This window comes from Scyliorhinus torazame, unplaced genomic scaffold (genome assembly GCF_047496885.1).
Source record: "Scyliorhinus torazame isolate Kashiwa2021f unplaced genomic scaffold, sScyTor2.1 scaffold_272, whole genome shotgun sequence".
Taxonomy (NCBI): domain Eukaryota; kingdom Metazoa; phylum Chordata; class Chondrichthyes; order Carcharhiniformes; family Scyliorhinidae; genus Scyliorhinus; species Scyliorhinus torazame.
In genome coordinates, this window is record NW_027307999.1 from 159,492 (window position 1) to 231,580 (window position 72,089).

The 72,089-nt window shown below is 46.8% G+C and overlaps 1 protein-coding gene across 1 annotated transcript; it reads right to left on the bottom strand.

Annotated features, from left to right (window-relative positions):
* Positions 1 to 3,081: 3,081 nt before the first annotated feature.
* LOC140406126 (Fc receptor-like protein 2) lies at positions 3,082 to 48,799 on the bottom strand. The gene is made up of 16 exons (XM_072494275.1): positions 48,295 to 48,799; positions 47,671 to 47,787; positions 44,219 to 44,330; positions 37,655 to 37,684; positions 34,923 to 35,174; positions 31,607 to 31,873; positions 26,122 to 26,400; positions 23,638 to 23,925; positions 21,808 to 22,110; positions 20,166 to 20,267; positions 14,413 to 14,437; positions 11,574 to 11,665; positions 10,012 to 10,068; positions 8,915 to 8,980; positions 6,120 to 6,151; positions 3,082 to 4,448 (listed from the first exon to the last, which is right to left on the bottom strand). The coding sequence occupies exons 3-16, from the start codon at positions 44,247 to 44,249 to the stop codon at positions 4,302 to 4,304; spliced, it is 1,971 nt and encodes a 656-aa protein (XP_072350376.1). The 5' UTR covers positions 44,250 to 44,330; positions 47,671 to 47,787; positions 48,295 to 48,799; the 3' UTR covers positions 3,082 to 4,301.
* Positions 48,800 to 72,089: the final 23,290 nt, after the last annotated feature.

Consider the following 72,089-nt stretch of genomic DNA (forward strand, 5'->3'; position numbering starts at 1 on the left):
TAATATAACGATAGGCAGACATGAGTGGAGTGGATACCACAGTCGCCATTCTTTCGCATTGACCACTTTTCACTATATAGATTTTCTTAACTGTTCTCTTTATTTTCACACAGCTCTACTCTCTGCCTTCCAGTATGCATTTTGTTTCTGCCTTCAAAGAACAAAGAACAAAGAACAAAGAAATGTACAGCACAGGAACAGGCCCTTCGGCCCTCCAAGCCCGTGCCGACCATACTGCCCGACTAAACTACAATCTTCTACACTTCCTGGGTCCGTATCCTTCTATTCCCATCCTATTCATATATTTGTCAAGATGCCCCTTAAATGTCCCTATCGTCCCTGCTTCCACTACCTCCTCCGGTAGCGAGTTCCAGGCACCCACTACCCTCTGCGTAAAAAACTTGCCTCGTACATCTACTCTAAACCTTGCCCCTCTCACCTTAAACCTATGCCCCCTAGTAATTGACCCCTCTACCCTGGGGAAAAGCCTCTGACTATCCACTCTGTCTATGCCCCTCATAATTTTGTATACCTCTATCAGGTCGCCCCTCAACCTCCTTCGTTCCAGTGAGAACAAACCGAGTTTATTCAATCGCACCTCATAGCTTATGCCCTCCATACCAGGCAACATTCTGGTAAATCTCTTCTGCACCCTCTCTAAAGCCTCCACATCCTTCTGATAGTGTGGCGACCAGAATTGAACACTATACTCCAAGTGTGGCCTAACTAAGGTTCTATACAGCTGCAACATGACTTGCCAATTCTTATACTCAATGCCCCGGCCAATGAAGGCAAGCATGCCGTATGCCTTCTTGACTACCTTCTCCACCTGTGTTGCCCCTTTCAATGACCTGTGGACCTGTACTCCTAGATCTCTTTGACTTTCAATACTCTTGAGCGTTCTACCATTCACTGTATATTCCCTACCTGCATTAGCCCTCCCAAAATGCATTACCTCACATTTGTCCGGATTAAACTCCATCTGCCATCTCTCCGCCCAAGTCTCCAGACAATCTAAATCCTGCTGTATCCTCAGACAGTCCTCATCGCTATCCGCAATTCCACCAACCTTTGTGTCGTCTGCAAACTTACTAATCAGACCAGTTACATTTTACTCCAAATCATTTATATATACTACAAACAGCAAAGGTCCCAACACTGATCCCCGTGGAACACCACTGGTCACAGCCCTCCAATTAGAAAAGCATCCCTCCATTGCTACCCTCTGTCTTCTATGGCCTAGCCAGTTCTGTATCCACCTTGCCAGTTCACCCCTGATCCCGTGTGACTTCACCTTTTGTACTAGTCTACCATGAGGGACCTTGTCAAAGGCCTTACTGAAGTCCATATAGACAACATCTACTGCCCTACCTGCATCAATCATCTTAGTGACCTCCTCGAAAAACTCTATCAAGTTAGTGAGACAAGACCTCCCCTTCACAAAACCGTGCTGCCTCTCACTAATACGTCCATTTGCTTCCAAATGGGAGTAGATCCTGTCTCGAAGAATTCTCTCCAGTAATTTCCCTACCACTGAAGTAAGGCTCACCAGCCTGTAGTTCCCGGGATTATCCTTGCTACCCTTCTTAAACAGAGGAACAACATTGGCTATTCTCCAGTCCTCCGGGACATCCCCTGAAGACAGCGAGGATCCAAAGATTTCTGTCAAGGCCTCAGCAATTTCCTCTCCAGCCTCCTTCAGTATTCTGGGGTAGATCCCATCAGGCCCTGGGGACTTATCTACCTTAATATTTTTTAAGACACCCAACACCTCGTCTTTTTGGATCACAATGTGACCCAGGCTATCTACACCCCCTTCTCCAGACTCAACATCTACCGATTCCTTCTCTTTGGTGAATACTGATGCAAAGTATTCATTTAGTACCTCGCCCATTTCCTCTGGCTCCGCACTTAGATTCCCTTGCCTATCCTTCAGTGGGCCAACCCTTTCCCTGGCTACCCTCTTGCTTTTTATGTACGTGTAAAAAGCCTTGGGATTTTCCTTAACCCTATTTGCCAATGACTTTTCATGACCCCCTTCTAGCCCTCCTGACTCCTTTCTTAAGTTCCTTCCTACTTTCCTTATATGCCACACAGGCTTCGTCTGTTCCCAGCCTTTTAGCCCTGACAAATGCCTCCTTTTTCTTTTTGACGAGGCCTACAATATCACTCGTCATCCAAGGTTCCCGAAAATTGCCGTATTTATCTTTCTTCCTCACAGGAACATGCCTGTCCTGTATTCCTTTCAACTGACACTTGAAAGCCTCCCACATGTCAGATGTTGATTTGCCCTCAAACATCCGCCCCCAATCTATGTTCTTCAGTTCTCGCCTAATATTGTTATAATTAGCCTTCCCCCAATTTAGCACATTCATCCTCGGACCACTCTTATCCTTGTCCACCAGTACTTTAAAACTTACTGAATTGTGGTCACTGTTACCAAAATGCTCCCCTACTGAAACATCTACCACCTGGCCGGGCTCATTCCCCAATACCAGGTCCAGTACCGCCCCTTCCCTAGTTGGACTGTTTACATATTGTTTTAAGAAGCCCTCCTGGATGTTCCTTACAAACTCCGCCCCGTCTAAGCCCCTGGCACTAAGTGAGTCCCAGTCAATATTGGGGAAGTTGAAGTCTCCCATCACCACAACCCTGTTGTTTTTACTCTTTTCCAAAATCTGTCTACCTATCTGCTCCTCTATCTCCCGCTGGCTGTTGGGAGGCCTGTAGTATACCCCCAACATTGTGACTGCACCCTTCTTATTCCTGATCTCTACCCATATAGCCTCACTGCCCTCTGAGGTGTCCTCTCGCAGTATAGCTGTGATATTCTCCCGAACAAGTAGCGCAACTCCGCCTCCCCTTTTACATCCCCCTCTATCCCGCCTGAAACATCTAAATCCTGGAACGTTTAGCTGCCAATCCTGCCCTTCCCTCAACCAGGTCTCTGTAATGGCAACAACATCATAGTTCCAAGTAGTAATCCAAGCTCTAAGTTCATCTGCCTTACCCGTAATGCTCCTTGCATTAAAACATATGCACTTCAGGCCACCAGACCCGCTGTGTTCAGCAACTTCTCCCCGTCTGCTCTGCCTCAGAGCCACACTGTCCCTATTCCCTAGTTCTCCCTCAATGCTCTCACCTTCTGACCTATTGCTCCCGTGCCCACCCCCTTCGTCTTTTCGATTTTATTTTGGTGTAAAACTAGGTGGATCCATCCATCCATCCGTTCATCAGGTGGCCCGTCTTCCCGTTGTTTCATCCATCCTTCCCTTTATTCATCCATTCATCGATCTTCCTGCCTATCTCTCTTTATTCTTGCCTTTCTTCATCTCGCTTTCTCCTTCCATCTCCCTCTCTCCATATTCATATATTTCCATCCTTTCTCTCCATTTCCCCCTCTCTCGTTCTCCCCATCTCCCTTTTCACACTCTTTGTATTGATCTCTCCACCACGCAATCTCTCGACACATCTTAGCATTACTCTGCCTCGCTTGCCTTCTCTTTCCCTCAGCGAGACGGTGGATATGTTGAACCCAGTTATCCTGTGGGAGAATATAACCTGGCTGTGGCTCTTAGGGCCGCATCCCTCTGTTCTTCAACAATTGAAGAGTGTGTCATCTAAGCACTAACGAGGAAGATCTGGGAAAACAAGTCTCTCAATTAAATTAATAGATTCTGACGTGTGCACCAAAATTGTGGTGATATCAATCTTAACAAGGGTGAGAGGAATCAGATCAAACTCTTCATGATGCTATTTCCCGATGACATGCAATCTTTGATTAGTCAAGCGAATGACAACTGATGCTCTTTGCAAAGAAAAATCCAATAAACCAACTCCAGCCTATTTTTTGTTTCAAACATTCGGCCATCCAAAAACTGAACCATTGTTAATGTCCTCCCCCACCCCCGTTCTGCTCCGCAGTCAAATAATTGAAACTCCGTTTCTGTAAAACATAATGGCTCATTCATTGAAATCTCTTGTCCGCAAAAGAATTGATACCATACGTCAATCACTCCGAGGATGTTAAATACACCGCTCATTTGGAAGTGAATTTCGCTGGCCATTGCATTGCCACGGGATCAATAAAGACATTGTCGACCCCAGCGAGCTTCCTGCTGTCAGCCTTAAGCGGTGTACAATCCAAATGTTCAGATAGCAGCGCAGTAGTCATCCACAATGTATGTGACTACTAAATATTCACTTGTTCCCCAAATGGTGCAGTCAGAGCCGAATCGGGCAGTTTCTTTGCATACTATAGAGGCTGGAAAATTATGCAGAGCTGCACGACTGCATTAATTTTATTCCCCGTTGCCGTCTGCGCGACGTGGAAAGTTTTCGTAGACACCCCATTCTTTTACTTGATCTCCTTCCAAACTATCTTCAGTCGTCTTGAGATTTAGTGTGGCGTATGTGACACAATAATCCCCCATGTCCTTCCTGCTTTCCTGAAATTAAAGAATATGGGGATTAAATGCCTCTCAGGTGGTAACACGGAATTCATCAGGGTCCATAAATGTAGAAATCACTTGACAAGTATTTCAGTTTAATCCTAGTGTCAATTTCATCAGATCCATTCGAATTGACAATCAGTGTTGTAAATCACCGACACACGAGTGGCCAGACTAAGCACATATTTACCAGGGGCAAGTCAAGAGTGTCAATAAATAAATGACAGTGGCATCTCCCAACCATTCGATAAACTGGACGCCATTCAGGGCAAAGCAGCCGCAGGTTGGATGGTACCACATCCACCATCTCATCGATTCACTCACAGCACCCACTGATTCACAGCGTTTGCAGGATTTTTAAAAAACCATTCGTAGGATGCACTTTTAGAGACTCAAGAAATGCTCTTCCGGCAGCACCTTCCGAACAGGCGATCGCTGCAACTTAGGAAGGGGAGGGGGGATGTCAGCAGACGCATGGGGACACCACTCTCTAGAAAATTGTGGCCATGTTTCACACTGTCGTTACGGAACTGTATCGCAGTTCATTCACTGTGGATCGGGACATCTTGCAACTCCCTGCCAAACAGCAGAGTGGGTGTCTTAGTACCCTGGCAACGACAGTGGAAAAACTTAATGCGGATCCGCAGCACCTTCTAGACTGCCATTGAAACAGGGTAATAGACGCTGACCAAGCTACGATCGCGGACCCACGGGAAAGAGGAATTGGTGCACAATTGACAGCCGAATGTTCCAAAATTCCACTCCCGATTTATCCCCATATTGCTCTGATCTCTTTGTTCAGCTTATTCCATATGAACATTCTAGAATCGAGCTGAAATACACGATCAGAGAATGTATTTTCTATACGTTTGAGTACTGGAATGCAGTTCGGGATTCCTCGACAACACTGACCACACCCGATACGACTGCAACAACATGGACACCAGGACAAGGGCAGCAGAATACTGCTGGGCATGGTGTGCACGGATTGGGGCAGTTCGGCTACCTTCACATTCACCTGGTCAAGTAGGTGTTGGCCATATATACTGGCCATGTTGGCAGAACCACGTTCCATGAAAGAATAATAAAAAATAATGTTAAAATATAATGGGCACCCAATATTTCAACAAAGACACTTCAAAAAACATCCTGGGGAGCCAAAAAGCGTCTGTCGGTCTGGAATTTATGTAAAAAAAAACACAAATTTGTTCATGGATTAACACAATGAAAGAAATAATTTTAACTGCTGTTGTATTTGGATGTCGAATGGATATTTCCATACCAGTACACTTTGGCAAAATATTAAGTGATGATTCAAAAATATGATATGCGGGTTGAAGTGTGCCGTTGTTGGAATCAACCAAACGGGGTTTGGGCGGTTTCGTTTATGTGTGGAAGATCCGCCTTCGCTCCCCAAAATAACCCTCATATGTACCGCGCGCAAACATTGAATCCTATTAGCGAAAGCTGCAGACTTCTGTCCCAGGTAGCAGATTATTTGCGCTGACAGTGATGTTCCGTCTCGTCTTGCAAATAACATGAATTTATTTCCCTCTGGGTGAGTGGGGGCTGTATAACAGACAAACTATTCACACAAACCACGGCGCATGTGGCCAAAAGATTAAAGTCCAGCAAAGTTGGTATGATATTGATCAGAAGGCAACTTACCTGCTTCATTCCAGAGGTGTCATTGCTGCTTCCTGTGATTCAAACAGAAATATTGAAAGATAACAGTGTGGGCATTTTGACCAATGGAAACACAATCATCTGCGCAGGTATGTTTTTACTCAATTCTGCCCGAGAAATAAGTGTATTACGCAGGTGAATATTACTCCCCATTGAAGTTAAATGCAAATAAATGCAGGCAAGGTTGAAAACGGGCATTGTACCACACCAACACAATATCATGTCACCCCGACTTCCAGCAAATCTGACCACTCATTCGTTATCACCATGTGGTCCTTTGCAGCTGGTTTGCCTAATGCACAATATGGTTTGAACGACAAATAGTAGCCGCCTACTGTTTAAACTGGCTTATAAACATTGATATAATTTCAAATAGGTTTTCAATACACTGAAATATCCTGTGTTCCACCCAGGTGCAGTGTTTCGTCTTGTGTATAACCATAATTATTGGGGATTTCCCATTTTTTTTTACATGATCAGTAATTAGTATGAAAGCAAATAGACACATGGATAACCGTGGAACCCCCGAGCAGATATCACGATGATGTGCCATGACATGTATATTCCACGCTCAACATGTGAATTGTATTTTTTTTCCTACAGTGTGTATAATTCTCTTTCAGATCAGGTTAATTTCCATTACTATCCCAGGGTTAGTCACCGGACAAAAAACAGTCGGACGCCTGGTTTAGACTCTGCGATGTTTTAAATAGACTGGACTTCAATAAACCAACATTATTTTAGCCACAATTTATAGATTCGACGGGATCTTTGTTCATTGGCAAATAGGGTTAAAGAAAATCCCAAGGCTTTTTACACGTACATAAAAAGTAAGAGGGTAGCCAGGGAAAGGGTTGGCCCACTGAAGGATAGGCAAGGTAATCTATGTGTGGAGCCAGAGGAAATGGGCGTGCTACGAAATGAATACTTTGCATCAGTATTCACCAAAGAGAAGGAATTGGTGGATGTTGAATCTGGAGAAGGGTGAGTAGATAGCCTGGGTCACATTGAGATCCAAAAAGACGAGGTGCTGGGCGTCTTGAAAAATATTAAGTTAGCTAAGTCCCCAGGGCCTGATGGGATCTACCCCAGAATACTGAAGGAGGCTGGAGAGGAAATTGCGGAGGCCTTTACAGAAATCTTTGGATCCTCACTGACTTCAGGGGATGTCCCGGAGGACTGGAGAATAGCCAATGTTGTTCCTTTGTTTAAGAAGGGTAGCAAGGATAATCCCGGGAACTACAGGCCGGTGAGCCTTACTTCAGTGACAGGGAAGTTACTGGAGGGAATTCTTCGAGACAGGGTCTACTCCCATTTGGAAGCAAATGGGCGTATTAGTGAGAGGCAGCACGGTTTTGTGAAGGGGAGGACGTGTCTCACTAACTTGATAGAGCTTTTTGAAGAGGTCACAAAGATGATTGATGCAGGTAGGGCAGTGGACGTTGTCTATCTGGACTTCAGTAAGGCCTTTGAGAAGGTCCCTCATGGTAGACTAGTGCAAAAGGTGAAGTCACACGGGATCAGGGGTGAGCTGGCAAGGTGGATACAGAACTGACTAGATTATAGAAGGCAGAGAGTAGCAATGAAAGGGTGCTTTTCTAATTCGAGGGCTGTGACTAGTGGTGTTCGGCAGGGATCAGTGCTGTGACCTTTGCTGTTTGCAGTATATATAAATGATTTGAAAATGTAAGTGGTCTGATTAGTAAGTTTGCAGACGACACAAAGGTTGGTGGAATTGCGGACAGCGATGAGGACTGTCAGAGGATACAGCAGGATTTAGATTGTTTGGAGACATGGGCGGAGAGATGGCAGATGGAGTTTAATCTGGACAAATGTGAGGTAATGCATTTTGGAAGGTCTAATGCAGGTAGGGAATATACAGTGAATGGTAGAACCCTCAAGAGTATTGACAGTCAGAGAGATCTAGGAGTACAGGTCCACAGGTCACTGAAAGGGGCAACACAGGTGGAGAAGGTTCTCAAGAAGACATATGGCATGCTTGCCTTCATTGGCCGGGGCATTGAGTATAAGAATTGGCAAGTCATGTTGCAGCTGTCTAGAACCTCAGTTAGGCCACACTTGGAGTATAGTGTTTAATTCTGGTCCCCATACTGCCAGAAGGATGGCTTTAGAGAGGGTGCAGAAGAGATTTACCAGAATGTTGCCTGGTATGGAGGGCATTAGCTATGAGGAGCGGTTGAATAAACTCGGTTTGTTCTCACTGGAACGACGGCAGTTGAGGGACGACCTGATAGAGGTCTACAAAATTATGAGGGGCATAGACAGAGTGGATAGTCAGAGGCTTTTCCCCAGGGTAGAGGGGTCAATTAACAGGGGGCATAGGTTTAAGGTGGGAAGGCCAAGGTTTAGAGTAGATGTACGGGGCAAGTGTTTACACAGAGGGTAGAGGGTGCTTGGAACTCGCTGCCGGAGGACGTGGTGGAAGCAGGGACGATAGGGACATTTAAGGGGCATCTTGACAAATACATGAATAGGATGGGAATAGAGGGATACGGACCCAGAAAGTTTAGAAGATTGTCGTTTAATCGGGCAGCATGATCGGCACGGCTTGGAGGGCCGAAGAGCCTCTTCCTGCGCTACACTTTTCTTTGTTCTTTGTTGTGAACGGAGGCGGTATCGTTCTATTTTTAAGCATGTTCTCGTTTTAAAAAACAGAATGAATGCAAGCAAATTTCGAAATTAGTATTTGAATTTAAAGGGTGGAATGGTAATTATCGGTAAACGTAAAACCAGCAACAAAAACGGAAATACATTACCAGCGTTTCTTGACCTTGTCATCATGGCAACTGAATAAACCAACGCAGCGTCAGTTATGATACCATCTAAATAAATGAATCAACAGACAATGTTCAGAATAAGGGCGTCGTTTTCATATGTTTTCACCTGAAGGATAAATGCTTGAAATACTGAAAAGAACGGAGATGGATGGAGGACGTCGGGAATTAGATTTCTATACCTATAACGGTAGATAGATAGATATTTGACTACATAAGGAAATTAGGCGCACACATAATTGAACAGAATGTGCAATAATAATCATTACAGAGCAATAAAAAACGTTGGCAACAGCAAGGGTATTAATGTTTCAAACACATCCATACCACAGCATTCACATCAATGTGCAGAGATGAATGTTTTGTGTTGTATCACCAGCATTCCCGTACCAGCCTCCCCGAACAGGCGCCGGAATGTGGCGACTAGGGGCTTTTCACAGTAACTTCATTTGAAGCCTACTTGTGACAATAAGCAATTTTTCATTTCATTTTTTTCAGTTCCTTGAGGCTGAAGGCAACAATTGTAGAAGAAAATAATTTGTGTATGGAAACTTTTCCAAGGTATGGTGGCTGATTGCTCCATATAATCGGAAATCTTGACGGCTATAGAGTGAAATTGAACCAAATCGAACAAAGTCGATGCAAATAGGCTCTGTTGTATACTCAAATCTGTAATATAGTCACACCTGCCTATTTGATTAACAAGGTTAAGAATGGGTCATGTTTGCTAAGTACAAAAGTTATTTTGTTCTTGAAACTCCATCTGGCAGCTTATAACTTACGTTTGTTATCTTTGCTAAACATTATTAATCAGTGATTGGTGCATACTGTAGATGTGTAAAACCCAGACGAGGGAATTTTCTGTGCTCTCTTTAGCGATATGATTCCAATCCGCATTTATTTGCTAACGAGTCCTATAATAACGGCCCTGTCACGTGTGCTTTAAGGCGTGGGCTGATTCACATTTTCCCAAAGAAACTCAGAGTCACATAGCGGAGATAACGGCTAGACTACCAGCAGGAAGGAATTGAAATGAGGTACAGCAAGCTGTGTAGCTCAGGAACGCAATGGATATTCACCTGCTGCAGCACTGTTGTCCTTTGCTGTAAAATATGTCGACTGATCATGGCTTGAATCTAAAAAACGTGAAATATGGAAACGTATCCTCAATGGCACAGTTACACAAAGAAACATTTAGGCAGCAGACAATGAATAGTTCACCATTTATGGCTATGTATTCCTGCATTTAACACGTTTACACACACATTGAGTTACGGGTTCAATTCCCGTACCGGCCTCCCCGAACAGGCGCCGGAATGTGGCGACTAGGGGCTTTTCCCATTAACTTCATTGAAGCCTACTTGTGACAATAAGCGATTATTAGTAGTATTATGTTGTGTGCATCTTATGTAAGAAAGGATATTAAAGACCAGGAGAGAGTGCAGAGAAGATTTACTCGAATTATACCAAGGATGAAGAATTTTAGATACAAGGAGATTGGAGAAATGGGATTTGTTCTCCTTGGAACAGAGAAGATTAAGAAGTGACCTTAGTGAGGTTTCCACAATTCTGAACAGTTTCGACAGGGGAGGATGTTCTGTTTCCACTAGTTGGTATGTTAGTGAGTACAGGTCACAATTTAATCACCGTCAGGAAGGGAAAGAGTTGCAAGACGAGGAGACATGTCTTTAATCAGAGATTTTTAATACGCTGCCTGAGCGATTAGTGGCGGTGGGTTGCAAAGGAGGCTTCAAAACAAGAGCTGAATTGATTAGTTAGAGGGAGACGGATATAGGGCTGTGGAATGGGACTAAATGGATAGCTCTATTCTGTGCTGTAAAATTAATGAAAGTTATATAACCAGTCCACCTGATGGATAACTGTTTTCCATGATTCTAAATGCACAGGAAAAAATAGTGTTGTCTTGAGCTATGAAATCGTGGAATATCTGGTATTAGATAATTAAAAGCAAATGGATTGACATAGAGTAAAAAATACTTGACATCACTTTCATACATTGGGCAATCAGATTTCGGTTTGCTGTTCATATTCAACGCCGGTTGCTTAGTTGTTGGCGGTATTGAGATAAATCAAGAAATCAACTGAGTGCTGTTACCAAGTTCCGACCTTCCAGACGAAGCCTAGATCTCCATCTTCAGGAAAGGCAGTGTGTGAGTAAGTGCAAGGGAATCAATAATTTCAAAATGGGAAGGGATGCATAGTATCAATTTCCCTTCAACTTAAGTTACAAATAATGCAGTAAGGAAAACCAGCACACACTCCTTCTGCGGAACCCAACATAATTCATGTTGCATTGTAGGAATTGATACTGACAACCTCCAGAACACCTTCTTCAATGCTCCGGAAGTTATGCTTGCAATGAGGCCACTCAAACAGAAATGTATTCTATGATATCTTGAATTCAAGCCGATGAAGCTAAACACATTTCTGTGGGACATTAAAACATTAAAAAGGTCAGCTACCGTAGCTCGGATGCAATGCCCATGAGAGTCATTCAGAACTGAGACTTTGATTTTTTTTTTTAATTCAGAAGCTATGCTGAAATGATGGTGAAAAGTGAGTAGAAAGTCGAACCAAGACCAGAGTCAGTAATTTGTTAGAACATCAGACCCGGGATTACCAAAGGTGCGACATCTTCCGACGACTGCATACTCAAATTTACTTTCAGGTGCCTCTTCATTCGTGTTCTGCGACCTGTTTCCAGATGTGCCTCTTTACACAAAAAAGATTCAGGTATTAACGGATAATTGTTAAACACGTCGAATTTCAGTTCAACAGAAGACGACGTCAGAGAAAGAAAAGTGACAAAAGTAGGGTTCCCGCAAGTAAACGTAATGGTCGAACAATGGCCATTTGGAGCATATTCTAAAATTACGGCCCCTGGTTGCAAATTTATCCGCATTAATTGGCCGGCAAACTGCCTTTTAACATGACCTTTATAAGCAACTTGCTCCGAAAAGTAAACGCTCCAGCTCACAACGACCTTCGGAGTGGTCCGCAACATCACTCGTGAACACATTTCCCAATGTTGTTAAACTAATTATTTCTAACCTGGACACAAATGTCTGAGAACACGCACAAACTGATTTAAAGACAGCTTCTTCCCCGCTGTTACGAAGACTCACAAACGACCCTCTTATGGACTGACCTGATTAATACTACACTCCTGTACGCTTCACCCGATCCCGCTGTCTATGCATTTACATTGTGTATCTTCTGTTGCTCTGTTATGTCTTTTCTTTTCTTCTCATGTACTAAATGGTCTGTCTGAGCTGCTCGCAGAAAATATACTTTTCACGGTACCTGGGTACACGTGACAATAAACAATAAACCAATCCAATCCAGTCAACATATTCCCGTCTCTTGTCTGTCCTGGAACCACTTGACATTCACTTTCGAGGATATCGGCACCATTTCGAAAGTATTCTCCAAAATGTATTCCCATATTATCCTGCTGCACATTCGCTAAACCTCCACAGGACTTTGCAGCGTTCGTGACACCACCAACAAAATGCAGTTCAGACCGTTGTTGTCACGTACTGATTTCGCTTTGACCTCTTTAATGATATATATGATGCCTCCATTTACCAAGCTACATTAACGGTAACGTTAACATTTTCACAATAACACCTCCAGAAGGATCAAAGTACCTGAACACAAATACCCCTCTCGTAAAGGAAACTTCATTCAGATTGTCTCATGTATTGCACGTTACCTTTCCGTATTATTTCTGCAATGTTCATCATAACACGCAGATCCACACTGAAATCATCCTTCCTGCTTCAACTCATCTATATATTCCCGCTATGGCATCCTGCAGTGGGCAACTCACTGTTCAATCTCCAATGCCTTCGCAAATCGCTCATCTGCTGGCGAGTTCACTACTGTAGCAGGTAGGGCATTCCACGGCCTCACTACTCTTTGCGTAAAGAACCTACCTCTGACCTCTGTCCTATATCTATTACCCCTCAGTTTAAAGTTATGTCCCCTCGTGCCAGCCATTTCCATCCGCGGGAGAAGGCTCTCACTGTCCACCCTATCTAACCCCCTGATCATTTTGTATGCCTCTATTAAGTCTCCTCTTAACCTTCTTCTCTCCAACGAAAACAACCTCAAGTCCAACAGCCTTTCCTCATAAGATTTTCCCTCCGTACCAGGCAACATCCTGGTGAATCTCCTCTGCACCCGCTCCAAAGCCTCCACGTCCTTCCTATGATGCGGTGACCAGAACTGTATGCAATACTCCAAATGCGGCCGTACCAGAGTTTTGTACAGCTGCAACATGACCTCCTGACTCCGGAACTCAATCCCTCTACCAATAAAGGCCAACACTCCATAGGCCTTCTTCACAACCCTATCAACCTGGGTGGCAACTTTCAGGGATCTATGTACATGGACACCTAGATCCCTCTGCTCATCCACACTTCCAAGAACTTTACCATTAGCCAAATATTCCGCATTCCTGTTATTCCTTCCAAAGAGAATCACCTCACACTTCTCTACATTAAACTCCATTTGCCACCTCTCAGCCCAGCTCTGCAGCTTATCTATGTCCCTCTGTAACCTGCTACATCCTTCCTCACTGTCAACAACACCACCGACTTGTATCGTCTGCAAATTTACTCACCCACCCTTCTGCGCCTTCCTCTAGGTCATTGATAAAAATGACAAACAGCAACGGCCCCAGAACAGATCCTTGTGGTACGCCACTTGTAACTGAACTCCATTCTGAACATTTCCCATCAACCACCACCCTCTGTCTTCTTTCTGCTAGCCAATTTCTGATCTACATCTCTAAATCACTCTCAATCCCCAGCCTCTGTATTTTCTGCAATAGCCTACCGTGGGGAACCTTATCAAACGCTTTGCTGAAATCCACCCTTCGCACGATGTTGAATGAGCTTTTATATTCCCACATCACAACAAATAAACAATAGTCTTGAACCTCCACGTTTAATGAATAAACATCGACAGGTGTCAAGGGAAATGTGTTTGATTTGTTCATTAAGGTGTGGGATGACAAAAGCATTATTATCAAGGCAACATGTGCTACAAATCTCACGTCGCGAATGTATTCAATAAAAGACAAGTTAGTTAATTGCCCTTTTTGTTCTCGGTTTTCAGCAACTTCCTAACTAATGGCGTTGAACTGACAATTCTACGGACACATTAAATAAGGAGATATCAAATGAAGGACGGTGGAATTTCTCCAAATTTGTAACCGTGTCGAACTCAGCTATTTTAATCAGCATTAGCAGTGAAATGTAATAAGATCAAGGTGATACCTGAGGATGGGAGAAAACCCTGCATGTTTATCTTACACCCTTTCAGTTACTTTCATGGAGAATTGCGGGAGGCCCATATGAAGCCAACTGACAGGCAGCACGGATCTAGATGAATTTAGCTTCTTGAGCTCTGTTGTTGAGTACGATTTCAACATAAATGTCTCGGCAACTTACCCGTCCTGTTGCGTAATGCTTGTCTCTGGAATAAGCACAAAGATATATATGTCAGAAAGCTGTGTTGCAAAACATTGCCCCTTCGCTGCTTACAGGTCGTATTGTTTTCATTATCTAATCACAAAACAGGAAGAATTTTAATATATTTAATTGCATAATGCGTGCAGTTCTGCATTAAGGTATGCCTCTGCTTTCGGGATAACCATAGAAGGAAACAACATTTGTAAATACTTAAACATGCGCTAAGAAAAGGGTTTACTGGAAATTCACGGCATACGCTGTCGGAAAAGATGTCCCCCTCTGAATGCACAGGGCACGCTGCAGTGCTGCCCTGAAACTGATCCCTTGAAATTACTGAAAGGCTGTGAAGCAGGAACTTGACTTGCAATATAACACTGACCAAGAAAAAGACGCATAGGACAGATTGAATTAAGAGAAGGAACACAATTAGACGAGGGAAACAAAGGGAATCCCGGCAGTGCGGAGGGAGAAAATTCGGCCCGCCTCGTCAGCATCTGCAAATCATCAACCCACCAACAACCCCACCACCCCTCCGCATACCCCATCTCCTCGTCGGACAATAGCCACTTGGTCTGACGGAACATGAACGTTCATGAAATGCATCGTTTTGCTTTAACCTTTTGCCCTGCACGCACCAGGATAAACACAAGACTACCAAATTGCAAGGGATCATATTTCAGGGCCACATGATCAAAGTGCGCCATTGCGTGACACTTTAATTATGATTGGCTGAGGCATTGCTTACTAGAAGCGAAATGCATTCATATACAATAACTAGATATCTAAAAACAAAAGTTCTGTTCAAACCTTAAATTTAATTCGAATTATCGGGAACGTTGAAAGTCCGTGAATGCCAATTGTTTCCTCGATGGCATCGTCACGGTCAGTCAAACGCTAATTCCCAAGCAATGTGTCGCCTGTTCTATCGATAAACTCGGCCTGTTCTCACAGAAACAAAGGCGGTTGAGAGGGAACGTAATAGAGGGCTACAAGATTATCAGTGGCATGGACAGAGTAGATAGTCAGCTGTTTTTTCCTAGGTTCAAGTACGAGGGGACATAGGTTTAAAGTGCGTGGGGGAAAGTTTAGAACAGATGTGAGAGGCAAGGTTTGGAAGGCGATGCCTGGGCAGGTGGTGGGAGCAGGTACGGTAGCGGCATTTCAGGTGCATCTAGTCAAATATATGAATAGGGTGGGAATGGAAGGATACGGACTCTGTAAGTGTCAGTTTTAATGACTTGCCACACTCACAGCACCATTGATTAATTACTTCCCACTGCCACTTTCCGCTGCGGTTAGCACAAGTGTCCTGTCACCTGCTGTCTCTCTCTCTGTCTCTTTCGTTCTCACTCTCCTTCTCTTTCTGCCTCTCTCTCTCTGTCTCTCTGTCTCTCACTCTTTCTCTCTGTCTACCTCCCCCTCCCTCGCTGCTCAATCTGTCTCTATCTGGCTGTATCTCTCGCTCTTCATCTCTCTTCCTGTTTCTCTCTCTCTCTGTTTCTCTGTCTCTCTATGTATCTCCTCCCCCCCCCCCCCCGCGCTCTCTCTCTCCCTCCCCCTCCCCCAACCTGTGAAATGGAAGAGTTGACCTCCACTGGCATTGCTCCCGGATGGAGATGGTCGGTCGGATCCTGTGACCCAGCCCCGTTTTACCGTCACGGATGAGGGGGTGGGGTTTACAGGACGATCAATCCCTCCCTCGGCCATCGTCAGACACAGAACCCCTGATTTTTTTTAATCAAATTCAGATTTGACCGGGTCCTGTGGCGGGATTCGAACCCCGGGATACTGGTCCAGTGACTCAATACCTTTCACCGCCCCCTCCCTCTCCACCCCTGACAGGGGACGGCAACTGGGGAGGTGGGGTGGGGCGTTGAGGGAGGTTTGGGCCAGGGGGTCATAGGATCCCGACAGCCCTGAACGAGGCCATTCGGCCCATTAAGTCTGCAGTGACCCTCTGAGAGAGCCTCTCTATCTAGGCTCACTCCCCCGCCCTATCGCTGAAACCCCACCTAATCTGCAAATCTTTAGACACTAAGGGGCAGTTTAACATGGAAAATCCACCTAACCTGTACATCTTTGGCTACTAAAGGACAATTTAACACGGCCAATCCACCTCCCCTATACATCTTTAGACACTAAGGGACAATTTAACACGGCCAATCCATCTAACCTGTACATCTTTAGACACTAAGGGACAATTTAGCACGGCCAGTCCACCTCACCTGTACATCTTTGGACACTAAGGGCAATTTATCACGGCCAATCCACCTAACCTGTACATCTTTGGACTGTGGGAGGAAACCGGAGCACCCGGAGGAAACCCACGCAGACACGGGGAGAACGTGCAGACTCTGCACAGACAGTGACCCAGCGGGGAATCGAATCAGGGACCCTGGAGCTGTGAAGCAAGTGCTAATCATTATGCTACCGTGCTGCCCATGTCAGGGACTGTGCAAGCTGGGCTCTCGCGTTTAATGAGGGGGCAAAAGCCTCCTACTGTTCCTGCGTAACAGACGCGAGGGGCTGAATGGGCCTCCTCCTGTCCCCGTGTAACAGGGTCGAGCAGGGGGCTGAATGGGTCTCCTCCTGTTCCTGTGTAACATACTCGAGGAGGGGGCTGAATGGGCCTCCTACTGTTCCTGCGTAACAGACGCGAGGGGCTGAATGGGCCTCCTCCTGTTCCTGTGTAACATACTCGAGGAGGGGGCTGAATGGGCCTCCTCCTGTTCCTGTGTAACAGACTCGAAGGGCTGAATGGGCCTCCTCCTGTTCCTGTGTAACAGGCTCGTGGGGCTGAATGGACATCCTCCTGTTCCTGTATAACAGGCTAGAGGGGCTGAATGGAACTACTGCTGTTTCTGTGTATGGCCACCGGGGGGAGAGACGGCCTGCATTATGGAGCTCAAATCCGAGAGCATATACATGTACCTCCCACGGTGCAGCGCTCTCTAGTGTGAGTGTCAGTGTCAGTGTCAGTGTGAGGCCCCCTCGCTAGAGACCCCGGCCCCTCGCTAGAGACCCGGCCGGTCTCCAGAGGTCCCATCTCCTCTGTTGAGGACCCAGAGGGCCTGTTCCTGTGCTGTACTGTTCTTCTTGGGGTGTTCTGAAGTTTGGCATTCTAGAGTTTGTCCTGGTGAGCAAAGGTTAAAATACTTTGGTGACATACTCCCTGGGCAGTAACATTAAACTCCCTGGGCCGTAACATTAAACTCCCTGGGCCGTAACATTAAACTCCCTGGGCAGTAACATTAAACTCCCTGGGCAGTAACATTAAACTCCCTGGGCCGTAACATTAAACTCCCTGGGCCGTAACATTAAACTCCCTGGGCCGTAACATTAAACTCCCTGGGCCGTAACATTAAACTCCCTGGGCAGTAACATTAAACTCCCTGGGCCGTAACATTAAACTCCCTGGGCAGTAACATTAAACTCCCTGGGCCGTAACATTAAACTCCCTGGGCCGTAACATTAAACTCCCTGGGCAGTAACATTAAACTCCCTGGGCCGTAACATTAAACTCCCTGGGCAGTAACATTAAACTCCCTGGGCCGTAACATTAAACTCCCTGGGCAGTAACATTAAACTCCCTGGGCCGTAACATTAAACTCCCTGGGCCGTAACATTAAACTCCCTGGGCCGTAACATTAAACTCCCTGGGCCGTAACATTAAACTCCCTGGGCAGTAACATTAAACTCCCTGGGCCGTAACATTAAACTCCCTGGGCAGTAACATTAAACTCCCTGGGCCGTAACATTAAACTCCCTGGGCAGTAACATTAAACTCCCTGGGCAGTAACATTAAACTCCCTGGGCCGTAACATTAAACTCCCTGGGCCGTAACATTAAACTCCCTGGGCCGTAACATTAAACTCCCTGGGCAGTAACATTAAACTCCCTGGGCCGTAACATTAAACTCCCTGGGCAGTAACATTAAACTCCCTGGGCAGTAACATTAAACTCCCTGGGCCGTAACATTAAACTCCCTGGGCAGTAACATTAAACTCCCTGGGCCGTAACATTAAACTCCCTGGGCAGTAACATTAAACTCCCTGGGCCGTAACATTAAACTCCCTGGGCAGTAACATTAAACTCCCTGGGCCGTAACATTAAACTCCCTGGGCCGTAACATTAAACTCCCTGGGCAGTAACATTAAACTCCCTGGGCCGTAACATTAAACTCCCTGGGCCGTAACATTAAACTCCCTGGGCAGTAACATTAAACTCCCTGGGCAGTAACATTAAACTCCCTGGGCAGTAACATTAAACTCCCTGGGCAGTAACATTAAACTCCCTGGGCAGTAACATTAAACTCCCTGGGCAGTAACATTAAACTCCCTGGGCAGTAACATTAAACTCCCTGGGCAGTAACATTAAACTCCCTGGGCAGTAACATTAAACTCCCTGGGCAGTAACATTAAACTCCCTGGGCAGTAACATTAAACTCCCTGGGCAGTAACATTAAACTCCCTGGGCAGTAACATTAAACTCCCTGGGCAGTAACATTAAACTCCCTGGGCAGTAACATTAAACTCCCTGGGCAGTAACATTAAACTCCCTGGGCAGTAACATTAAACTCCCTGGGCAGTAACATTAAACTCCCTGGGCAGTAACATTAAACTCCCTGGGCAGTAACATTAAACTCCCTGGGCAGTAACATTAAACTCCCTGGGCAGTAACATTAAACTCCCTGGGCCGTAACATTAAACTCCCTGGGCAGTAACATTAAACTCCCTGGGCAGTAACATTAAACTCCCTGGGCAGTAACATTAAACTCCCTGGGCCGTAACATTAAACTCCCTGGGCAGTAACATTAAACTCCCTGGGCAGTAACATTAAACTCCCTGGGCAGTAACATTAAACTCCCTGGGCCGTAACATTAAACTCCCTGGGCCGTAACATTAAACTCCCTGGGCAGTAACATTAAACTCCCTGGGCAGTAACATTAAACTCCCTGGGCAGTAACATTAAACTCCCTGGGCAGTAACATTAAACTCCCTGGGCAGTAACATTAAACTCCCTGGGCAGTAACATTAAACTCCCTGGGCAGTAACATTAAACTCCCTGGGCCGTAACATTAAACTCCCTGGGCAGTAACATTAAACTCCCTGGGCAGTAACATTAAACTCCCTGGGCAGTAACATTAAACTCCCTGGGCAGTAACATTAAACTCCCTGGGCAGTAACATTAAACTCCCTGGGCAGTACCATTAAACTCCCTGGGCAGTAACATTAAACTCCCTGGGCAGTAACATTAAACTCCCTGGGCAGTAACATTAAACTCCCTGGGCAGTAACATTAAACTCCCTGGTCAGTAACATTAAACTCCCTGGGCCGTAACATTAAACTCCCTGGGCAGTAACATTAAACTCCCTGGGCAGTAACATTAAACTCCCTGGGCCGTAACATTAAACTCCCTGGGCAGTAACATTAAACTCCCTGGGCCGTAACATTAAACTCCCTGGGCCGTAACATTAAACTCCCTGGGCCGTAACATTAAACTCCCTGGGCAGTAACATTAAACTCCCTGGGCAGTAACATTAAACTCCCTGGGCAGTAACATTAAACTCCCTGGGCAGTAACATTAAACTGCTGATTTAAAAAATGATATTTCCATTCAATCTCACATCCAGATGGTACGTTTTACAATAAGATGCCTCATGCTATAAATGAGCACTCAGAAGATTGAATCTCCTCAAGTGAATATAACAAGAGACCCAACATATTGCTCACCTTGCTCCTTGTTAATCGATTTGAAGCACAGACATGCAAGTAGTGCAGTGACAAGAAGGAGTGGGGGAATCGATGCGACGATGGCAGTCGTGTTCCCCTGCACTGGATGACAATCGGTTTATTATACAAATACAATTTTACTCCCCCAAGCATCATACATTGATACATTGCACATTGCATTGTCATATCGGCACGGTAATAATTAGCTCACGTTCGAACGCGATTCTTCGACATTTAAATACTCATCTCAGAATCAGGGAGCTCCAAGGTCCAGGTTTGAAATATCATAGTTTCTGAAAACCAGCAACCATGGCCGCATGTTGGACCACTGGGTTCGACTCACACAGAGCTGGGACGAGGGGCCAATTTCCACCTTCGGTGAAGGTCTGTGCAGAGTTTGCAGTTTCTCCCCGCGTACAGGTGGGCTTCCTCCGAATGGACCGATTTCCTCCCATAGTGGAAAGATGTGCAGATTAGGTGGGTTTTTCCCTCAGTTTCAAAAGGGTAGTTGTGTTTACAGGGATATGGTGGTGGAGTATTTCTGGCTATTGTGCTCTTTCAATGGGGCGAGGTGCAGATTCGATAGGATGAATGAACTCGTTCCGCACTGCAGTGCTCCTCTATAATCCACAAACGCCAAAATGGCTGAAATTTGTATCCATGCCCTTTGGACTTTAGCGGAATGAAAGGGGATCATATAAACATAAAAATCGTCAGTTTATCACAGTGCAAATATTGGGAGTTTCCACCTGTGCAAGAGAGTAATACTGTTTGAGACTGAGATTATGTTACGACTTTTATCTCTCTGTCTGTGGTGACTATGTGCAATGGACTTCCACTGTAAACAATGGAGTTCCGAATATTTACGTTACTCTAAACTTCATAGAATTTACAGTGCAGAAGGAGGCCATTCGGCCCATCGAGCCTGCACCGGCTCTTGGAAAGAGCACCTTACCCAAGGTCAACATCTCCACCCCATCCCCAGAACCCAGTAACCCCACCCAACAGTAAGGGCAATTTTGGACACTAAGGGCAATTTATCATGGCCAATCCACCTAACCTGCACATCTTCGGACTGTGGGAGGAAACCGGAGCGCCCGGAGGAAACCCACGCACACACGGGGAGGATGTGCAGACTCCGCACAGACAGTGACCCAATCCGGAATCGAACCTGGGACCCTGGAGCTGTGAAGCAATTGTGCTATCCACAATGCTACCGTGCTGCCCACTGATTTTGCATGGGCAAGTGAATGATCCCTATGGGGGAGCCGGGTCGGGGGCGGGGGGGGGGGGGGGGGGCGTTGACGGGAATGGCAAGTGAGACAACAACTATGTCACCCATGACGTTATTGAATGGAGGATCAGGCTCGAAGGACTATCTCTGCTCCAAGTGGTATGTTGCTCTCTTTCGCTCTCTATCGAGATCATGCTCATCCTATCCATGCTGAGTTTGCTAATTCACCTTTTGGATGTTCCTCGGTTAATTCAGAAGACGGGTTGCCCTGTCAATATACTATCCACGTGCAGAAATATAACGCATAATATTCACATATCGTGTTTATTCTGCTGCATTTCCAAACCAACAATGCTTTCCTAAAGGGATGATGCAACAAAATCAAATCTCGTCACAACTTTCTTTTACCTGGTGTTGTGATATCGATATAATTGCTTGTTGTGTTAAATGTCACGTCACCAGGTCCTCTGTTGATTGCTGTACACTGATAACGCCCTTTGTGATGGATTTGAAATGAATGAATGTTCAGCTGACTTCCATCTGTGCTGAAGTTATAATATTCGCTGATATTTGCCACCTGCTGGTGGTTCAGGTACCAACGAAAATGGGGAGAAGTGCCAACCTTCAACTGACACTGCAGAACTAGATGTTCTCCCACTGAAACCTCGGATTTATTGACGTTAGAAGCGAGAAAAGCACCTGCAACCGGAACTGGAAATTAACAAATAAGGTGGATATGTTAGCTAACGAATTCACCGACACAAGAGAAACGGGAAACATGGATATGTTAGCTAACGAATTCACCGACACAAGAGAAACGGGAAACACTTTTTGGTTGATAACTTCGATTCAATCGTGAAAACTCATCAAATGAATGCAGAAATCTGCAATTGACATCCAGAGATCCAGGTGAATGATCTGTGGATGTGTTTTCAATTTCTCAGATCGCGGTTGGTAGAATTTTAATTCAATTAACAAATCTGGAATTAATAGTAAGTTTTGGCAAAAGTGACTATGAATCCATTGTAGATTCTTCTTAAAAATAGTATTCACTAATATTGTTTAAATATTTAAAACGGAAATCCTTTTAGTTTCTAACCCCTGTGAAACTCAAGATCTTTCGAGATGTGAAGAGATGCAGACACAGGAAACAGAAACAGGGTAACTTGGGGCCTTCTCCGCCATTCATTATGGACATGGCTGATTATCACGTTCAACACTCTGATCCCGCCTTCTCCATATGCTTTTATCCCTTTCGCCCCAAGAGCTATATCTAATTCCTTCGTAAATCACACAACGTTTTGGCCTTACCTACTTTCTGTGGGAGTGAATTCCACAGATTCGCCACTCACTGTGTGAAGAAATTTCTCCTCACCTCAGTCCTATAAGGTTTACCCCTTATCCTCAAACTATGAACCCCTAGTTCTGGACTTCCCCCTCCCCGCCGCCGCCTCGGGCAGATTGTTTCTGAATCTACTCTGTCTAATCCTGATAACATTTGCTGAGTTTCTACGAGATCACCTCCTAACCTTCTAAACGTGTTTTGCAGCTGACATACTTTAACTTTAGTTGTCAACTAATTGTCTTCTAGCATGGCCGGAAAGGCCACTTACATGGAGATTAATTGTAGATGGGGAGTTCATGCTGATTTTGCCAGCGAGGCCTTCATGAGTTGGTCAGAGCAGTGCCAGGCTATTGGGTGGCACATTGGTTAGCACTGCTAACTCCCAACTCCAGAGATTCGTGTTAAATTATGGCTTCTTATTACTGTGTGATTTGAACACCCTCCCCGTGCCTCCCTGGGCTGCCTCCGGGTGCTCCGGTTTCATCCCACAGTCCAAGGATGTGCAGGGTAGGTGGATTGGGCATGTTGAATTGCCCCTGAATGTCCAAAAGTTTGGGTAGAGTTACTGAGTTACGGGGATAGACTGCAGGCACGGTTTTATGTAGGGTTCTCTTTTCAAGGGCAGGCGCAGATTGGATGCACTTAAATAATTCTGATTCTATGATTACACGGCCGTCCAGGTGATTTAGTGACATGCTACATTCAGCTACCTGTGGAGTGGTATGACGATGTACATGGCACCTCTTTTGGACAGAGAACTCACAAAGGTAAGCCAACGTCTATGCAACTGGATACCATGGGTGATGTTGCAATTTTGCAGAAGACGGACAGGCCTAGCTTGCCTGGCTTTTTAGACCGAGATCCAGTTAATTAATAATATCGAGCAAACTCACCTGTCACGGCAATTTCAACGGATTCGCTGTATAGAGCAGGTTGCGATGCCTGGTTTGATACGCTGCAACTATAATGTCCTGCTGCATATTTTCTGACATTTGCAATTTCGTAAATCATTTTGGTATGGTTGGATGTCTTCCTGTAGATGTTTTTACTTGAATTATCATAGATGAAGTATGTAATCGGGGTAGAACCGGTAGACACGGAGCAGATTAACGACATTGTCGCCCCTGCCAGGATCTCAGTTCCAGGGTGTGTTTCCAGATCCGGTTTTGAGACTGGAATCGCTGGAATGAAAACAATTTGCTGCAACATTATTTTGGCAGCAAGTCTGCTGTATTCAAATGGCACGCAACACTCACATCATATTTGTGTTTGTCAAATTGGAACTCCGTTCGAGTCTGTCCCCATGGCGCAGGAGATAGAACTCTTAAATTGTCTGACCAGAATGTTTCTAAACTAATCTCGCTTACCCCACCGACCTTGGCCGGCATCATATTCTGTAATCTTGTCAAAGGGCTAAACTAAGAGTGACAAGTTATCAGAATAAACTTGGAAAATCGAATGTTATACGTGGCAGTTGGTCTGATTCACTGTGACTGAAGGAGAGGGAGATGGAAATGTAAACTCACTGGCACAGTCCAAAAGAGGAGGAGGCACAGGCGGAGCTCGCGGGGTGGGCACCTATGCTTGAATGTTGAGGCAAATTCAGATAATAGTGAGCAGACATTATGGGCTCAATGAATTCATTAACATTTACATGGCGTGCAGTAACGGGGAACTTTCTGATGAGGGTAATAGGCATAAAGTTTGTTACCTCGGGTTCTGCATAAATGCTGTCTAACCTGATCAACCTTTTTTCCATCAAGTTTATTTTTCTGTTTAGTCCAGGTTTCCAATACCCTCTGCCTTTAATAGCTATTATGAGATATGTTTGTGGCTCATATGGTATATTGCTTCCAGCTATGAGCATCAGGCTACTAAAATCATGTAATGTACAGTACCCAAGGAGGCCATTCGGCCCACAGTTCTGCACCGGCCCTTGGAAAGAGCATCTTATTTAAGAAATGTACATTGTATTCGTCTATTCCCCCCCCCCCCCCCACACTGTGCATGCGAAATGACGTCAGTGATCAGTTACTCCACATATATGGTAGAGAAGCTCGGTTTGATTTCCACCGAGCAAGTGAGATTTAACGCAGTTATTATGAAGGTGTGAAAGGTTAGACGGTGTTTGGATAGTGCAGAATACGGTGAAGGGTCAAATCAGTAGATGGCACAAGGACCAAGTCCGAATTGAGCCAACTTCTGAAAGAAACACTGGTTGATGTGAGAAATTTCTCTTCGGTAAAATGTGTGGTAATCATGTTGTTCTTTGCTCGATTATATTTTTTTCTTATTTGCGAGTAACAGATCCTGAGAGAGGAAGAATATCGTCTAATCCAGTATTTGTTGTGCATCCTGTTTGTCGGACAGATGTGTTGCAACTCCTGTTGCTGCTCCAGAGAGTTGGAGTCACTCGGTCCGTCAAATGCGTGGAACATTTATCTCCAGAGGAACAGGCAGGGTTCACAAAGCCCCATTCCATCCACAGAGGGCCTTGAAAACTAGATCGCGTTTCGGTTTTCTATCGTTTCTTTTTGCGAACATGAACGTTGGGTTTCCAAATTATTTCTGTAATTCACACGGTGAAAATTGATCTCATCATGACTGCACTAGTCATGTAAAAATCGATAACTATGGGGAATAAAATAAGCACTAATTTTACGTCAGTCATTGCTTACGGCAGTGTGTTACATACTTCCCCAATCTGGGAGGAGGTGGGTAAGAGGTGGGATCTCCAGCCCTGTAATTCAGATATCCTGGTAATGCGCGATGGACGCGGGTATAATTCCAAGCCATGAGAGATTGGAAATATCATTGAGCCAAAAATCTTTAATTAAAGGTAAACATCGTCCATCTGGTACACATTTATTTTAGCGAAGGGAATCTGTTGTCTTCACTTGGTTTGGCCCACATGCGACTCCAGATCAATAGCAATGTGGTGACGTTTCACTGCCCTCTGAATAGTCTATCAATCCAATTCGTTCCATGTCAATATGTGTTGGACAATGCATTGTCGAATAGGAGAAAAAAGAAACACGAGTGGATCACGTTATTGTGACGTGTTTTTGGAAGAAGTAGTTAGTTTTTCCCGTTGTGCTAACTGTACCAAAGAATAAGGAGGACATTAGTATAGGTTACTGCGCTGGACGGACAGCCATGATAATCAATGGAGGGGCATTCTCAACAGACCAAATGGCCTACTTTCGCTGACATGTTCTTAGTTTCTATGTCTCTCCAGATTCGGTTTGTTATAATCAGATTTAATTAAGTGCCAATGATTTAAATATCAGTTACAGTCACACAACATTTCTTACCCCAGGATAAGTCTGGTGACATTCTCGGTGATATTCTGAACAGTATCTAAAAGTTCCACTTACGTTTGACAAAAACGGGAGCCTCATTACTCAGTTTCTTACGCGCACTTTTGGATGTTGTTACTTCACATCGATATAACCCCGAATCACCCAGCAAAGCAGGTCCTGTTTGATAATAATCCTTCACTGAGGGTACATCCAGAGGTTTCTCATTTTTGAAAAATGTATACAACAGGGAGCGAGAGACCTGGAATTGTTCAGCCAAACAGGTAAGATGTAACTGTTGACCAACAAATACTTCGATTTCCGGCTCAACTTTCAATATCGGTGTGGAACACAGGTCTAAGAAGAAACGACACATAAAGATATGACATTTTAGAGCCATACCCTCCATAGTGGAACTAATTATACACGTGCTTTGACAAGCTATTATGTGAAAATGCAGACCAAAACGTTCCAATTCTGAGTTTGTGTTACGCTTATGACCCGGTGCTGGCGGGTTTTAATTCATCCGACTTTTTGGCGTTGAACGCTTATTAAAAAAAACAAAGAACACAGAATAATACAGCACAGGAACCCTCCAACCTGCACCGGTTTGCCACCTTCCTTGGCCAAAACCCTCATCACTTCCTCGAGCCGTATACCTCTATACACATCTTATCCATGTATTTGTCGAGGTACATTTTGAACGCCGTTAATGTATCAGATTCCACAACCTCCCTTGGCACCGTGTTCAAGTTACTTATCACACTCGGTGTAAAAAACCCTGCCCCTCACATCACATCTATTCTTTGCCCCACAGACCTTAAACATATGACCCGTGGTGACTGAACCCCTCCACCCTGGGAAAGAGTGCCTGCCCATCCAGTCTATCCATGCCTCTCACAATCTTGAAGACCTCCATCAGGTCACCCCTCAACCTCTGTCCTTCTAATGAAAACAGTGCGAGTCTATTCGTCCTCTTATCACACCTATCAACCGCCAGACCAGGCAACATCCTGGTAAACCTTCCCATCACCCTCTCCAAAGCCTTTACATCCTTCTGGAGCGTGGCAACCAGAACTGTGCGCAATATTACAAGTACGGACTCACAAAGGTGGTCTACAACTGTCGCATGATTTGCCAGTTTTTATTCTCGCTGCCCAGTCCAATGAAGGGAATAATTTCAGATGTTTTATTGAATACCTTGCCCACATGTGTTGCCATTTTCAAACATCTGTGGACCTGTATGCCCAGATCTCTCGGACTTTCTATATGCTGAAGTGTTTTGTCATTTACTGTATATTTCCCCTCTATTTTCGACCTACCAAAATGAATTGCCTCACATTGGTCCAGATTAAACTCCATTACCATTTTCTCCCTAAGTACCAACCTATATATGTTCAGCTGTATCTTCTGGGAATCCTCAACACTTATCTGTCACTCCACAAACCTTGGTCTGGTCCGCGAACTTACGAAGCAGACCAGCTACATTTTCCTCCAAATCATTTATGTACCCTACAAACAATAGAGGCCCCAGCACAGACCCCTGTGGAACACATTTAATCCAGAAAAAAACACCCTTCCACTGCTATCCTCTGCCTCTGTGACTGAGCCAGTTCTGTATCCATCTTGCCACCTCACCTTTGATCACCTGTGGCTTCCCTTTTGTACAGTCTGCCATGAGGCACCTTGTCAAAGACTTTACTTAATTCCATGTAAACAACATCCACCGCCGTCGCCTCATCGATCATCTTTGTCACCTCCTCAAACAACTCAATCAAGAACCATGTTGCCCATCGCTAATGTGTCAATTTGTTTCCAAATGGGTATCAATCCTGTCCCTGAGAATTATCTCCAATAATTTACCTAACTACTGGTGCGATTCACCCGACTGTATTTTCCTGGATTATCCCTGCTACCTTTGTTTAACAGCCATACAACATTAGCTAATCTCCATTCCTCGGGATCTCACCTTTAGCCAAAGTGGATCCAAAGATGTCTGTGAAGGCCTCAGCAATTTCCTCCCTTGCTTCCCTCAGTATTTTGGCGTAAAAACCATCCGGTCCAGGAGACTTATCTACTTTAATGTATTTTTAAAATCCCAATATCTCCACATTTCTGATGTCAACATGATCTAGACTATCCACACACCATACCCAAAAGTCATCTTCCACAAAGTCCTTTGCTTTGTTGAACACGGATGCAAAGTACACATTTATTACCTTCTCCATTTCCTCTGGCTCAACACAGATTCCTCCCACTGTTCTTGTGGCTCAATCCTTTCTCTGGCCGCGCTCTTACTTTTTACATATGAACAAAAGGTTTTGGGTTTGGACTGACCCCAGCCTTCAAGATGGTACAAACACCCCTTTTTTTTGGACGAGGTTCAAAATAACCCCCCTTATCCAAGGCTCTCTAAACTTCCCATACATATCTTTCATTCTTTCCAGAACGTGGCGTTGCTGAATCCTAATAAACTGTTGCTTGACAGGCACACGCATGTCCGATTTACCCCCCAATAGATGCATCAAGTCCAAATTCTTTAATTCCTGTCTAATGTTATCCTAATTTGCCTTTCCACAGTGTTTAACCTTAAGGCGAGGGTTATCCGTATCTCTATCCAAAAGTACACTAAAACGTATGTAATTGTGGTCAATACGTACAATATGTTTCCCTACTGAAACCTCAACCACCTGTCCAGGCTCATTCTCCAACACCAGCTCCAGTACTGCCTCTTCCCCAGTTCCACTATCCATATATTGCATTAAAAAGTTTTCTTGGATACACCTCACAAACACTTCCTGGATACACCTGACAAACTCTGCCCCATCCAAGCCCCGAGCACGAAGTGAGTTTCAATCAATATAGGGGAAGTTAATATCCCCGACCACAGCAACCCTATTACTTTTGCACCTATCAAAAAGCTATCTATCTACTCCTCTATCTCTCGCTTTCAGTTGAGGGTCCTGTAATAAACCCCCTATATTATGATTGCCTTTTCCTGTTCCTAAGCTCGAACCAGATTGCCTCGTTGTATGAGGTTTCAGGGTTGTCCTCCCGCAGTACGGCTATAATATTCTCCTGAATCAGTACTGCTGCTCCACCACCCCTTCTACACCCCCTCGATCTCTCCTGCAGCATTTATACCTCCAACGCTCAGCTGCCAACCCTGCCCTTCCGGAATTAGCAATTTGGTTTGAAGATAATCATGAAAATAACCTTTACGTGTTGATTTTGTTAGGTAGAAAGGCTGCCATAATCCAAAGATAATCTGATTCAAGGGGTTTTAGGCCATGAAACGGAAGGAGGTCGGTTCAGCCGTTGCGTTGAGAGCGGAGATTGCAGTCAACAATGTGATTGGAATATATTACACAGCTATAGCTCAGTCAATAAAGAAATTTAGCGAAAGATGTTCCATTAACAGATCGCTGAGATTAAATAGAGCTGTCTCTATTTCAGAATATCCTCGATGTCTGTATGTATCCAATTCTGACGAGACGCTGAGATATTGTTGTGAATTCCTCTTTTGAACTGTTTCAACATTAGACTGAATTATGCCACCCCCTCTTTAAAACGATAACTGATTTTACACCCCTTTCAGACATTTCTACAAAACGATACTAATTGTGTATAACGCGGGAGTATCAGTTCTCAACTACCTCGGACTGCATTGAAGACCATGCGTTATTTTGACTGCCAGTAAAACTAAGTCAAGTCGCCATAGTCCAGGTGGCCATAGGTTACCTTCACGTTTCAGGGAGGAGAGCGGATTGATGATGATTTAAACGGAGGATCACCACAACTCAGGCGAGGGGCAAGGTTGGAAATACGGTTCTTGATGAAAAACCTCAGCCTGGACATGAACCCTCGTGGTTAGCTTTACTCTGCTTCACAAACTAGCTGTCCAGCCAACTGGAGTTAAAATGTAACAGCAGGTGCGAGGTTGCATCCCTTCATCATGCAAGTGAGTGAATCAGTGCGCAGGCAATTTTCATGGCGCAGGTGTACTCTGCCAGCCTTAATGCTTGTTGCATTGCACTTTCGGAGGCTAGGACCACAACACAACCGTGTTGTGCCGAGAAGCAATATTTAGAAACACGCTCGGCCTGGCTTGATAATGTGAAATTGTCACGGAGAAAATAAAATCAAGTATCTGTTCAAGTTCCTATTCTTTAGGGTATTCAAGAATTCTCAGAAGTATTTGGGTTTGCTGGATGTCCCGAGTGAAGCTTCCTGGAGATATTCTGTTTATTTTGGTCAAAGATTGAGTTAATGTTTCGGGAGACAAAGCAGCACAAGATGTTGAAGTTAAAACCAAGCTGGATTTTGCAGGACAGAATAACACATGTAGCTTGTGAGCAGAGTTTTGGGAAGGAAAGTGAATCAAGAACAAAGAACAAAGAAATGTACAGCACAGGAACAGGCCCTTCGGCCCTCCAAGCCCGCGCCAACCATGCTGCCCGACTAAACTACAATCCTTCCTGGGTCCGTATCCCTCTATTCCCATCCTATTCATGTATTTGTCAAGATGCCCCTTAAATGTCACTATCGTCCCTGCTTCCACCACCTCCTCTGGTAGCGAGTTCCAGGCACCCACTACCCTCTGCGTAAAAAACTTGCTTCGTACATCTACTCTAAACCTTGCCCCTCTCACCTTAAACCTATGCCCCCTAGTAATTGACCCCTCGACCCTGGGAAAAGTCTCTGACTATCCACTCTGTCTATGCCCCTCATAATTTTGTATACCTCTATCAGGTCTCCCCTCAACCCCCTTCGTTCCAGTGAGAATAAACCGAGTTTATTCAACCGCTCCTCATAGCTAATGCCCTCCATACCAGGCAACATTCTGGTAAATCTCTTCTTCACCCTCTCCAAACCCTCCACATCCTTCTGGTAGTGTGGCGACCAGAATTGAACACTATACTCCAAGTGTGGCCTAACTAAGATTCTATACAGCTGCAACATGACTTGCCAATTCTTATACTCAATGCCCCGGCCAATGAAGGCAAGCATGCCGTAGGCCTTCTTGACTACCTTCTCCACCTGTGTTGCCCCTTTCAATGACCTGTGGACCTGTACACCTAGATCTCGCTGACTTTCAATACTCTGGAGGGTTCTACCATTCACTGTATATTCCCTACCTGCATTAGACCTTCCAAAATGCATAACCTCACATTTGTCCGGATTAAACTCCATCTGCCATCTCTCCGCCCAAGTCTCCAAACAATCTAAATCCTGCTGTATCCTCTGACAGTCCTCATCGCTATCTGCAATTCCACCAACCTTTGTGTCGTCTGCAAACTTACTAATCAGACCAGTTACAGAATCGTGATGGGTTTTTGACTTGGAGAACCTGGAAGGACACTACCCTCACGCGATCGCTCCAATTGAATTCAACGGTAGATTGCTGATATTATGCTCAATTGTGTTTTGCGGAAATGTTCATCTTAAAATTATAAACGTCACTCAACGACCTCGGAAGAGAATTTCAAAAATATCGTATGTATATTCTGTTTAACTGTATCCATAAATTCCAAAACATTCGCAAGGAAAACCAATGACTAACCTGTCACAGAGATGTTCACTGTCTTGGAGACCCACTTTCTATACTTTGCATTCAGTTCACACCGATAAGATGCTGCATCCGACATTTTAGCACTTTCTATGCTGATCCGCTTTTCAACGGATTCTCGAATCAAATCATTGTGTTGATACCATTGGAAGGGAGATATTCCAAAAGGACTGAGTGGAAACAGCAGACATTCCAGGAAAATAGTATCACCTAAAAGCGGGTATTGTGGCTTTACCTCCAGAGTTAACGTTGGATCAGCAGCTGGAAAACATGTTGGGAACTTCGCAGGTAAATATAAATGGAAATTGGGAAAATACACTTGTCAAATATTTAAGAATTGTATCTTGAATATGCAACTCAACATCCAAGGTGACAGGCATCATCTCCTTCGTTACCAATGGTACAATCTGGAAACCAGTCGCAACATTAATTGCCCCATTAGTTTATGTGGAGATTCCAGATTGTATTTGGCCTTCAACATTCCAATGGAGATGTTGATATCCAATAAGCTATTTTACAAACCGATTAGCAACCCACTCCCTCTTTAAAAAACCTTCCCCTGCCTAGGCGTGAAATAACGAAGTCTAAAAATCTAGCTGATCGAAGCCAAACACCGACTGGGTTGTACCATAAACAGGCAATTCGTGTTCCCGGCGTTCTGCTCTTTGGTCCACAAAATTCTTGCTAATTCGCTGATATTAGAGAAATGACCCGTGACGGAGCGTCTGCCAATTTCCTGATTTCAATCCAGGGCAGTCACATCCCCAAGACTGCCACCAATTCGGTTTCTGAGGTGTTAACGGGTTCCACCTCGAAATAAATGATGATACTGCCTATGGGGCAGTTCTTCGGTAACTTACATTTAAATATCGCTGTTTTAAAAATGTTTATGGCGTACTTACAGTAATTCCCTTCCATTATGTCTGTTGTTTCTGAGACAACATGTGCCTTTTATGCATGGTCTTTATTCATCCCAAGCCGACAAAAAAAGCTTCTCATTTATCCACATAAGTGGAGAAGTCGAAAGTGTATATTTTGGACTACTACTGGAAAATTAAATGTTAAATACGAATCGCCACCCTCAGGTTCAGTTACTATTCTACCTAGTATATTAATTAGTTGTTCAATTTTCTTTTTTTCCAAATTTGACTCAAGTTCCCTCCCAGCCACTCGGGTCACAGTGTTACTGCGTCGTCACGTCTCAGTTTATCTGCGACACAATTTGAAATCATAAAGAGACACAAGTACCACTAACCCTCCCAGACTGCGGATTTCTCCCATTCGTCTCCGCTCTCCACATGAAGGGCTTACCTGCCTTACTTTGCTACTTACCAATCAACTCTCTCCCTTCTAGTAACTTGAAGCAGGGCAAGGCCACTCACTGGAAATTTGATTGTCACAAACCTAGGGATGTAAAGCACCTCCTCCCACCCAGCCTCGCATTCCCACCTAGCTTCAAATTCCCAACTCACTCCTCCTCGTTTCTCACTCTGGTTCTGTCCTCTATCTCACAGGAAGTGCTCACTGGTGAGCTTCAAATCTCCTTCTTAAAAAGGCTTAAGACGACTAACACCTGGTAACTTTCCTATAAAACAATTGCAATCAGCAGCACTTGCCTCCAAATTAGGCTTGAGGTGATTGGCAGTCAACTGCCACTCAGTTATGTACGGACGGACAGCTCCTTATTAAACTTTACTGCACAAATGTTGTATTAGGATGGACTACTGAAATTGCAAAAGGAGCAGTCTTACCAATTCAATTCAATTCCCACCTAGCTTGAAAGTTACAGCTTCCAAACTCACACTTGGATTTGTCTCACCCTGCCTCAATTCCAATGAAATAAAGAGACTGTAAAGCAGGCGTCCGATTGGACATACGCAGATTATTTTAACGTGTACTCAAAGTGAGGTTATTTTTATTACAGTACACACAATGGCACGATAATACGGGCGGCACGGGAGCACTGTTGTTAGTACTGTTGCTGCACAGCTCCAGGGTCCCATGTTTGTTTCCCGGCTTGGGTCACTGTCTCTGCGCCGTGTCTGCACGTTCTCCCCGTGTCTGCGTGGGTTTCCTCCGGCTGCTCCGGTTTCCTCCCACAGTCCAAATGATGTGCAGTTTAGGTGGATTGGCCTTGATAAATTGCCCCTAGTGTCTAAACAAGTGTAGGTGGGTTTACGGGGATAGAATGGAGGAGTGGGCTTGGGTGGGGTGCTCTTTTCAAGGGCCGGTGGAGACTCAATGGGCCGAATGGCCTCCTTCTGCACTGTAAATGCTATGTTTCTATGAATACACCTGCAATCAGGTCGCAGCTTACTGCATTGCTTATACACAGCTGATTATATTATCAGCCATTATCCTACATTTAGGTAACTGTTGGACTCCCCCTCCCACCCGCGAACCATGCTAGTTCATTTTACAAATGAATCCACATCTGACTATGCAGACGATCCTGTATTTTCAAACGGAAGTGTCAATTGCATATTTCAACTGCAAATGGACCTCAAAGGCATACCATTGCATATTTTTGAAGCGGTCCATTGAAAATAAAACATGTTCGGAGGTCAAAAGACATATGAATCTAAAATGTAGCCGCAATAAAAGCATTAATGATTCCTCTCATTTATTTGATATAATGCACAACGCACACTCCATGCAGCCTAATCTGATCTGCTATGTAAGCTGTGTTAAAATCAATGAGAATTACACCCTCTCACGACGAAGGCATGTTTGTTGGTTTTGTCTTTCCGATTAATTGAAAACTATGAGAATGGTGGGCAACTGTCTGCTGGTTGGTTTGCTAAATCTGTGAACAATTGAACTCTCAAAGTTGTTAATAATTTAAGGTAAATGTAATTTGTGGGTTTGTACGTTCTGCCCCTGGGGAACAGCGGGTCTCTGCCTATTTGGCAGAGGGTATAGAGTTCAGTACATCTCTGACCTGTCGCCAATTGTCAACTTCATCTGAGTATTTAAAAACAAAATAGAGTACCCAATTCATTTTTACAATTAAGGGGCAATTTAGCGTGGCCGATGCACCTACCCTGCACATCTTTGGGTTGTGGGGGCGATACCCAAGCAGACACGGGGAGAATGTGCAAACTCCATACGGACAGTGACCCAGGGCCGGGATCGAACCTGGGACCTCGGCGCCGAGGCGGCAGTGCTAACCACTGCGCCAACGTGCTGCCCCTACTTCATCCGAGTATGATGTGTGTTCGATATTACATTTGAATGTTGGATGTCTTTGAAAACGATAGTTTTCTTGACCGAGAATAAGGTTTTATCATAACGTCCAGAGTTAACATACCAACAGTGACAACGTTCAGAGGTTCACTCCTTCGATATTTTGCCCACCATCCAACTCTGCAGCTGTATGATCCTCCAGTGCGAGGGTCTGCAGTTCCTGAGAATGTGAAACTATTATTTCCAAATGATTGGTTATCTTTGTACCAGGAGTATTTCGTATATCTGTTATTGTAGAGGCACTGCATTTCGAAATAGAACCCTTCTTTTATAATTTGATCACTGGGAACAATAATCACCACCTTTGGGACTTCTGCTGTTTGAAAGACAATGACAGATACAAATGATTAGAAATATTGAACCGATGGTTTTCACTCTCCATTGTAGTTAATGTCATGGATCATTTTACACGGTGAAAGTACAAGTGCTACTTGTGAAGTATTTAATAATCATCATTTCAAATTAGGAGACGATAGAAAACAATAAGAACGGTCACAGCATTCACTTCGTGCCGGGACCTTTCAAAATACTTGGTCTGGGGCATTTATTACTGGGCAGGTATGTTACATGAATAACGGCTATCTTGGAAGCAATATGGGAGCTGGATGCTTCAAGCTGGCAGTTCCTGAAATCCAATGCACCCTCGTTCCCCGGCCGTCAATGTCCACATGATGTATTAACAGATGAAGTCACATTGCCATTATTGAATCAGGGGGATCAGAGGCAGCAGGAATTCTCTTCGTGTTCCAGAATATCTAAACTGAGATCCTGCTACCCTGACGCTTCTGATCCAGAATCGCATGGAAGCGGCAGGCAGTCTATTTGGAGACGTGTTCATTTGAAAATGCCTCAGCAGACCTGGGTCTGGAAATAGAGAGTTCCATGCAAGAGTTTTATGGTCCTCGACATTACTTCAGCCGAATGTTGCCTCAACATAAGCGCTATCAGTGGAGATCGCAGTCAAGATAAACAGTTCACTCTCCAGTGCCTAACTTTATGAATTGATAAGAATAACCGTATATTCGGTCCAGTGGAAACTTCAAAAACAAAAGTTCAATTGATGTGGACGTCAACATTGTTGCCAATCATAAAATCGCCTTTTCACTGAGTTCCTCGCTTGGCCATTTCAGGGCCAGTGAACCAACTTGCTGTGGGTCTGCTTGTTACATATAGGCTAAAGGAGGCAAGGGTGCTAATTTAAGCCATGTCAGCTCAACCAACTGGCTTAGAATCCCAGCATTATGGAAAGGTTACTGCACAGGATGAAGCCATTGGACCCAGCTTACCATGCCAGCCACAGGACATCATGGTGTCCTTTCTAATCCCACCTTACTGCAGCTAGTCCACAGCCCAGTAGCTTGGCGCACTGAAGGTGCAGATGCATGTGATTTTGGAACAGCTCAGGGTCTCGGCCTCTATCACCGAGTCGAGCAGGGAATTCCAGACCCCCACGACGCACTGAACAAATTTATTTCTTCCTCACGTCCCCTCTGAACCTTCTGCCTATCTTGCATCTCTGTCCCTGGGTTCTAGAATTCTCCACTAAGAGGTAAAAAATCCAATCCACCCTATCTCTTCCCCTCATAATTATGTACACCTCAAGTGATTCACCCCTCAGCCTCATTTGTAGCCAGAATAGTAACCCCAACCTTTCCAATCTCTCTTGATGCATTATTAACTGGACCTGGATTCACATGTGTCAGACAAGGTTAGGACGGTAGATTTTCTTATGAAAAGTCACTAATGAACAAGAGTGATTTTAGACCATTACAGAGCGGAGTTGTTGGATTCTAGTTTAACTTATTAAATTCCACCAGCTGCTGAATTTGATCCAATGCACAAGGCCAGCTTGTCTGGTAACATTACGACATCCGGCTTTTCAAAACTTCCAGTGCTCCACCAGCATAATCGCATAGATCATCCTGCCACCACCACCACCAACACCAACAGCCCCCCCCCCGGCCCCCTCTCCCCCGCACGGCCTTATGTTTCGCCACCATATTGAATTCGTTCAGGTGTGTGGTCAACTAAGCGCAAATTCCTGACCTTGTTGTTCGAATTGGGATGCCTGAATAGAATGTAACCGGGCAGCCGGTTCCCGCGATGACGCTGGCAAAACAAGGACAACAGGTTTGTTGAAACTTGAGAATGAACCTCACTGCTCTGTTTACATAGAATTTACAGTGCAGAAGGAGGCCATTCGGCCCATCGAGTCTGCACCGGCTCTTGGAAAGAGCACCCTACCCAAGGTCAACACCTCCACCCTATCCCCATAACCCAGTAGCCCCACCCAACACTAAGGGCAATTTTGGACACTAAGGGCAATTTATCATGGCCAATCCACCTAACCTGCACATCTTTGGACTGTGGGAGGAAACCGGAGCACCCGGAGGAAACCCACGCACACACGGGGAGGATGTGTAGACTCCGCACAGACAGTGACCCAAGCCGGAATCGAACCTGGGACCCTGGAGCTGTGAAGCAATTGTGCTATCCACAAGGCTACTTGTATACTCCAGGTAATGTCAAGTTCAGCGAGAAGGATTGGAAAGCTAGTGATTCATCAAATCACCCTGCCCCCACTTATTTAATCCTACCGAAACACATGTCTGGAAGGAGATGTATCTGAACGTAACATTGTTCTATTTGAATGTGAATTAAAGGGGAATGTCACCAACTGCAAGTCAGCTAACCGCCGATAAACCTAGCAATCCCGCCATCCATTCCCTCACCTCCCCCACGCCGTCCTTTCATTAACTTTCACAAAATAATTATCACACTGCAATATTAACATACCTTTGCTGGTGATGTGACGAAAACCTGATACTGCGGAAGTGAATACAAGGTCACAGATGTTAATCTTCTCATTTTCAGATGCAACTGTGTTCTACATGCGAGGTTCTGAAACATTGTGAACTGATAAAGCACATCCGTCAGGTCACACACATTAAACATCGCTTCCATTGCCGTGGGTGAGAACTGTACAAATTCAGGTCTGCTCGCCACAATTTCCAGTTTCCTTTTGATGCACAGCCAGACGTTCGAGGACTGACTGTTAAGTGGCGTAAAATCATGGGGAGAATTCAATGTTGGTGAATCATAGAATCACTACAGTGCGGAAGGTGGTCATTCGTCCCACTTTCTGGACCGACTGTTCGAAAGGCCATCCTACCGAGGCCCGCGTTCCCACCTTATGCATGTCACACCACCCTGAGCGGCAGTTTAACATGGCCAATCCACTTAACCTCCACAGCTCTTGACAGTGGGAGGAAACCGGAGCACCCGGAGGAAACCCACGCAGACATGGGGAAAATGTCAAACTCCACACCGACAATCGTCATTGAACCATGTCGCTGACGGTGTGAGGCAGCAGTGCTAACCACTGTGCCGCTGGGTTGTAGTGGCGAGTCTTTTAGAAAGAAGAATGATTTGGTTAACTACGGTCCAACAAATAAGATAAGGCACTAACTCTAAGTGAATAATAAATCAATGTATTAATAATTTGATCGACTTATTTTAACAGTTGTTTGATTGGTCGAAGCATATCAAGTATTTTTACCTGGATTTCAAAGATGTTTGAAAGAGTGCAGAAAAGATTTACTAGGATGTTACCGGGACTTGTTGGTTCGAGTTATAAGGAGAGGCTGGATAGACTGGGAGTTTTTTCCCTGGAGCGTAGGAGGCTTAGGGGTGATCTTATAGAGGTCTATAAAATAATGAGGGGCATAGATAAGGTAGATAGTCAACATCTTTTCCCAAAGGTAGGGGAGTCTAAAATTAGAGGGCATAGGTTTAAGGGGAGAGGGGAGAGATTCAGAAGGGCCCAGAGGGTCAATTTCTTCACTCAGAGGGTAGTGAGTGTCTGGAATGGGCTGCCAGAGGTAGTAGTAGAGGCGGGTACAATTGTGTCTTTTAAAGAGCATTTAGATAGTTACATGGGTAAGATGGGTATAGAGGGTTATGGGCCAAGTGCGGGCAACTGGGACTAGCTTAATGGTAAAAACTGGGCGGCATGGACTGGTTGGGCCGAAGGGCCTGTTTCCATGCTGTAAACTTCTATGATTCTATAAGAGAGCTGTAGGCCTTAGAATGTCAAAGATGGGGGTCTTAATGAGTGTGGGGGGGGGGGGGAGTGTTTTATTTTCAAGTGGAGTTTATTTTATTTTATAAAAATAAATTTAGAGTAACCGATTCTTTTTTTTCCCAATTAAGGGGCAATTTAGCGTGGCCAATCTAACTACCATGCACATCTTTGGGTTGTGCGGGTGAGACACATGCAGACGGGGAGAATGTGCAAACTCCACACAAAAAGTGAGCCGGGCCTGGGATTAAACCCGGACCTCAGCCCCGTGAGGCAGCAGTACTCGCCACAGCGCCAATTTGCCGCCGTGGAGTTTAAAACAGTAGTCGAAGGTTCAAAACTATGATGTTCAGTATTTTGCGACAAATTGGTCGCCGTCTCTTATAAATTATCTACATTCAGCAGAGAACTTGTACTGAAGGTTCCCCCGATTTATTATTGTGATGGCAGGATTGTGGTACGGGAAATGGCAATCAATGGAGTGTGCAAGAATGAGCGGGGATCTGAATGAAACGAATACAATTCTGACGGGCGGGGGTCAGAATTGAAACACAAATTACGTTTCCTCGTCTGCGTGATCTAGAAGAGTTGGCCACGGTCTCAGGAAACGAAAAATCTCAGAATGAGGCCTCAGATGTGGAGTACTTACTCCTCGCAGAGGCTGGTGAGCGTGTGGAATTCGGCACAACACAAGGCTATGCGGTGTCATTCGCATAATGCATGTGGGAAGGAAATAGATACACTCCTAGAAATTAAATGCGTCAGTGGTTTCGGGAGTACTTGGCGATATGACGCTGAGTTTTGGGATCTGCCCGTATCATATTGAATGGCTGTGTTGGCTGAATCGACTGGAAAGGCTAATTGGTGCTTCAATTTGTAATTGTAAAGAGCGGCACAATGGTAAAGTGGTTCCTTTCACAGCTCAGGTGACTGTCTTCGAGTCAGTGCTTCATAAAATTCTATTCCCAGCTCCATCTGGTGGCCAGTTATGATATTACATTAACCCTTTATATACTTGACATTCTGCGTAATGTAACATCCACTTTTCTTTGAAAAATGTTTGAAACACTTTCAAACGTTTAATACATGTACGGGAATTAATTTTTGTCTGTCATGTTCAATGTCATGACAGATATACTAATATCACAATTAGAGAATTATAGGTTATTATTGTTTACAAGTTTAGACCAGCAGGTTGTTCCCTTTTCCTCTTGGACCTTCTTAATACACTCGAGGTGTCATTAAAATTGTCCTTTGTCCGGTCGTTTTCCAGGGTGGAAGAGTCAATTACTAGGGGGCATCGTTTTATGTTGCATGGGGCAAGGTTTAAAGCTAATGTAGGAGGCAAGTATTTTACACAAAGGGTGGTGGGTGCCTGGAACTCACTGCCGGGGGAAGGAGTGGAAGCTGACACTTCCAGTGCTCCACCAGCAAACTCCATGAATAGGACGGGAATAGAGGGATATGGTCCTCAGAAGTGTCGGGGGTTTTAGTTCAGATGTGCAGCATGGTCGGCACGGGCTTGGAGGGCCGAAGGGCCTGTTCCTGTGCAGTAAATTTATTTGTTCTTTGTTCTTTGAGTGTGCACATTCCCCACATGTCTGCGTGCTTCACTTCCGTGTGCTCTGATTTCTTCCCACATGTCAAGTATGTGCTGGTTAGGTGTACTGGCCATGCAAAATTGCCCTTGAATTTCCAAACGTGGAATTACGTGGGCAGGGCAAAGGGGTTGGCCCCGTGTAGGGTGCTCTTTCGGAGAGTTCCTGCAGACATGATGGGCCGAATGGCCGCATTCTCCATTGAAAGGAGTCTATGAATTGTCTTTATTTCTATATGTGGCGTAACATTTAAAAGCTTGATGGTTCTATTTCATTGCCTAATTAATGTTATCGTGAAAAGTTACATATTATTTCCAGGTTTGTCAATTAATTGTATTTATATTACCACAGACGCGTTATAGAATTGTATTCTCGGACTATTAGTCCCCGTGTTCCAGTCGCATTCAAATTATGCTGTCGTCCCTGTTACAGACATTTGAAGTGAATACTCAACGTGAAGATTCAATTCGGAGTAAATTAGCTCTGCCCAAAAGAATGGGCGTTTTAACACTGATTAATGTTATTTCTTTTTAAATACATTTAGAGTATCCGATTCATTGTTTCCAATTAAGGGGCAATTTCGCGTGGCTAATCCACCTACCCTGCAATTAGAACATAGAACATAGAACAATACAGCGCAGTACAGGCCCTTCGGCCCACGATGTTGCACCGAAACAAAAACCATTATGCCATTATCATCCATATGTTTATCCAATAAACTTTTAAATGCCCTCAATGTTGGCGAGTTCACTACTGTAGCAGGTAGGGCATTCCACGGCCTCACTACTCTTTGCGTAAAGAACCTCCCTCTGACCTCTGTCCTATATCTATTACCCCTCAGTTTAAAATTATGTCCCCTCGTGCCAGCCATTTCCATCCGCGGGAGAAGGCTCTCTCTGTCCACCCTATCCAACCCCCTGATCATTTTGTATGCCTCTATTAAGTCTCCTCTTAACCTTCTTCTCTCCAACGAAAACAACCTCAAGTCCATCAGCCTTTCCTCATAAGATTTTCCCTCCATACCAGGCAACATCCTGGTAAATCTCCTCTGCACCCGCTCCAAAGCCTCCACGTCCTTCCTATAATGCGGTGACCAGAACTGTACGCAATACTCCAAATGCGGCCGTACCAGAGTGCTGTACAGCTGCAACATGACCTCCCGACTCCGGAACTCAATCCCTCTACCAATAAAGGCCAACACTCCATAGGCCTTCTTCACAACCTTATGAACCTGGGTGGCAACTTTCAGGGATCTATGTACATGGACACCTAGATCCCTCTGCTCATCCACACTTTCAAGAACTTTACCATTAGCCAAATATTCCGCATTCCTGTTATTCCTTCCAAAGTGAATCACCTCACACTTCTCTACATTAAACTCCATTTGCCACCTCTCAGCCCAGCTCTGCAGCTTATCTATATCCCTCTGTAACTTGCTACTTCCTTCCACACTATCGACAACACCACCGACTTTAGTATCATCTGCAAATTTACTCACCCACCCTTCTGCGCCTTCCTCTAGGTCATTGATAAAAATGACAAACAGCAACGGCCCCAGAACAGATCCTTGTGGTACTCCACTTGTGACTGAACTCCATTCTGAACATTTCCCATCAACCACCACCCTCTGTCTTCTTTCAGCTAGCCAATTTCTGATCCACATCTCTAAATCACCCTCAATCCCCAGCCTCCGTATTTTCTGCAATAGCCTACCGTGGGGAACATTATCAAACGCTTTGCTGAAATCCATATACACCACATCAACTGCTCTACCCTCATCTACCGGTTCAGTCACCTTCTCAAAGAACTCAATAAGGTTTGTGAGGCATGACTTACCCTTCACAAAGCCATGCTGACTATCCCTGATCATATTATTCCTATCTAGATGATTATAAATCTTGTCTCTTATAATCCCCTCCAAGACTTTACCCACTACAGACGTGAGGCTCACCGGCCTATAGTTGCCGGGGTTTTCTCTGCTCCCCTTTTTGAACAAAGGGACCACATTTGCTGTCCTCCAGTCCTCTGGCACTATTCCTGTAGCCAATGATGACATAAAATCAAAGCCAAAGGTCCAGCAATCTCTTCCCTGGCCTCCCAGAGAATCCTAGGATAAATCCCATCAGGTCCCGGGGGCTTATCTATTTTCAGCCTGTCCAGAATTGCCAACACCTCTTCCCTACGTACCTCAATGCCATCTAATCTATTAGCCTGGGGCTCAGCATTCTCCTCCACAACATTATCTTTTTCCTGAGTGAATACTGACAAAAAATATTCATTTAGTATCTCGCCTATCTCTTCAGACTCCACACACAATTTCCCATCCCTGTCCTTGACTGGTCCTACTCTTTCCCTAGTCATTCGCTTATTCCTGACATACCTATAGAAAGCTTTTGGGTTTTCCTTGATCCTTCCTGCCAAATACTTCTCATGTCCCCTCCTTGCTCGTCTTAGCTCTCTCTTTAGATCCTTCCTCGCTACCTTGTAACTATCCATCGCCCCAACTGAAACTTCACACCTCATCTTCACATAGGCCTCCTTCTTCCTCTTAACAAGAGATTCCACTTCCTTGGTAAACCATGGTTCCCTCGCTCGACGCCTTCCTCCCTGCCTGACCGGTACATACTTATCAAGAACACGCAGTAGCTGATCCTTGAACAAGCCCCACTTATCCAGTGTGCCCAACACTTGCAGCCTACTTCTCCACCTTATCCCCCCCAAGTCACGTCTAATGGCATCATAATTGCCCTTCCCCCAGCTATAACTCTTGCCCTGCGGTGTATACTTTTCCCTTTCCATCATTAACGTAAACGTCACCGAATTGTGGTCACTGTCCCCAAAGTGCTCTCCTACCTCCAAATCCAACACCTGGCCTGGTTCATTACCCAAAACCAAATCCAACGTGGCCTAGCCTCTTGTTGGCCTGTCAACATATTGTTTCAGGAAACCCTCCTGCACACACTGTACAAAAAACGACCCATCTATTGTACTCAAACTATATCTTTTCCAGTCAATATTTGGAAAGGCATTGAGGGCATTTAAAAGTTTATTGGATAAACATATGGATGATAATGGTATAGTGTAGGTTAGATGGCTTTTGTTTCGGTGCAACATCGTGGGCCGAAGGGCCTGTACTGCGCTGTATTGTTCTATGTTCTATGTAAAGTTAAAGTCTCCCATAATAACTACCCTGTTACTTTCGCTCTTATCCAGAATCATCTTCGCCATCCTTTCCTCTACATCCCTAGAACTATTAGGAGGCCTATAAAAAAACTCCCAAAAGGGTGACCTCTCCTTTCCTGTTTCTAACTTCAGCCCATACTACCTCGGAAGAAGAGTCCCCATCTAGCATCCTCTCCGCCACCGTAATACTGCTCTTGACTAGCAGCGCCACACGTCCCCCTCTTTTACCTCCTTCTCTGAGCTTACTAAAACACCTAAACCCCGGAACCTGCAACATCCATTCCTGTCCCTGCTCTATCCATGTCTCCAACCCAATTCTTTGGGTTGTGGGGGCGCAAACACGGGGAGAATGTGCAAACTCCAGACGGACAGTGACCCAGAATCAGGATCGAATCTGGGACGTCGGCGCCGTGTGACACCAGTGCTAGCCATTGTGCCACCGTGCTGCCCCAACACTGCTTATTGTTCTCATACACGACGTGTTTATCTTTTACGTACCAATGAGTAGAAGGAGGCAAAAGGTACCCATGCCTATTACAAATCTACAGCTGAAATTGAATTCCCTTGTGAGGACATCCTCTTCCGATCAGCTCTTGTGTGCTGCAGTTTCCTGAAGAAATGAATCAGAGCTTCAGTGAGCATGGAAGGAGTCAGTTCTGTCGGTAGGGACGTTTGCATTGGCCATGAAGGGCTCTCCTTCCCTTTGAACAGTTATGCATAGATTACTTCTACATTTCCAAGCCGTTAGCTCGCGTTAATGATAGCAATTGTCAAATACAAATCAAACACGAGGAGGCAGCAAACTCACTGCTCTTTGCAGATTATGCAGATTGCGTTTAGGAAGGTTGGCATCAACATTTAAAGTCTGAGACATAACCAATTAATTCCCCAAACCTTGTATTGCTTGGCAATTGTGCTGCTCGCCAACTAAATAAATTTACCCGAGGAAGGAGCAGCGCTCCGAAAGCTAGTGACATCGAAACAAACCTGTTGGACTTTAACCTGGTGTTGTAAGACTTCGTACCCAACTAAATAAAGACGCTGATCCGATATAAACAGTGATACAGTTGGCTGGAGGGACTAAGGTAAAAGGCGTTTAAATTATGACTTACTCCAACCTCAATGTCACCTTTGTTCGAGCTCAGTTATGGCCCAGATGGACGTTCCTGTTTAACTTCCTGCAGCGCCAAGTTGTCGAAACGCAAAGGTGGAATCGAGAGTGATGGACTGTGCTCACTGCACATTCTGATAGCTGAATCAGATGTCATGTTGCACAACTAATTATTCAAGTCCCCGCAGCGTTTCGCAAAAGCATGTTTCGGCTGACAAATTACTGAAGCCTAAAATCGGGCCCATCAGGGGCCTTGAACCTCGTGGGCTTTTTCCGACTCCGCCTCGCTCCTGCCAATACTTTACACCATCCCAAAGGCTAGAAAGATATTATTCCGCACCATAAGAAGCGTTGCGTCTCGAAAATATGCGGCACTCCGAGGAGATAGTCCTGCGACCTGTCAAACTTGCAGCACTGGTTTTGTTGTGTTGCTTGTCATATGCTAATATCTGTGACTTATGGAACAATTGGTGTTCCAAGGGCTACCGAGAGCATATCGTGCCATCTTGGTCTGAACTTAGTAGCCATGATAATGAAATATTGGGTGGCTGAGTATAAATCATACTTATAATGCAGTTATGTATGCCCATGAGTTCAATGTATATTTACATTCTAAGTATGAATATCTAGACGGAACCTGTACGATTAGTATCTGTATGTTTTATATTGCCATGAAGATATACAGAGCCGTGCATGAATCAGTTCCTATATGTTAAATTTGCTGCAGTTGCATACATTCCAGATTCATCAGTATATTTATACCTTTACTGTGGCACTGACCACTTTAACAGCCAACTAGATGAGGCCTGTTATTGGAATCAATATTACCCTGCTCCTATGTGTTCGCCTATTTCTAATATCTCCATCAAATGACCAGTCATTTGGTATTGGGTATATGCCAATCCTGTAGGTTTTTGGACAGTAATGATAGTTGCACTGTCTTATAAGTTAGAGTTTAGAATTAGAACCAACTTATTGTTGCACTATTTTGCAGCAGTATTATTTTATATTTTCATGTCGACCTAGACGTCTGCGTCAGGAAACAGACGCCGCCTTTATGGTGTAGATTGCATATTATAAGCTACAATTAATGAATATTAGAGATCTTTTCGAAATCACATTATTTTCGCTTTTCACTGGATCAAAATGGAAAAAATCCTTTCACTAAACGTGTCCCTGTACAGAGTGGCCAAGGCAATGCACTCTTTAATTACTAATGCTCTGCTCCTCTCCCCCCTTCCCTTCTGAGCAACAGGGACAGACTCCGTGCCAGAGGCCTGCACCCAATGGCTTACCCCTGGTAAGTCGTCCCCCCCACAAGTATCCAAAGCGGTATACTTGTTTCTCAGGGGAACGACCGCAGGGGATCCCTGCACTGACTGCTTCTTCCCAGTCCTTCTTACAGTTACCCATCTATCTCCAATCTTTGGTGTAACTAATTCCCTGAAGCTGCTATCTATGACCCCCTCTGCCTCCCGAATGATCCAAAGCTCTTCCAACTCCAGCTCCAGTTCCCTAACTCGGTCTAGGAGGAGCTGGAGATGGCTGCACTTCCTGCAGGTAAAATCAGCAGGGACACTAACGGCATCCCTCACCTCAAACATCCTGCAGGAGGAACATTGCACTCCCTTCCCTGCCATCCCTCTAACTTTCTACCAAGATCTGGCTAACAACTAACTTAAATTTTTTTTAAAAATAATAATAATATAATATGGCACTTACCTCAGACCAATGGGTTTTATTATTAGGTTAGAGGAGGAGGGCGGGTGGGAGACACTACACGTGTAGTGTCTCGGGTTTCCTCTCCACCAGAATTTATTGGTGAGGGTCTTCCCAGAAGTCCGCGGGTCGAACTTCCTGTTCCCGCCTTAAAACACTTAAAACAGCAAAGAGGGACCAAAAAAGGCACCAGGTAAGTGTTTACCGCTGAAATTGACTAGCCTGCTCCTGTGAAGGTCTCCCAGAAATCACTTGCGCACTGCTCCCGCTGAAATTGACTCACCTGCTCCGCTCCCGCTGAAATCGACTGGCCTGCTCCTGCAAAGACAAGTGTTTTTAAAGGAGAGACTTACCTCCCAGAAATCACGGGCGTCATTCTCCGCCGGCGGGAGTCTCCATTTTGCCGGCGCCCGGGGGGGGGGTTTCCCGACGGCGTGGGGCTGCCCCACAATGGGAAACCCCATTGACCGGCCGGTGTTACGGAGACTCCCGCCGGCCGGTCGGGGCTGAAATGTGGCGGGGCGGGTAGGAGAATTTCGCCCCACTTGCGCACTGCTCCCGCTGACTTTGACTCACCTGCTCCGCTCCCGCTGGAATCGACACATTCTCCCCGTGTCTGCGTGGGTTTCGCCCCCACAACCCAAAGATGTGCAGGCTCGGTGGATTGGCCGCGCTAAATTGCCCCTTAATTGGAAAAACCTGATTTGGGTACTCTAATTTAAAACGCTAGTATGGTTACTGGGTGATGTGAATATGATGTGGAGGCATGAGTTTCAGTGCCCTCTTTCTCGGCACAGGCGGAGGCACAATGCACCGAACGACCTTCTTCTGCACTGAAAATTCTGTGCATTCTAGGAGATCAGTTATGTTTCCAATCCTGATACTTCAATCCATTGAATTTAAATTGTCCCGGTTGAAGTTATGGAATTATATTCTTTGTACATTTGAATGAGGTATCGTTCCTCTGACAATCCCGTCCAACATTCAAGATATTTCACTGCATATACTGATGATTAGGTCCTGTTAAGATTAGTCGAAGTGATGTATCTATATACAGTGATTATTGCCAATGGTGCCTTTCCAAAATTATTGCCACAGAGCCCAGAAATATTTCACTTACTGGAGGTCAGAAGGAGGCAACAGTCACTCGTGTTGATTGCGAGGAGGATTCTGAGCTGAAATTCAATATGTTTCGGAGGACACGCTGTTCCGGCCAACTGCTGTGTGATCCGGTTTCCTGAAAAACATCCAATCTGAGAATCATTGAGGATGGAAGGAGGGGATTCTATCCTCGGCACGCCTGCCGGCTGCTCGTCCAGCTTTGCAACTGGACACCAGGCTCCTTCCCGCAGCATTTGAACTGTTTTATGTGCTTATTTAACTGGGATCAATAGCTCGCGTTACTAACATCAGCTTACAAATGCAAAATAAACTGCTATGTTCTTTTTACTTCTATGCAGCTCCCATTAAGGCAGGTGAGGATCATACTGTCGCGGAGAGACATAAGAAATCAGTCGCTCACACACAGCTTGGGCCGATGGGCAGTTCCTGCTCCTGAGAACGCAGCCTCACAAATTCAGCCTCTCCTGCTGCTTCTGCAACCAGGGGAAGCTCCAGCGGATGCCGTGCTGCAGTGGAAAGGGGAACTTAGCCCTGCCAGTTCAAGTACAAAAACCTGACCGAATGAAAGCAGTTGCAAAGTTGGCCTCACTGGAAACTGATGTCAAATGTGATTGATTCCTACCGCAATGTCCCCTGTGCTGGAGCCCATGTCCCCAGATGGAAGCCCTTGTTTAGCTCACTGCAGAGCCTGGCTCTGAGGAGGAGTGAAAGTGAAGGGCTGCCGTGAGCTGACAATGTAAAGCTGAGCCGGGTTTCCTCCAGCAGAGACACGTTTTCAAATCAACACCGAGTTTCCAAAACGGAATTTGCTTCGCAAATGATTGAAGTCGAACACGAGGTCTTATCTCCGGAAGCATCTTCAGCTGAGACAACTGCTCACACTCGTCCTAACAGCTGGAAAAGATACCTTTAGTTGGACCCAGGGAATCCAATGATCTGATGCCGTTCCATAAGAGCTTAAAAGAACAAGCACCTCTGAATGCGTCGACCGGCATCTAGATATTTCAGATCTTTATCATGGACGATCTGTTCTGAAAGTTCTCACTGTTATATCCGGATCTGTGACTAATTAGCCAAATAACGACCACAGTGCGACGAACCCCACAATACTCGGGCGTCAGTAACACTTAATGAAGTAAAAATGAAATGTTTGGCGCAGGAGTATAAATTTTCCTCATTCTGTAATTATAAAATCCGATGAGTACAACCTGTACTTTGTGAATTACATGTGGGAATCTGTACAGCAGACCGGGTAATGGATTCATGTTGTTCCAAATATGTATATAAACTTGGACAGGCCTGTGATCAGTGTCTGTACTGCCGTAGCCGTACTGGTCAATACTCTTCCTGGTTCTGGGTTATAATTCATTCCGCACTGTCTTGCTGTCCACTTGCCTTCTGGTCGAGACCAATTATTACGCCCAGGGTGCTGCAACTCCCTTCAGCGTTTTATCAGCCTATCCAACTGGCTAACTGGTATGACAATATTACAGTTTACAGGGACATACCAAATAGTTCAATATGCCTACCGTAGGCAGCACGTAGCATAGTGTTTAGTACAATTTCTTCACAGCTCCAGGGTCCCAGGGTCGATTCCGGCTTGGGTCACTGTCTGTGCGGAGTCTGCACATCCTCCCCGTGTCTGCGTGGGTTTCCTCCGGGTGCTCCGGTTTCCTCCCACAGTCCAAAGATGTGCAAGGTGGTGAATCGGCCATGATAAATTGACCTTAGTTTGGGGTGAGGTTACTGGGTTATGGAGATAGGGTGAAGGTGCGGACCTTGCGTAGGGTGCACTTTCCAAGAGCCGGTGCAGACTCGATGGGCCGAATGGCCTCCTTCTGCACTGTAAATTCTATGATCGATTTGTTCATGTTAGAATTAGTCCATTTTTCAGCCATATTTTTACAGGAAACAGATTTTGTAATGAAATATTATCATGTCCCCATTGAGGCCCATGGAGGAACATATACGGCCTGTATGATGTAGGTTATTTAGTATAATCTGTGTATTTATTATCATGATCTGTAGTCAGAGTTTTGCCTCGATTTGGAGTTTGGAATGCAGAAGGCTTTGATGAACAATAGCTCAACTCACGGCCCATAGCCTTGAATGGTGCGACGTGCAAAGTCTTCATCCCGGTACTTTTAAAAACTTAGGTCAGGCGGCCTAACTCTACCCCACTTCCAGGCAGTGCATTCCAGATCGTCACCGCTCTTTGGGTGTCCTCCAATCTCCCCTAAACTCACCTGGAAATTGTGCCATCGTAAATGACCCGTCAACTCAGCGGAACAGCGGCACCTATCCTCCCTGTCCATGCCCCTCATGATAACAATACGAATCTTTATTAGTATCACAAGTAGGCCTACATTAACACTGCAATGAAGTTACTGTGAAAAGACCCTAGTTGCCACATTCCAGCACCTGTTCCGTTACACAGAGGGAGAATTCAGAATGTCCAAATTACCTCAACAGTGTCTAATTCTAACATGAACACATAGGAATGTATAACTATCGCGCCATCCCCGTGTGGAAAATTGTCATACCACTTAACCATAATCTTCCACACCTCGATCAGGTCGACCCTCAGTCTTCGTTGCTCCTTCGAAAACACCCCAAGCCTATCCAACCTCAGTTCATAACTAACACCTTCCATCTCAGGCAATATCCTGGTAAATCGCCTCTGCACTCCCTCCAGTGCAATCACATCCTTCTATAATGTGGCTAGCGGAATTGCACACAGTACACACAGAAATGCATCTCCCTTCACTTGTCTCTTATTGTTCCAACTTTGACCTCCAATCCCAACTGAACATGAAACAATCAGACCGGCCGTCCATCACCCATTCTCCGTCTTGTGCCCATGCTTCTACAGATGGAAAATAGACAAAAAAACTGCTCCTCCTCCTCCGAACCTGTTTGAAACTGTTAACCATCTCTACTTCGGCCCCCTTGATGCTGACAGAGGCGTGTACAGTGTGTTGCTTCTTGACGTCTATGACCAGTTCTTTAGTTTTGCAGTCATTGAGGGAAGGATTGTTGTCGCTGCACCACGCCACTAGGTTCTCTATCTCCCTCCTGTATGACCCGGCGTTGTTCGAGATCCGACCCACTATTTTCGTGCCATCAACAAACCTGTAGATGGAGGTGGAAACAAATTTAGCCACACAGTCGTGTGTGTAGAGGAGGTATGTAGGGGGGTAAGTACGCAGCCTTGCGCCGCCCCGGTATTGAGGACTATTGTAAAGCATGTGTTCTTCTTTATTCTTACTGATTGTGTTCCATGGGTCAGCAAATCATGCATCTAGTTGCAGAGTGAGGAGCCAATTCCTCCGTTTTGGTGCTTTGATATGAGTTTGGCTGGGATTATGGTGTTGACGGTGGAGCTGTATTCAATAAATAGGAGTCGGATGTACATAGACCATAGAAAATACAGCACAGAACAGGCCCTTCGGCCCACGATGCTGTGCCGAACCTTTGTCCTAGATTGATCATAGATTATCATAGAATTCACAGAGCAGAAGGAGGCCATTCGGCCCCCTGAGTCTCCACCGGCTCTTGGAAAGAGCACCCTACCCAAACTCAACACACTCAGCTTGATGCCAGGGCCAATGGATGGTAGTCATTGAGGGACGTTGCCTGGTTATTCTCTGGCACCGGTGTGATGGTGTCTTCCTGCGGCAGGTGGGACCTCGGAGCGGATTAGGAACAGAATGAAGATGTCATCGAACACATCTGGGCGGTGCAGACTCTGAGTGCATGACCAGGGATCCCGACTGGACACGTCGCCGTCCGAGGGTTCACTTTCAGGAAAGCCGATCTGACTTTGGAAGCTGTGATGGTGGGTATGGATGTGTCCTGGGCTGCTGGAGCATTAGACAGCTGATCGATGGTTTCCTGCTCGAATCCTGCAGTGGATTTCTTGTATAGGTCAGGGTCAACTACTTTGAGCACCTCAGACCTGTCCTTTAGTAGCGAGTCAATCTCGCGACTGAGCCATGGTATCCGGTTCGGGAACGTACGTACTGCTCTGTTTGGCACGCAGTCGTCCACACATTTTTTGATGAAGTCTGTGATGGGGGTGGCATACTCGTTTACGTTTGTTGCCGAAATCTTAAATGTGGACCAGTCCACTGTCTCCAAGCAGTCACGCAGGAGTTCTTCTGCTTCCTCGGACAAACACTGCATGACCTTCCTCGCCGGATTCTCCCACTTAAGGTTCTGTTTGTATGCCAGGAAAGGGAGAACCGTCTTCTCGTCTGCTTTTCAAAAGTGCTGTCGGGGATGGAACAGTAGGCACCTTTGAGTTTTGTGTAGTTTTGGCCGAGAGTGTTGCCGCCACTGGTGGAACAGGAGATGTGTTGGTGGAACTTTGGCGCTACACTCTTGAGGTTGGACTTGTTGAAGTCCCCGGCTGCGATGAGCAAGGCGTCCAAGTGTTTTGTTTTTTTGTTATTCACAACAGTGTACAGTTTGTCCAGTGCCTTCTTCACCTGCTGGGGTGGGATGTAGTCCGCTGTGATAACAGCTGAATTGAACTCACTCTCACAGTAGGACAGTGGTTAGCACAGTGGCTTCACAGTGCCAGGACCCCAGGTTCGAATCCCAGCTTGGGTGAGTGTCTGGGTGGAGTCTGCAAGTTCTCCCCGTGTCAGCGTGGGTTTCCTGCGAGTGCTCTGGTTTCCTTCTGCAAACCCTGAGAGACGTCCTCTTCGGTAATTTGGACATTCTGTGTCCACGAACCACGATTCGAGTGCAGACGCACAAAAGTGTAGTTTACTCTTTCCTCACTGCTAGAGGGATGGAGTTTAAGACTACGGAGTTTTTGCTGCAATTGTATAAGGTGTTAGCGAGGCCACACCTGGAGTATTGTGTTCAGTTTTGGTCTCCTTACTTGAGAAAGGACGAACTGGCACTGGAGGGTGTGCAGAGGAGATTCACTAGGTTAATCCCAGAGCTGAAGGGGTTGGATTAAGAGGAGAGGTTGAGTAGACTGGGACTGTACTCGTTGGAATTTAGAAGGATGAGGGGGGGATCTTATAGAAACATATAAGATTATGAAGGGAATAGATAGGATAGATGCAGGCAGGTTGTTTCCACTGGTGGGTGAAAGCAGAACTAGGGGGAATAGCCTCAAAATAGGGGGAAGTAGATTTAGGACTGAGTTTAGGAGGAACTTTTTCACCCAAAGGGTTGTGAATCTATGGAATTCCCTGCCCAGTGAAGCAGTAGAGGCTCCTTCATTAAATGTTCTTAAGATAAAGATAGATAGTTTTTTGAAGAATAAAGGGATTAAGGGTTATGGTGTTCGGGCCGGAAAGTGGAGCTGAGTCCACAAAAGATCAGCCATGACCTCATTGAATGGTGGAGCAGGCTCGAGGGGCCAGATGGCCTACTCCTGCTCCTAGTTCTTATGTTCTTATGTTCACTCAATGGCAATTGGGAATGGGCAATAAAAGCTGGCCCCACGAACGAATAAAATAAAGATTTATTTTTCATATGTCGTCAATGGAGGTCGAACTCTCACTCAGGGCCAGCCTCGCCAATCTCCGTGAACGATATCAAGCACATCGATGTCCACATGGATATTCGCATACACTCCAGCCCAGAGAACGATGGAGCAATTAAGTTTCAAAGCGTGTTGAATGCAATGGTAGTGTTTTGATCACAGTTAGAGACTAGGTTTCAATTCCAGATTTTGTTCAATGAGATAAATTTAAATTCTGTCCTTTGCCCTTGAACCCATGCTCCCAAATGCAATTCGCATTTATTACTACCTCAGTTGGGGCCTCCGTCTCCCCTGAACTCCGCCCCACACTTGTTCAAAAGGACACCTCCTGCAGACAGAGTAGTGCTAGAATTTAGAATACTAGAATTTACAGTATGGAAGGAGGCCATTCGGCTCATCGAGTCTGCACTGGCTCTTGGAAAGAGCCTACACATCCACCCTGTCCCAATAATCCAGTAACCCCACCCAACACTAAGGGCAATTTATCACAGCCAATCCACCTAACCTGCACATCTTTGGACTGTGGGAGGAAACCGGAGCACCCGGAGGAAACCCACGCACACACAGGGAGGATGTGCAGACTCCGCACAGACAGTGACCCAAGCCAGAATCGAACCTGGGACCCTGGAGCTGTGAAGCAATTGAGCTAACCACTGTGCTACTGTGGCTAGCACAACTGGTTAGCACAATAACTACAACATGGAGAAGAAAGGGGCTGCCCCACTTTTTCTCGATTCTGAGAAGCCTGCCCAATTGGCAGACAAAATGTCAACTGCAGGATCTCCGGGTACTCCTCTCCTTTCTTCACAGGGATGTCTTACTGCCGTGATTTTCAGTGGAACATCCCGTCTGTGTGGAGCGGAGTTGAGTGGACGTGGGAGGCCCGAGTGCCTTCAATTTGGACTCATTGCTGTGAGCCAGACATGGGTGGCTCACTCGGCAATGTGAGAGGGCAAGTCAGGGTCAGACACATAAGAACATAAGAACTAGGAGCAGGAGTCGGCCATCTGGCCCCTCGAGCCTGCTCCACCATTCAATGAGATCATGGCTGAACTTTTGTGGACTCAGCTCCATTGCTATAGATCTGCAGTCACGTGCAGTCGAGATTCCGATAGGCTGGCACATTTACTTCCAAGAGAATATTAGAGGTGGCATTGTTCATTGTCCGACGCTGAAACCCATCAATGTTCCGCCCCCGATGGGCCGAGTTCATGACCGGTGGATCCTGTGTGGTCTCAGTTTTCCGAGCCTCGGCGTGGCGATGCAGACTGTGTCCCCACTGCCACAGCCGGGAGAGAGCCGAGCTGCTGGCCACTGGGGTGTCGGAGGGGGCTGGGAGGAGTGGTGGGGTGTGTTGCCGGGGTGCGGAGGAGGGTGGGGGAGTGGTTTAGGGGGAAACTGTTTGGCGGGCCGGGTCCGTGCAGCTGCAAAATGTAAATGAGGTCATGACCGTGCGCACGCGTGAACACAGAACACACAGTGCAGAAGGACGCCATTCGGCCCATCTATTCTGCAGCGACCCACTTAATATCATAGAATTTACAGTGCAGAAGGAGGCCATTCGGCCCATCGAGTCCGCACCGGCTCCCGGAAAGAGCACCCTACCCACGCCCACATCTCCACCCAATCCCCACAACCCAGTTACCCCAACACTAAGGGCAATTTTGGACACTAAGGGCAATTTAGCATGGCCAATCCACCTAACCTGCACATCTTTGGACTGTGGGAGGAAACCGGAGCACCCGGAGGAAACCCACGCACACACGGGGAGGATGTGCGGACTCCACACAGACAGTGACTCAAGCCGGAATCGAACCTGGGACCCTGGAGCTGTGAAGCAATTGTCCTAACCACCATGCTACCGTGCTGCCCCAAAGGTTTGAGGGGGCAGATCTATTGAGCATTCAGGAGAGTTCAATCCACCAACCTTGCACATCTTTGGGTTGTGGGGGCGAAACCCACACAAACACGGGGAGAATGTGCAAATTCCACACAGACAGTGACCCAGAGCTTGGATCGAACCTGGGACCTCGGCGCCGGGAGACCACAGTGCTACCACTGCGCCACCATGCTGCCCTTAAGCCCTTACTTCTTCCCAATCCCCATAACCCAATAACCCCCCTAATCCTTTTTGGACACTAACAGCAAGTTAGAATGGCCAATCCACCGAACCTGCACATCTTTGGACTGTGGGAGGAATCCGGGGCACCCGGAGGAAACCCACGCAGACACGGGGAGAACGTGCACACTCGGTACAGGCAGCGTCCCGGTGGGGAATCGAGCCTGGGCCTCTGGTGCTGTGAAGCCACAGTGGTAGCCCCTTCTGTCATCGTGCCTCCCTTATCCGTGGCCACGGACCTGGCAATTCTCCGGCCGTTTCTGTCGGGAACGTGCTGAGTTTTACTCGGATCCACCGCTGGCCCCCCACTGGGCGGAGCATCGATGCGGGGGCTGCACCAACCTTTTCATTGTAAAACTAGACACTCAAAACAAGTCTCAAAATCGAAGAAATCAACCCTCCATTTATTTTGCAAACACAAACTCAACTGGACTAGCCACAGGAATTGTGTGGATACAAGAGGAGGGCAGAGGCTGGGACTCCTGGGATGGAGAACTAACTTCCCACCTCCCGAAAGCCCATCTACGATCTAAACGTACACGGAGTGCAATGGAATACTCTCCACTTGCCTGGGTAAGTGCAGCTCCAACAACACTCAAGAAGATTGACACCATGCAAGGAAACAGCAGCCCATTGATTGCTATCCCATTCACAACAATTTGTGCTCTCCACCACTGATGAACAGTGGCAGCCGTGTGTAACATTTACTAGCTGCACTGCAGGGACTCACCAAGGCACCTGAGACAGCACCTTACAAACCCACAGCCCATCTAGAAGGACAAGAGCTGCAGATACCCACCACCTGTAGATTCCCCGCCAAGTCACTCACCGCTCTGACTTGGAAATACATCACCGTTCCTTAACTGTCACTGGGGAAACATCCTGGAACTCCCTTTCTAACAGCACAATGGGTGCACCTGCATCTCAGGGACTGCAGCAGTTCAAGAAGGCAGCTCACCGCCACCTTCTCAAGGGGCCACTTGTGATGGGTAATAAATTCTGGCCCAGCCAACGATGCCCACATCCCGTATCGAATATGAAAACAACATCAACAATTTATGTTGGATTCATGTCAGAATTACTGGAACTTCCTTTCAATTCCAAATTTTATTAACTGAATTTAAATTTCCACGAGCTGCTGTTGGAGTGCGTCACGGAGTGGAAGACTTGAACACTTCCCCACAGAATATTAACACGAGCTTTTATCAAATCAAGTCAGTGAGCTGGGCAGCACAAGTGGATAGCTCTGTGGCTTCACAGCGCCAGGGACCGAGGTTCGATTCCCTGCTGGGTCACTGTCTGTGCGGAGTCTGCACCTTCTCCCCGTGTCTGCGTGGGTTTCCTCCGGTTTCCTCCCACTGTCCAAAGATGTGCAGGTTAGGTGGATTGGCCATGAACAATTGCCCTTAGTGACCAAAAATGTTGGGAGGGTTATTGGGTTTCTATGGAAGTGAGCGCTTAAGTGGGTCGGTGCAGACTGGATGGGCCGAATGGCCTGCTTCGGCACTATTGGTTCTATTTTCCCATGACACCCATAGACTTCACTCTGTTTAGATTTTTAACACATTTAGATCTTGTTTTGTCTCCCCCTTTTCTCTGCCTCTCTCCCTCTCACCCCCTCCCCTCCCGCCCCAATATTACATGTATGCCCACCACCTCCTCTTACTGGTAAGAGTGGCAAAATGTAGGCACCAGGGGCTGAAGGAACACAGCTGCTGCGGTTTCCTGTGCTATTCCGCCATTAGCAGAGCACATCTACCTCAATCTGTGTAATGTGGCTCAGTCGGTAACACTAAGGTCTCTGCTGCCAGGAGCTGCTGGTTACAAGTGTGATTCCCCCTGCCCCCGCCCCAGCGGAGCGGCTCCCCCCTCTCCCGACTGTGGCTGCACTGGACGGAGAAGGCCCGGACCTGTGGCTGCGCATGCGCACGGTGACCGCCCCCACCGATCGCACTGGACATGTGGCGCGAGCCGTGCGTGGAGCTGGCCTGCCAAATCGTGCCCTCCTGTAACACCCTCGCCACCACCGGACCAACCCCCGCCAATTCCCCCCCCCCCGCCTGTGCCGGCGCCGGACAGAGTCCACAGCTGCATACGAGTTTGACGAAACCTCAGACCACGAGTGATCCACACCAGCAGGAAGTAGACCCATCGGGGACGGTGCAAGGCAGAGGGCCTTCAGCTGAGGTCCTGAAAAGGTCCCAAAAGCGTGCTGCGTACCCACCAATGATGCCGTTTTGGAGCAGGCGGGGTACCGGAAACAGGCGCCGGCCCCGAATTCGGCCTCCAAAGGGATTCTCCGGCCTAACGTCCAAGCGATTTCGGCATCGGCAATCGGAGAATCCAGACAAATGATAAATTGTCCCTTAATGTCCAACGGTGTGTCCGTTTGGTAACATGGTCTCAGGAATGTGGTGGGCCTAGGCAGAATGTTCTTTCAGGGGATTGGTGCATAATTGATGGGCTGAATGGCCTCCCTCTGTACTTTAGGGATTGTATAATTCTATGAATGTCAAGGGGAGTCGGTTCGATTCAGTTTAAGCTGTAACTGTTGTAATATAAATGTTCCGTGCCCCAATATTACTGTAGGTTTAAATGTATTTTGGGAGCATAAACAAGAGCGAGTATACAAACTCAATTGTACAACTTTGAAGGAAGTACAGGAGCAGGGGAGCTGGGGTTCAAGTACATAATTCACTGAAGTTGGCCAGGCAAGTTGTCACAGTTGTCGAGAATGCTAACAGGATTCTTGGGTTATAAATAGGGGCAACATGTATCAATGCAAGAAGTGATGGACACCTCTGCAAATGATTGGCCACATCACTTTTGTAGTATTGTGTTCAGTTCTGGGAAATTTATTTAAGGAACAATGCAAAAGCCCTGCAGCGGAGATTAACTAGAGTGATGCCAGGAACGAGGAATTTTAGGTAGGGAAGGATTGGAGAAATTCGCAATACAACATAGAACATAGAACAATACAGCGCAGTACAGGCCCTTCGGCCAACGATGTTGCACCGAAACAAAAGCCATCTAACCTACCCTATACCATTATCATCCATATGTTTATCCAATAAACTTTTAAATGCCCTCAATGTTGGCGAGTTCACTACTGTAGCAGGTAGGGCATTCCACGGCCTCACTACTCTTTGCGTAAAGAACCTACCCCTGACCTCTGTCCTATATCTATTACCCCTCAGTTTAAGGCTATGTCCCCTCGTGCTAGCCATTTCCATCTGCGGGAGAAGGCTCTCACTGTCCACCCTATCTAACCCTCTGATCATTTTGTATGCCTCTATTAAGTCTCCTCTTAACCTTCTTCTCTCTAACGAAAACAACCTCAAGTCCATCAGCCTTTCCTCATAAGATTTTCCCTCCATACCAGGCAACATCCTGGTAAATCTCCTCTGCACCCGTTCCAAAGCCTCCACGTCCTTCCTATAATGCGGTGACCAGAACTGTATGCAATACTCCAAATGCGGCCGTACCAGAGTTCTGTACAGCTGCAACATGACCTCCTGACTCCGGAACTCAATCCCTCTACCAATAAAGGCCAACACTCCATAGGCCTTCTTCACCACCCTATCAACCTGGGTGGCAACTTTCAGGGATCTATGTACATGGACACCTAGATCCCTCCGCTCATCCACACTTCCAAGAACTTTTCCATTAGCCAAATATTCCACATTCCTGTTTTTCCTTCCAAAGTGAATCACCTCACACTTCTCTACATTAAACTCCATTTGCCACCTCTCAGCCCAGCACTGCAGCTTATCTATATCCCTCTGTAACCTGCTACTTCCTTCCACACTATGTAACCCTTGGATCAGGGAAGATTAAAAGGCCACTTTAATGAAGTGTTCAAAAGACTGAAAACATTTCAAAGGGAAATGACGGATATTCTATTTCCACCAGTTGGTAAGTCAGTGACGAGGGGGGTCAGAATTTCAAGATGACCTGCGAGAGAGCTAGGAATGAGTTTAGGATAAACTTATTTACTCAGAGAGTTGTTGGAGTTTGGTATTCGGTGCCGGGAGAGTGTCGGAGGTGGATTCAATAGGAGGTTTTGAGAAGAGATCTGGTTCTATACTTGAAAGTGCTGATTATAAAGGCCAAGGAGATCAAACTGGGGAATGGGGCGAGCTCTGGAACTCTTTCGGGAGCCGGTGCAGACATGATGGGCAGAATGGCTGTGCTGGAACGTTCCATGATTATAAGATGGGAAGAGGTGGTGTGGTGGGTGGAGGGAGTGTGTTTGTACAGACCAGGAGGTGGAGGGTGTGAGTTTGTATAGACCAGGAGGTGGAGGGAGGGAGTTTGTACAGACCAGGAGGTGGAGGGAGTGAGTTTGTATAGACCAGGAGGTGGAGGGAGGGAGTTTGTACAGACCAGGAGGTGGAGGGAGTGAGTTTGTACAGACCAGGAGGTGGAGGGAGGGAGTTTGTACAGACCAGGAGGTGGAGGGTGTGAGTTGTACTGACCAGGAGGTGGAGGGAGGGGGTTTGTACAGACAAGGAGGTGGAGGGAGGGAGTTTGTACAGACCAGGATGTAGAGGGAGTGAGTTTGTACAGACCAGGAGGTGGAGGGTGTGAGTTGTACTGACCAGGAGGTGGAGGGAGGGGGTTTGTACAGACAAGGAGGTGGAGGGAGGGAGTTTGTACAGACCAGAGGGTGGAGGGAGTGCGTTTGTACAGACCAGGATGTAGAGGGAGTGAGTTTGTACAGACCAGGAGTTGGAGGGAGGGAGGGAGTTTGTACAGACCAGGAGGTGGATGGAGGAAGTGAGTTTGTACAAACCAGGAGGTGGTGGGAGGGAGTGAGTTTGTACAGACGAGGAGGAGGGGGGAGTGAGATTGTACAGACCAGGAGGTGGAGGGAGTGTGTTTGTACAGACCAGGAGGTGGAGGGAGGGAGTTTGTACAGACCAGGAGGTGGAGGGAGTGAGTTTGTGCAGACCAGGAGGTGGAATGAGTGAGTTTGTACAGACCAGGAGGTGGTGGGAGGGAGTTTGTACAGACCAGGAGGTGGAGGGTGTGAGTTTGTACAGACGAAGAGGTGGAGGGAGGGAGTCTATTTGTACAGATCAGGAGGTGGAGGGTGTAAGTATGTACAGACCAGGAGGTGGAGGAAGCAAGTCTATTTGTACAGACCAGGAGGAGGAGGGAGGGAGTGAGTCTGTACAGATCAGGAGGTGGAGGGAGTGAGATTGTACACACCAGAAGGTGGAGGGAGGGAGTTTGTGCAGGCCAGGAGGTGGAGGGTGTGAGTTTGTACAGACCAGGAGGTGGAGGGATTGAGTGAGCTTGTCCGGACCAGGAGGAGGAGGGAGTATATCTGTACAGACCTGGAGGTGGAGGGAGGGAAGGGGTTTGTACAGACTAGGAGGTGGAGGGAGGGAGTGTGTTTGTCCAGACCAGGAGGTGGAGGGAGGGAGTTTGTACAGACCAGGAGGTGCAGGGAGGGAGTGAGTTTGTCCAGACCAGGAGGTGGAGGGAGGGAGTTTGTACAGACCAGGAGGTGCAGGGAGGGAGTGAGTTTGTACAGACCAGGAGGTGGAGGGAGGGAGTTTGTCCAGACCAGGAGGTGGAGGGATTGAGTTTGTACAGACCAGGATGTGGAGGGAGCGAGTTTGTACAGACCACGAGGTGGAGGGTGTGAGTTTGTACAGACCAGGAGGTGGAGGGAGGGAGTTTGTACAGACCAGGAGGTGGAGGAAGGGAGTTTGTACAGACCAGGAGGTGGAGGGAGGGAGTTTGTACAGACCAGGAGGTGGAGGGAGCGAGTTTGTACAGACCAGGAGGTGGAGGGAGGGAGATTGTACAGACCAGGAGGTGGAGAGAGTGAGTATGTGAAGACCTGGAGGTGGAGGGAGTGAGGGAGTTTGTACAGACCAGGAAGTTGAGGGAGTGACTTTGTACAGACCAGGAGGTGGAGCGAGAGAGTTTGTACAGACCAGGAGGTGGAGCGAGAGAGTTTGTACAGACCAGGAGGTGGCGGAAGTGAGTTTGTGCAGACCAGGAGGTGGAGGGAGTGAGTTTGTGCAGACCAGGAGGTGGACTGAGTGAGTTTGTACAGACCAGGAGGTGCAGGGTATGAGTTTGTACAGATCAGGAGCTGGAGGGAGTGAGTTTGTGCAGACCAGGAGGTGGACGGAGTGAGTTTGTACAGACCAGGATGTGGAGCGAGTGAGTTTGTGCAGACCAGGAAGTGGAGGGAGCGAGTTTGTGCAGACCAGGAGGTGGAGGGAGCGAGTTTGTGCAGACCAGGAGGTGGACGGAGTGAGTTTGTACAGACCAGGATGTGGAGGGAGTGAGTTTGTGCAGACCAGGAGGTGGACTGAGTGAGTTTGTACAGACCAGGATGTGGAGGGAGTGAGTTTGTGCAGACCAGGAGGTGGACTGAGTGAGTTTGTACAGACCAGGAGGTGGACAGAGTTAGTTTGTACAGACCAGGAGGTGGAGGGAGTGAATTTGTACAGACCAGGAAGTGGAGGGAGGGAGTGAGTTTGTACAGACCAGGAGGTGGAGGGAGGGAGTTTGTGCAGACCAGGAGGTGGTGGGGGTGAGTATGTGAAGACCAGGATGTGGAGGGAGTGAGGGAGTTTGTACAGACCAGGAGGTGGTGGGGGTGAGTTTGTGCAGACCAGGAAGTGGAGGGTGTGAGTTTGTGCAGACCAGGAAGTGGAGGGAGCGAGTTTGTGCAGACCAGGAGGTGGACGGAGTGAGTTTGTACAGACCAGGATGTGGAGGGAGTGAGTTTGTGCAGACCAGGAGGTGGACTGAGTGAGTTTGTACAGACCAGGAGGTGGACAGAGTTAGTTTGTACAGACCAGGAGGTGGAGGGAGTGAATTTGTACAGACCAGGAAGTGGAGGGAGGGAGTGAGTTTGTACAGACCAGGAGGTGGAGGGAGGGAGTTTGTGCAGACCAGGAGGTGGTGGGGGTGAGTATGTGAAGACCAGGATGTGGAGGGAGTGAGGGAGTTTGTACAGACCAGGAGGTGGTGGGGGTGAGTTTGTACAGACCAGGAGGTGGAGGGAGGGAGTACGTTTGTACAGACCAGGAGGTGGAGGGAGTGAGTTTGTACAGACCGTGAGGTGGAGGGAGTGAGTTTGTGAAGACCACGAGTGGAGGGAGTGAGTGAGTTTGTACCGACCAGGAGTTGGAGGGTGTGCGTTTTTACAGAGCAGGATGTGGAGGGAGGGCATGTGTTTGTCCAGACCAGGAGGTGGAGGGAATGTGTTTGTACAGACCAGGAGGTGGAGGGAGGGCGGGAGTTTGTACAGACCAGGCGGTGGATGGAGAAAGTGAGTTTGTACAGACCAGGAGGTGGTGGGAGGGAGTCAGTTTGTACAGATGAGGAGGAGGGGGAGTGAGATTGTACAGACCAGGAGGTGGATGGAGGAAGTGAGTTTGTACAGACCAGGAGGTGGAGGGCGTGAGTTTGTACAGACGAGGAGGAGAGGGAGTGAGATTGTACAGACCAGGAGGTGGTGGGTGTGAGTTTGTACAGACCAGGAGGTGGAGGGAGTGAGTTTGTACAGACCAGGAGGTGGACGGAGTGAGTTTGTACAGACCAGGAGGTGGAGGGAGTGAGTTTGTGCAGACCAGGAGGTGGAGGGAGTGAGTTTGTACAGACCAGCAGGTGGAGGGAGGGAGGGAGTTTGTACAGACCAGGAGGTGGAGGGCGTGAGTTTGTACAGACGAGGAGGAGAGGGAGTGAGATTGTACAGACCAGGAGGTGGAGGGAGGGAGTTTGTACAGACCAGGATGTGGAGGGTGTGAGTTTGTACAGACCAGGAGGTGGAGGGAGTGAGTTTGTACAGACGAGGATGTGGAGGGAGTGAGTTTGTACAGACAGGAGGTGGAGGGTGTGAGTTTGTACAGACCAGGATGTGGAGGGAGTGAGTTTGTACAGACCAGGCGGTGGATGGAGAAAGTGAGTTTGTACAGACCAGGAGGTGGAGGGAGTGAGTTTGTACAGACCAGGAGGTGGTGGGTGTGAGTTTGTCCAGACCAGGAGGTGGAGGGAGTGAGTTTGTACAGACCAGGAGGTGGACGGAGTGAGTTTGTACAGACCAGGAGGTGGAGGGAGTGAGTTTGTGCAGACCAGGAGGTGGAGGGAGTGAGTTTGTACAGACCAGGATGTGGAGGGAGTGAGTTTGTACAGACCAGGAGGTGGAGGGAGTGTGTTTGTACAGACCAGGAGGTGGAGGGAGTGAGTTTGTGCAGACCAGGAGGTGGAGGGAGTGAGTTTGTACAGACCAGGATGTGGAGGGAGTGAGTTTGTACAGACCAGGAGGTGGAGGGAGTGTGTTTGTACAGACCAGGAGGTGGAGGGAGTGAGTTTGTGCAGACCAGGAGGTGGAGGGAGTGAGTTTGTACAGACCAGGAGGTGGACGGAGTGAGTTTGTACAGACCAGGAGGTGGAGGGAGTGAGTTTGTGCAGACCAGGAGGTGGAGGGAGTGAGTTTGTACAGACCAGCAGGTGGAGGGAGGGAGGGAGTTTGTACAGACCAGGAGGTGGAGGGAGTGAGTTTGTACAGACCAGCAGGTGGAGGGAGGGAATGAGTTTGTTCCGACCAGGATGTGGGGAGACGGAGTGGGTTTATACAAGTCTGGGAGTGGGAGGCTGTAAACTGTGGAATATTATTATATACAACAAACCTAATGTTGCTGCTTTGTGCCGAGTGTGTCCCTGTCAGGCTGAGAGATTCTGCTTTCTGTTTTCTCATTGTTCTCCATCAGGCTGAACAACCCGTAATTAATTCCTTCATCATGTTTTCTTTTACTCTTAGACGGTTATAAATCAAAAACTCCGATGTTGGAGGCCAGAATCAGTGATCCGTCAGTCACTGAGAAGATTGCACGTGACTTTCTCCCTTCCCAAAACGATGATGGGTCAAATTCGGATTGAAGGTAAAGATGAATGATCCAGTGAGGGGCGACCATCAACCCGGGATCTCCATGTTCTCTCTGAATGGAAGCTTCTTTCCTGGACAACAGGCTAATTTATTACTTCACTCCTCTAACACCTGACCTTGTATTCCTGCTGTCTGGATAATGGCCTGTAATCAGAAATAAAACTTACTGCATTGGTCACTGCTTCATGTCTTGTTAACCCTCAGGATCAGGCTGTCTGTAGCGAAGGTGTCCGGTTTGAATTGAGGCTGGGAACAGATGTGTACATTCCAGATAAAGGGGAGGGGAGGTCGGTGCAAATGGTCTGAGATAAGATAGGGGGCCACAATATCAGCTCTCTGACCACTTACATGTGAGGATGTCTCAAGTACTGGGCTATGGAGAACGAGCTGGGGTCTGGAAGTGATAGAAGGTAACCATGGAAATGGTTCTGGAGCTCGGCAATTGATTCAGAAAATAGGGGAGGGATTTAGTGGGTGAGTAAGAGGATGGTGAAGTGATTCAGAGGATGGTGCAGGAGATCAGAGTGTGGAGGAAATGTTCAGTGGGTGCTGAGGTTTGCTTTCATTTTTCAGGGCACCCCGGATGTTTTCAGAACACCACAAAAGTTTTCCCGGAACCGTTAACGGTTTCTCGGCGCCGCGAACTGCATTGAGGCGCCATGGAGGGGTTCAAGGCACGGTGAAGTGTTTCTGAACGCCATGGAGCGTTTCAGAACACAGTTACGGGTTTCTAGGTGCCATGGAACTGTTCGGAACACCGTGAAGCGTCTCCAGGCGCCATGGAGGGGTTCAGGGCACCTTGCAAGGTTTCTAGGCGCCATGGAGGGGTTCACGGATGAAGGGTCTCTAGTCGCCATGGAGGGGTTCACGGATGAAGGGTCTCTAGTCGCCATGGAGGGGTTCACGGATGAAGGGTCTCTAGTCGCCATGGAGGGGTTCACGGATGAAGGGTCTCTAGTCGCCATGGAGGGGTTCACGGATGAAGGGTCTCTAGTCGCCATGGAGGGGTTCACGGATGAAGGGTCTCTAGTCGCCATGGAGGGGTTCACGGATGAAGGGTCTCTAGTCGCCATGGAGGGGTTCACGGATGAAGGGTCTCTAGTCGCCATGGAGGGGTTCACGGATGAAGGGTCTCTAGTTGCCATGGAGGGGTTCACGGATGAAGGGTCTCTAGTCGCCATGGAGGGGTTCATGGATGAAGGGTCTCTAGTCGCCATGGAGGGGTTCAGGACACGGTGCGGGGTTGTCGGTTACCGGAAAGGATATTAGAGGACTGTGAAAGATTTTAGCGCAAGGAATGAAATTCCTGCTGGAGGGGAAGGAGTTTTCTGCGTCACAGATGGATTGATCTTGCTACAAGATATTTGAACGGTCGGAGGGAGAAGAATAGTGAGGGGAATTTCCAGTGAGTGCAGATGGTGCTGGGAAACGTTTCAGTGGATAGGAAAGCGGTGGTGACGGGGGTCAAGGGAACTTAAATAATTTCAATGGGTGGGGAGGGAATGAGCGGCTAAGGAAGATTTTCAGTGTGTTTAGAAAGGATTCGGAGAGATGGGAATGACTGTCACTGGGTGCGGAAGGCAAAGAGAGGATGGGGAGGAGATTCGGTAAGCGACAAAAGGTATCAGGAATAGATGTAGAGGGGAGGCGGTGGCGTAGTGGTATTTCCATTGGACGAGTTAACCAAAGACTCAGAGACCCTAAGCACTGCTCTGGGGACGCAGGTTCAAGTCCCACCATGGCAGATGGTGACATTTGAATTCACTGAAAGTTTGATGGTGACCATGAAACAATTGTCGTAAAAACCCATCTGGTTCACAAATGTCCTTTCGGGAGGAAATCTGCCGCCTTTACCTGGTCCGGCCGACATGTGACGTCAGACCCACAGCTATGTTGTTGACTCTTAACAATCCATTTCGGATTGGCAGAAAATTCTGGCACAGACTGCGACGCCCACATCCCATGAACAAATTTTTAAAAGGTCCTTTGAATGAGTGTCCTACATGAAGCTAACATTAGAAACATATCCTTTTAAAAAATAGTTTATTTAACCTGTGTCCTGAATTTAACAGAGACTATTTAAGCCGTGTACAATATTAAATACAAACTACTTAAACAATGTGAGGTCATTAGAACATTTTCGTACATTAAATAGACCAATTAAACCGTTTCCGACAGAAAACCGCGTTGATTTAAATACCGTTCTGCATTCAAAAGAGAGTATTGAAAAAGTGTCCTCCTTTCAACAGAGGGAACTAAAATAGTGCCCTGGACCTACATTAAACGTAGAACATTTAAATAGTGACCTCCAGTCAACACAGATTATTTAAAAAGGTTCCTACGTTAAAGAGCCGATTTAAATAGTACTCTCCACGCAAAAATGGCCATTTAAACAGTTTCTTGTATTAAACAGAGACCATTTGAACAGTATACACACAAAAATCAAAGATAATTAAAACAATGTCCAACATTAAACAGGGACCATTAAAACATTATACACAAGAAAACAGCTATTAAGGCAGAGAAAGAGCAGGAAGGCAATGCAGGTGTCCCCTGCGGTCATCTCCCTCCAAAACAGGGTATCAGAGCGGGGCTTGATCTCCCAACTAGGGGAGGGGAATCCTTCCAGCCCGTCAATCTCGCCTCCGTGCCATCGACTCGGTGAAAGACGTCCCGTTTCCGACCCCCCGTATACAACGCCAGGTGAGTCGGTGGCCAAGGCTCCAGATCGCTACCAAGACCCCCTGACATGGCGTTAAAGAGGGGATCAGGGATCTGACAAGTTTAGAGCAAAACCAGAAGGCATGATACCCCGCACCTCAAAAGTAACATATGCACATATCCCCCACCCCTGAGGAACATACCACTCATCCTTGCCCTGGTCAAGGCCGCCCTGTGCACCATCTTCAACCGGATCAAGATGAGCTGAGTGCAGGGGAAGAACATAAGAACTAGGAACAGGAGTAGGCCATCTGGCCCCTCGAGCCTGCTCCGCCATTTAATGAGATCATGGCTGATCTTTGTGGACTCAGCTCCACTCTCCGGCCCGTACACCATATCCCCGAATCCCTTTATTCTTTAGAACACCAGACGCTGCGACAACGAATGAACGGACATCGCGCAACAATTACCAGGCAGGGATGTTCCCTTCCAGTCGGGGAACACTTCAGCAGTCAAGGGCATTCAGCCTCTGATCTCCGGGTAAGCGTTCTCTAAGGCGGCCTTCAGGACCCGCGACAACGCAGAATCGCCGAGCAGAAACTTATAGCCAAGTTCCGCACACATGAGTGCGGCCTCAACCGGGACCTGGGATTCATGTCGCATTACATTCATCCCCCACCATCTGGCCTGCAAAATCCTACCAACTGTCCTGGCTTGATTTCATAGAATTTCATAGATTTCATAGAATTTACAGTGCAGAAGGAGGCCATTCGGCCCATCGAGTCTGCACCGGCTCTTGGAAAGAGCACCCTACCCAAGGTCAACACCTCCATCTCATCCCCATAACCCAGTAACCCCACTCAACACTATGGGCAATTTTGGACACTAAGGGCAATTTATCATGGGCAATCCACCTAACCTGCACATCTTTGGACTGTGGGAGGAAACCGGAGCACCCGGAGGAAACCCACGCACACACGGGGAGAACGTGCAGACTCCGCACAGACAGTGACCCAAGCCGGGAATCGAACCTGGGACCCTGGAGCTGTGAAGCAATTGGGCTAACCACCATGCTACCATGCTGCCCTAATTGATACAATTCACACCTCTTTAACCTGGGGTTACCCCATCTCTGGATCTGTAAAGATTTAATCACCTGCTAATGCTCGCATTCCTAGCATTGTTTGGCATATTTGAATTTGTCTATATGTGTGTTTCTGGAACAGACCTCTTCATTCACCTGAGGAAGGAGCAGCGCTCCGAAAGCTAGTGCCATCGAAACAAACCTGTTGGACTTTAACCTGGTGCTGTAAGACTTCATACTATGAAAATAGGAGACACAGTTACATTGTGTGGGCAATGTAAATACACAAGATTTTTAATTTGGAGACACAGCTACCGCATGGGTTATTAAGTGAAGCTTGTTGGGAAATAGTAGAAACAGTTACAGACTGTGGCTATATTTCCAAGTCAGGGTGGTGAGTGACTTGGAGGGAAATCACCCGGTAGTGGGGTTCCTAGATATCTGAATTTTGCCCAGACCCTGCTCCTGTTTCAATAATATGTCTCCTCGTATCGCTGGCATTTTGAACTCTTCCTCTCTTCTAAATACTGAAACACAGTCATTAAAAAGCACGTTTGTCATTTCCTTATTTTAATTGACAAATGCACCATCAACTGTTAACAAGGGACGACCTTCCATGTGACCACTCGCATTTTCATAATTAATTGCAAAAGCTCCCTGTGATGATTTTAGTATTGCGAGTTTATTTTCATGCTCCATTTATTTGTATTTTACTCTTGCTTTGTCACCATTTACAACTGTGACAATCTTGCATTCATGATTCTGTCATGGCTGCCATCTTGTAACCCGCAAGCTAGATTTTGTGGCTGGAGTCATTTAATCTATTATTTATACTCAGGATATGTACAAACAAGATTAATAATGCCGGAAGCTAGACACAGTCTTTCTGCTCTAATTTTGTTTGTTAACTATTGCTATTTCAGTGACTTATCCACGTTTTTGTACAGACACTAACCCGGGTACTGGAAGATACACTCTCGAAATACAGTTTCAGAGGTTTTGGGATGTTCTGAATTCTCTACCCCAGAACGCTGTGAATTTTCAGCTGCAGAGGATATTATCTTTAAAAGGCTGTCTCTGTGAATGAGGCTGCTGTGTCAACTTGCAAATATACCTTCTAGATTTGAATTATTTGCAAGAGTTGCTGGTGATCTTCTGAGTGTATTTTCCTATTGGACATCGGGGTCAGGGTGAGCGAAGCTCAGACTAAGTTTAAATAACGTTAAGAAATATAATTTTTTGGACCTAATTTTGGATGACAACTTAGAGGAAACGATATAACCAAAGTTATGAAATAATTGAAAATAAATATAATACTTCCATAAAAATACAAAGCCATAGAACTTGGAGACACTGCAATAGAACACATGTTCTATTCAATAGACATTAATCAGAGCTAGCTGCGGAAATGGGGCACACAGTTACAGAATTATAGCTCAGGTATATAAGCCCGTTGGTGAACTGGGAGACACAGTTACAGAAAAGGGCCATGAATTTAAGCTCTCTGGGTAAGTGGCGAGCCAACTTAAAGAATAACGCTGTTGTATGTCAGCATAGGAACTGCCAATTCATGCTGCAGTTGTTTCCAACCTATGTGTGGCCGCACTTGAATCATTGAGCACGATTTTTGTCCACAGAAGGATGGGGAGGCTTTGAGAGAGGGTGCAGAGGAGGTTTACCAGCATGTTGTCTGGTCTGCAGGGTGTTAGCTATGGGAAAAGGCTGAAAACACCCGGACTGTTTTTATCAGAACGCCGGAGGTTGATGAATAAGGCTGGAGAATATCAGTATAAAAAGTCATCTTTCATTTTTTTGGAACCGATGTAAGGCATAAAATATTTTGAGGTGCGTGCAGAGAGTAGATGAGCAGGCACTCTACTGTTGGTTGGAGGAGTCAGGCACCAGGAGGATTTATGGTCAGTGGGGAAATGTTTTGAGGAGATGTGCGAGACAGGTTTTATTAGATTGGGTGGTGATTGCCAGGAACGCATTATCAGAATAGTTTGTCGAAGCAGATATATTAACGGCGTTCAAAGGGGTTAACGACAAATACATGGATACGATGGATATAGAGGGATACGGCGCCAGGAAGTACTAAGTGTGGTATTGTAGCCATCTGGGATGGCCACTTCCCGATTACAAAATGGACACTTTGTAAGGATTGCAGGGAAAATGGACAATACTGAGAAAACAAGCAGGTTCAGGGTTTGTCTGTTGATTTGAGCCGCAGCTCCCAAACAAGACCAAAAACTGTAGGTCCATTAGCATACTAATGGCCCATCTCCGGGATCAAAAGAGTAACATTTGATTAACCGATACTAAGGCAGACACCCCGGCGCCAGAGGAGACCAGAACAAAGAAGGCCAATGGCCACCTAGGACACGCCCAGCAATCAGGGCACCCACCCCTTTATTGGATGAAATCAATAGGAACCATCAAGAAACGGCCCAATTGATTGGGGCCAAGTTCAAGGCTCGCCCAAAAAAGGGTGCAGCCCCTTCACAGAGAGCGAGGGAGGCACAGAGAGCGAGGGACACACAGAGCGAGGGGCACACAGAGAGCGAGGGACGCACAGAGAGTGAGGGACGCACAGAGAGCGAGGGAAACACAGAAAGCGAGGGACACACAGAGAGCGAGGGACACACAGAGCGAGGGCCACACAGAGAGCGTGGGACGCACAGAGCGAGGGACACACACACAGAGCGAGGGACACACAGAGAGCGAGGGACACACACCGAGAGCGAGGGACACACACCGAGAGCGAGGGACACACAGAGAGAGCGAGGGACACACAGAGATCGAGGGAGGCACAGAGAGCGAGGGACACACAGAGCGAGGGGCACACAGAGAGCGAGGGACGCACAGAGCGAGGGACACACACACAGAGCGAGGGACACACAGAGAGCGAGGGACACACACCGAGAGCGAGGGACACACAGAGAGAGCGAGGGACACACAGAGAGCGAGGAAGGCACAGAGAGCGAGGGACACACAGAGAGCGAGGGACGCACAGAGCGAGTGACACACACACAGAGCGAGGGACACACAGAGAGCGAGGGACACACACCGAGAGCGAGGGACACACAGAGAGAGCGAGGGACACACAGAGAGCGAGGAAGGCACAGAGAGCGAGGGACACACAGAGCGAGGGGCACACAGAGAGCGAGGGAACACAGAGAGTGAGGGACGCACAGAGAGCGAGGGAAACAAAGAGAGCGAGGGACACACAGAGCGAGGGGCACACAGAGAGCGAGGGACACACAGAGAGCGAGGGACATACACCGAGAGCGAGGGACACACATAGAGAGCGAGGGACACACAGAGAGCGAGGGAGGCACAGAGAGCGAGGGACACACAGAGCGAGGGGCACACAGAGAGCGAGGGACGCACAGAGCGAGGGAGACACACACAGAGCGAGGGACACACAGAGAGCGAGGGACACACACCGAGAGCGAGGGACACACAGAGAGAGCGAGGGACACACAGAGAGCGAGGGAGGCACAGAGAGCGAGGGACACAAAGAGCGAGGGGCACACAGAGAGCGAGGGACGCACAGAGCGAGGGACACACAGAGAGCGAGGGACACACATAGAGCGAGGGACACACAGAGAGCGAGGGACACACAGAGAGCGAGGGACACACACAGAGCGAGGGACACACAGAGCGAGGGGCACACAGAGAGTGAGGTACGCACAGAGCGAGGGACACACACACAGAGCGCGGGACGCACAGAGAGCGAGGGACGCACAGAGTGAGGGACACACACAGAGAGCGAGGGCACACAAAGAGCGAGGGACACACAGAGAGCGAGGGACACACAGAGCGAGGGGCACACACACAGAGCGAGGGACAGACAGGGACCGAGGGACACACAGAGAGCGAGGGACACACAGAGCGAGGGACACACACAGAGAGCGAGGGACACACAGAGAGCGAGGGGCACACAGAGAGCGAGGGATGCACAGAGCGAGGGGCACACAGAGAGCGAGGGACACACAGAGAGCGAGGGACATACACCGAGAGCGAGGGACACACATAGAGAGCGAGGGACACACAGAGAGCGAGGGAGGCACAGAGAGCGAGGGACACACAGAGCGAGGGGCACACAGAGAGCGAGGGACGCACAG

What these genes read in the sequence shown, in the direction of transcription:
- LOC140406126 (XM_072494275.1), bottom strand. Translation starts at nt 44,249, where the DNA reads ATGGGTACCTTTTGCCTCCTTCTACTCATTG. An exon ending in TCGTCACATCACCAGCAAAG is followed by an intron (nt 35,175 to 37,654) that starts GTATGTTAATAT and finishes TCTTTCAAACAG; the next exon opens with CAGAAGTCCCAAAGGTGGTG. An exon ending in TCTGAACGTTGTCACTGTTG is followed by an intron (nt 31,874 to 34,922) that starts GTATGTTAACTC and finishes CATGTTTTCCAG; the next exon opens with CTGCTGATCCAACGTTAACT.